This window comes from Abramis brama (assembly GCF_963993115.1).
Source record: "Abramis brama genome assembly, chromosome: 2".
Lineage (NCBI taxonomy): Eukaryota > Metazoa > Chordata > Actinopteri > Cypriniformes > Leuciscidae > Abramis > Abramis brama.
In genome coordinates, this window is record NC_139964.1 from 11,302,354 (window position 1) to 11,374,442 (window position 72,089).

Below are 72,089 nucleotides of genomic sequence, written 5' to 3' on the forward strand. Positions count from 1 at the left end.
CTTCACATGTTTTCTGTGGCTTTGAGCTGGACGGAAAAAACTGTCTGTTCATCACACAAACACACAAACACCACCAGTGTTCATGAGAAACTTCCTGACCAAAACTTAAGCTCAGATTAAAAATCATTTTCAAGTCTTTGCACATCACAATAATGCATTTAAAATGAATATTGATCAGTTTATATGTAAATATTTCAGTCGGTCCTGAGAGTGAGAAAGTAAAATGCATAATGAATTATTCAGATTTCAGACTCAGACTTTCTCCTTTGCAGAGTATAAACTTTTCTCACTGTCTTTTATGATAATAATCAGATGATTTCTGAATGTTTCTCTAGAATCTGGAAACATTGATTTCATCAGAATGAAAACTAGATTAATTCACCCTATATGTTAATGCTGTTTTAATCGATTTAATGCTGTGACAATGTTTTACATTTTAAATATAGTGTAAAAAGAATCAATTTACTATATTTGGACAATAAACAAGAAATTATAGCATTTTTTTCATTTATTTTTTATGATTCTACAGTAAAGGTATAAGCAGTTGTAACATCAGATTTTTTTTACTAAAAACAGAAAAAGAATGAACTAAAAACTAAATCAGCAAAAGTATTGATCAGCAAGTTAAGAAAGAAATTAGAATTGAGCTTTTCAGCCATTTTGACAGCCCTACTGCGGCTGATTGGACTTGTTAGCAAAAAGCTTTACTTCCCAGATGACCAGACTAAATCCTTTTGAAGAAAGAACTGAGATATATTATGAACAAGATTTAAATTTTTTCATATCTATTACACATACTTATAGCATCTGTTTTATGGAGTGGAAAGTCTGTGACCATTGGTAATGAAAACTATATCCTGTTTTTCTCACACCTGCAGGAGGCTGAAGGGTTTCAGGGTTTGACCCGCAGAACATAAATAGAGCAAAAGAAAACCACAAGCTGAAGAACATCTCATGCTGATGATCTTTATCACACTGACCTCAGTATCAAACCACCCTGCAAACACAAACACATTTACAAGTCCTTTTATCTTAGAAAAAATTTTTTTTTTGATTATTTAAAATATTCTTTCAAACATTTTTTACATGAATGTACAGACTCCTCATTTCACTGTTTATCATCCGATTTCTGTCTCATACATAATATCATAAAACAACATCAGAAACTTACATTTCACATTCAGTAATTCTGTAACATCTACAGTGGGGAGAACAAGTATTTGATACACTGCCGATTTTGCAGGTTTTCCTACTTATAAAAGCATGTAGAAGTCTGTAATTTTTATCATAGGTACTCTTCAACTGTGAGTGACGGAATCTAAAACAAAAATCCAGAAAATCACATTGTAGGATTTTTAAATAATTAATTTGCATTTTATTGCATGACATAAGTATTTGATCACCTACCAACCAGTAAGAATTCCGGCTCTCACAGACCTGTTAGTTTTTCTTTAAGAAGCCCTCCTGTTCTCCACTCGTTACCTGTATAAAAGACACCTGTCCACACACTCAATAATCAAACAGACTCCAACCTCTCCACAATGGCCAAGACCAGAGAGCTGTGTAAGGACATCAGGGATAAAATTGTAGACCTGCACAAGGCTGGGATGGGCTACAGGACAATAGGCAAGCAGCTTGGTGAGAAGGCAACAACTGTTGGCGCAATTATTAGAAAATGGAAGAAGTTCAAGATGACGGTCAATCTCCCTCAGTCTAGGGCACCATGCAAGATCTCACCTCGTGGGGCATCAATGATCATGAGGAAGGTGAGTTATCAGCCCAGAACTACAAGGCAGGACCTGGTCTATCACCTGAAGAGAGCTGGGACCACAGTCTCAAAGAAAACCATTAGTAACGCACTACGCCGTCATGGATTAAAATCCTGCAGCGCATGATTTTTGATCTTCTGTTCTTCTGATGTGGGAGATGCCCTAATAAAGATCATAGATAACCATTTGTGTTTATCCCCCAAACTCAGGCGTGACCACTTGAGGCACGAGAAAGGGTCCAGCAAAAGCTGAATAAATATTTGGGTGCTACTGTAGATGTTTATTGTTCTTTTGTTCCACTTGGGTATTTAAAGGGAATTGGCAAACCACTCAAGGAAGCATCTGTGAACAGAACTTCCCACACTGTTGCTGTGTGTCTCTATTGCCAGGTATGCTGACTCTTTTAAACTATTTTTGATATTGCATTTTGAATTATGTTTGTATTTTATGCTGATCAGTTATGTATTGTGTATTCTGTTTAATCCTTTTAATTGTTACTTAACCTTGCCTGGCAAAATAAATGTTACATAAAAAGTATTCTGAGATCATTATTTTAGTAAATTAAGGAGGCTGATGCTACCGCAAATCTTAGTTAAGGTAGGTCAAACTAAAGGCGCATGGCTATCAGTGATTTAGCAAGTTGTATGGAAATGGCTAAAATAAACTACACTTTTTTGTTCGAGTGAGCAGTAGGCAACCGACTTTAGAGGTATGAGCAAACCACAGCTCAAAGCCACAGAAAACATGTGAAGGTTGAGGGTCTCAGTTCAGTTTAATTAAACACACTTACTCAGGAAACCCACAGAGAGACACATGAGACTGAACAGAGAGACAGAAGATGAACAGAAGACAATAAAGACTAAAAGCTGATCATTCAGTAATCCACCTTCAACATTTAATGAAAGTGATGAATTGAGGAAAAGACTGAAAAATGTTTATGATCAACAAATTATCCATTTGTGATTTGACAATTTTCTTTCAAAAAGGATTGAAATCTAAACATTGAATCCACAATTCAATGACAAACAATGTCCGTGAAAATCCGTTAAATGTCATGCATTTGTTGTTTAGTGCATTTCATACAGTATACAATATACTAACATAATTGTCCATCTAGATATAGATGTAACAGAATTACTGAATGTGAAATTTTCTGATGTTGTTTTATGATATTATGTATGAGATCATCATCATCAGACAGAAATCAGACGATAAACAGTGAAATGACGAGTCTGTACATTCATCTTAAAATGTTTGAAAGAATATTTAAATAAAATAATTGTGTCTTTGTGTTTGCAGGGTGGTTTGATACTGAGGTCAGTGTGATAAAGATCATCAGCATGAGATGTTCTTCAGCGTGTGGTTTTCTTTTGCTCTATTTATGTTCTGCGGGTCAAACACTGAAACCCTTCAGCCTCCTGCAGGTGTGAGAAAAACAGGATAATGGTGATGTTTTTGATGGTGCTTTTAAAACATCAACATCTAAACTGTTAATTATCAATAAAAACTTCTGTAGACGTGTGACAGAAATAAAGTCAGTCTGGTTAGTAATAAGTGAAGCTGGTAATGTTGTTTGTGGAGTTGTTTAATCTTCACAGAGTGGGATCATATGTGCTCTGAGCAGTGTTGATTTAACTCTGGGGATTTTGCTGTGTGGATGCAGTTTTTTGGGGCTTCAAAAACTCTATTCACTCTCATTATAAAGCTTGGAAAAGCCAGAATATTCTTTAATAATCGATTGTGTTTGGTTGAAAGAAGTAAGTCATATACACCTAGGATGACTTGAGGGTGAGTAAATTATGGGATCATTTTTATTTTTGGGTGAACTAACCCTTTTAAAAATAATCTTTCTCATGATCTCCCTGTAACTAGTATCTCGTGTACAAACCTAAAGCAGATCAAAGAAAATAATCAATATTCAGAGAGATGATAAAGAGTCTTTAACAGCTTTGAACATATTCTCATGTTTCATGCGTCTCATCATAAAGGTGTTTTAAACTCGTGTCTGTTTAAGAGCTGCTATTAAAGAGGTTTTATGTGTCAAAAGATGCATTTAAATGTACGTGTCTCTGCATTTGGAGTGGAAACTTCACAGTATTTTCTAGAGGTGTCTCTTAGGTGTGGTATTTCCTGTTTTATTCACACCCTCAGATAAACTGAGATGACAAACTCTTTACACACACCAATAAACCTCTGACACAACTGCTATTTTACACGTGAAAGAAGAAACATGAGCAATAGAAACTTTAAAGTGTGTCATGATTCAACAGTCTGAACTCAACAACCCTGATCAATAAAACACGTCTTTAACACTAATTTATGGATTATAAAGAGAATTATATCAATTAATTCTAAACATATAAGCAATACTGGTGTAATGTGTGCTGATCTGTGATCTGTTATAAGTGAGTTAGTTGAGACTCATGCGGTGACTGACCGTGGCGTAATCAGAGTAAAGCTCGTTCTTACTGACAGTGACTGAAGCTTCACTGAGAGACTCTTCATGCTTCTGGAAACTGACAGACGCGTACAGGAGCCCAGCAGAGGGGATTGTGGGTAGTTCATCATGACTGTTAATCTGAGCATGAAAAATAGAGAGAAAATGTACAATAAAAGGAGAAAACATCACATAAGCACAACATATGTACACACACACACACACACACACACACACACACACACACACACACACACACACACACACAAACACACTGTGACTCACCAATGTATTTCTCTCCCTCTTTCTCTTTTCTGATGTCGAGGTTCTTCCTAATTACCCAAAACAAAATGAATCAATTAGTAAAACATAGACCAACTAGATCAAACTGGAGACGAACAGCAGCATCTGAGACAAACTCACTGAGATTTTACTGTTGATCATTGAAGCAGAACAGAGAAACTCAAATAACTTTATTAATTTGTTTCAACAGATAATAAATTATAATAAATGATCAAACCTTGTCTCTTGTGTCTTAATTTACACACAGTCAGAGTGAATCCACCAATCAGCAGCAGACTCACACACACACAAATAATGATGATCATGGAGAAACCTGAAAATAAAACACACAAACACAGTGCTTATTAGAGAAAACAAATTAAGAGATACACATGAATGAAATATTAAAATGTATAATGTTCATTTTCAGCCCTTTTCTATCCGTCATAAATGTATGTTTTCACACTTATGGGTTATTAAACATTGTTTTAAAGTGTGAGTAAAAACATTTTATATTAATTAAATATTTATAGAACTCTGTTTGCAATGTTTGTCATAAAGGAACTAGTTTAGTATTGTAAATGTTCATGACTCACATTTCATTTATTATTATTTTTTATGAACCTGGATTATTCTGCAGTAACAAGAGTGTATTTTAGTCTCTTCTGCAGACTTACACATAAAACATGTTCTTCTTCATTTGTCTCTGTTGAGTTTTGTGTTTCTTACTGAGACTCTGAACCTTCAGCTCATTTGTTTGTGGTTTTGAGCTGGTGTGAGAACAGCCTGTTCATCACAAACACTAAACACTTCCTGCATTGTAATGTTGCTTTATGTTTTTATTTGTTGAGTGTCACTGTTAAGGCCCTTTCACACCGGATGCGTAACGAAAAAGCGAATAGTTCGTGTGCGAATAGTTCGCGTCAAAACCCATCACATGAGCCGCGTAAACACGGTCTCTATCTCTATCTTTGACGATTAGCTTTCTATCCCAAATGTAGTTTAGCCTGCTAGCCTACACAGTACAGGACTATACAACAACTAAAACTATCACACAACATACTCACAGTCGTGATAACCGAGTTGGTTGGCAATGCTACGCCACACAATCATTGTCCTTGTAGTATGCGTTTGGCTGAAGCCTTTTCTGTCGCGGCAAAAGGAAAAAAAAAATCGACATCGAAACGAAAAAAATAAAAGTCGTTTTTTCGCCGCAGCACATTCGCGTTCGGTGTGAAAGCACTCATTACACAAACAGCAGATCAAAAAATAAAACCATCGCGCGAATTATTCGTGCGTCAAAATCGCGTCCAGTGTGAAAGGGCCTTAAATGTCAAATATTAATGTCAGTGCATCATTAGATGATGCTTATACGAAAATAAAATCTAGTGTTGCAAGTCAAGATGCGTCACATCTTTAATACACAAAGACTTATGAATTTGAAATTATTTTTTGTTAAATTTTCATGCTTAATGCTAAAATAAAATCTTCATATTCATGCTAAGAATAGTTTGACACTTAAAATCAGCCAATTATATTATTTCATTTTTCTAGCTTATCATAGTTTTAAGTTTTCATTTGTCAGAGCACATAAGGTCCCACTCTAAAGAGTGTTAAAGTAACTCTTAATCAGAGTTAAGTTAATGAGATAATTAAGTGATTAATTAAGTGATGATTGAGCATTAGTGATGAACACCTGCTGTTAACAAGAATCAATGAAGGAAAGAGAAACACAAGAACTACAACTGACTTCAACCACAATCTTAGATGAAATCAACTGAAAATAAAAGACATTAAATATGTGAAGATCTCAGCAGAGGAGGATTAAACAACTCCACAAACAGCATTACCAGCTTCACTTATTACTAACCAGATTGAGTTTATTTCTGTCAGATGTCTACTTAAGTTATTTTTGAGAATTAACAGAGGTTTAGATGATGATGTTTTTTATTTATACAAAAATATTTGGTCACCATTATGGTGATATGTGTTTGCTTTAGTTGTGCAGTCCTGGGGGGTCCTGGTTACCAGAGGTGTAAAGTCCAGGTTCAGAACGTAAAAGTCCTCCTCAGTATTTTGTTCCAATCACCTGGATTTGCTAATTCAGCAGGAGAGAGAACTAATTAGTGAAATCAGCTGCACAGCAAAAACTCCAGTGTTAAATAAACTGGGAGTTTATTTGGCTCCAGACTCAAGAGTGTTAAAGTGTTAAAATATGAGTGTTGAAGTTAATGAGCTAATTAAGTGATTGATTGAGAGATGAATGAGCATTATTGAAGACACCTGATGTTAACAAGCAGAACCGCTGAAGGAGAAAATTCACAAATTTAGTCACCATTACGGAGATCAGTATTTGCTTTAGTTGGGCAGTTGACCTTTAAATGTTTAACTTTAGATCTTGTTTGGTTGTTGTAACTGAGTTATAACTGCCATATGAACAAAGAGAAAATGTGAAAAGGTGGTGTTGGTTATATTTTAACATAATCATCATCACTGACGGTTAATATTTTTCTTTCATCACAGAGAATCTACAAAATAATATCCAGATTTTTCAATATAATTCAAATGATTTCTTAAAATAATTAAAATGTTCTATATATATATATATATATATATATATATATATATATATATATATATATATATATATATATATATATATATGTATATATATATTGGTGGCACCCAGAATGCACTGCAACATGCTTTATTATTGTCACCATTGTTGAGAATCACAGGCTGATTCTCGATGTCTGTGTGTCCAAATAAAATACATTTTCAAAGTATTTTGATCAGAACAACTTTTAAGAAATCTTTTGGATTATATTTAACGTGCTGAAAAGAGTATACTGTAGAATCACAGACTGCTGTAATCAAGAAGGTAAACCTAACTCTCTAAATGAGTTCTGTGATTCAGGTCAAATGATGATTATGTCAAAACATAACCAACACCACCTGATCAACTTTTCTCTTTTTCTCTTTAACTAGTTATAAAGTGAATAATTGTATCTAAGTTTTTTTTTTTTTGTCTCATCACATTGATGCACCACTGCTGAAAGGCGGTCCACTGCTAGCAATCATATTTTATACACCAGAATACATTGGTGTGGTTCAGAGTCCTGCACGGGTTCTGTTTGGTAAACCTTCAGTGACCCATTATCTGACAGCAGCCCTAATTTTATTCCGTAAAAGAAAAGTTTGACATAAAGTTTGATACGGAGCAGGGCAGCAATCTCTCGAGAGCCACACCTGTGGATACTTAGACCTGACGTGCCTCACAAACTTTCCGTTGAGCATCTTTTCTACACAAGTCTCAACACGCAAATAACCTTCCCAGTGTGGGCCCTCAGGAGAATTTCACAGATTGTGGAGTGGGTGCTGGTGAACTGTGGGTCCACGTACACCATCTGCCCCACTGAAGAGGACATCACCAGCCCCGCTCCAAATCCAAATCCAGAGTCTAGCGAGCCCATCCCTGCAAGCTGCACAGAGGTTACGCTAGAGCCCAACGCAAACTGTGGAGATCGCCCTGCAGCGATGAACAAGCCATAGAGAAACTGCGCCAGACATCGCCCCGGAGCAGGAGTCACACGGAGATGCTGACCAGGTGTGTGAACCAGCAACAGGAGTGCTTGTGGAGTTTGAGGGCATGGAGAGGAGCCCCGCCCACAACCCTGCCACTGTGTATGACTATGGCCTGGACTCTGGAAACTGTTTGGAACTTTCTGAAGAGATTATCTCCTGTCTCTCCTGCCCCCGCTGATCCTGCCCAGCCTAGAGTTTCCTATGTTTCCTGAGTGCCCGCCCAGCCTACCTCTCCCACCTCCTCTTCCCAAATCAGACAGTTCCACAGGCCTGCCTCCGCTGCTTCTCTTCAGCCACTCTGCATCTCCTCCTACACATCTCGGTGAGGATCTGCCTCGGCTCCGACTCCAGCCTCTGAACCGGGTTCCTAATGACCTCCTACCCTTCTATAGGGAGGAGTTATTCCAACACCTTCTGCCTCTGATGACTTCCAGTGTCCCTCTGACCCCTTAATGGAGTGGAGTTATCACTAACCGTCTGCCTCTGATGGCTTTCGGTAATACACCAGCCTGCATTCAAGAGCCTGGTGTCCCACACTCACATCTGAGTGTGTGCGTAAACTCACTGTCTCTCTACACAATTCTCTCAACTCTTCTAACCAGAAAGCCCTAACCAAAAAAATATTTTAAAATGTTTAAAAAACACTTGTTTCATCACTCGATGAATCAGAATTTGTAGCCACGAGGCATGACAATGCAATCAATACAATTGCTATTTAAAGCGACAAGTTACTTTTAAAAGGTGATTTGCTCTATTTTGATGACTACAGTAGGCATCAGTGTTTTTATGTGAACTATAAAGTATAAAAGAGCACTCCCTTTATGACTGAAGCTGTCAATCACTTCAGTTGCAGTGTGATTGTCTACAATGCTTTCACAGTCTTCAGACTACAGAGCGTGAACATTAATAGGTTGGCGGTATCGCGGTATTTTTTTATCAGTGTAAAAGAAACTCATAAATACTCTGTTGACTTTGATTTTCCATAGGAGTTTCATACATCAATCGATTCTGTTAAATGTGTATTATTTTTGTGTATACTCACAATAAAAACAAAGTGTTGTGCTTTTTGCCAAATAAAGAAAAATAAACACGAAGCGAGTTCTGCCTTCTCTATGCCAGTGAAGTCCATTCTGAAACGCGTCCGAAAATGAACAATAACTCAGCGAATACTCAGTCAGACAGGCATACAGACACACAGGCATGAAGCTTGAATTCTCTTCTTTTAAATGAAGTAATTTATATAAAAAACAAATATTCTCATCTTGTGAAATCTGTATTAAAAAAGAGTGATTCCAGTCGAGCTCATTACAGCTGATTCAAATGTAATGTGACTCCGCCCACGGAGAGCGCGCACTATTCAAACGCAAATGATTGAGGCAATCCACGCAAACCTGTGAACGCCCCCATATCAGCTCGAGAAAACACAAGTTTATTCAGATCATTACTTGTTTACACCGTCTAGCAGCGCTGTGAGGAATAATAATAATGGAAAATGTACCTCAGAAGTGCGGGTATATCGAGGAGCGAGCTGAGGAATACTGTAGTAGGGGAGAGTGGGGTAAAGTGAGACATTTTTTACATTTATTCCCCTCTAAGCGAGCTAAAATGATATATCAGTCAAATTTACACATTTCCCATTAATTCAGGATGTTTCCTAGAAATTATTAGAATGTATTCAGGATAAAGGGCAGTGAAGATATGATTGTTTTTTAAAAAGTGGTCTTGTGTCTCACTTTACCCCAGCTTAGGGGTAAACTGAGACACACCAGAGAAATCAAGGGGGTAAAGTGAACCAGCTGGGGGTAAACTGATCCACTTACTTTTTCCACTCTGAAACTTCCATAACAACACATGTTGTAACAGTTAGAATCCTGACAGCTAGCTTGACAACCACACATTCCAGAACTAATGTCGGACTAGTAACAGAATCATGGGGATTGGTCAATTAAGCACATTTTTTTTGATGACCCATCGGTGCGCATCCAAGTGAAGGTGCAACACCCTTGACGTGCTAAGGGTGAATGGCACACTGGAGGATATTGAAAAAAATAAAAGAACTATGTCCAAAATATTGTGATACATTTGGAAGCTCAATGCAGTCAGACGTCCCCTGGCCAGCCCAAGGAGGGTGGCCCATCCTGGGCCAGATTCGGATTTGTCCGCCACCGCTGGAGCTCTGTCTGGAGCAAAGTCGGTTCTAAAACGGACCTTTGGGTCTTTGTGGAGGAGGGTCAATGCTCCGCTTGGACAAGGAACACGGACCAGAGAACCGTGATGGTCAGACCTGGTGTGGAAACCGCCTGACCCAGCCCAGAGAAAGTGCACTTTGTGCGGGCGAGACTTCCAGTAAATAGGGTCTGGTTTGGACACCCAGTCTCACGGTGCCAGGGCGTGCATACCGGTGAACGTGCACCGTCCTGGGTGAGCTAGGGGTGAAAGACATACTGGAGGATATTCCTCGTAAAAATGTCCAAAAATATCTTGTATTTGAAGAAGAGCTCCATGCTCGCAGACCTCCTGGGCCAGCCCCAGGTAGGGTGGGTCATCTCCGGTCAAAGTCAGATCCGTACACCTGCTGGCGCTCCTGCTGAAGCAACGACGGTCCAAACACGGACTCTCGGGGTGTTGTAGAGGAGGGAGACGACACTCATCGGACAAGGTAATGGAAAACAGGCGCCTCAGGGTTGGAAGACAGGCTCCTTCGGGCCGTCAAGTCAGGGTGCCCGATCGATTGGTGCTTCGGATGCGCCTGGGGACGGCCCCTGCCCGGTCGAGGGTCAGCTTGCTCCTCCCTGATTTGCACGTCGACACGAGACCTCGGGAGACTCAGATGGCCCGCCTGAAACGGATGTCCGCAAAGGTGGCGGTGACCGCGGGCGGGTGGGGAATGGGGGGGGCTAGCTGGGGCCCCCCTGGCACGCCTTAAGAGCCGAACTTCGCCCTGCGAGAGCATCCCCCCACTTTGAAAGCACCCTTCCCAGTTACGGCCTCGATCCAGATGCCTCCCGCCCCTGCCCCCGGTGGATGGTTCCTCACACACCCTATGAGTGACCGTGTCGTCTCGAGCCCAGGCCCGAGTGGAGCGAGACCCATGTGTAGGGAGCCTGCGCATCGCGGTTCACCGCCCGGAGCTTCTCGGTTGATCCCAAAGTAAAACGTATGCTTGTCGAACGGTCGGTCTGGGTAAACGGCGAAGCGACTCCAGGGGCTTGAGACACCCCTACAGAAAAAGCGGTGGAGGAAGGTCCTCCTCCGAAAACAAAAATGGACAGTGTCCATGTGGTTGCAGATGGACGAGATTCCCATGCTGACTTTACTCCCAAGCAGGCTCCCAGGGAGAGTGTCAGTGACCTCTGTCCTAAAACGGACCTTGGGGGTTTTGTCGAGGAGGGGACAAACGCTCCATTCGGACAAGGTGAGACGGAGAAGGTGCTCCACCTCTTTGCCTCAGCTACTGCACCCTAGGCTACTGATTTTACTTCCCCCTTCTCTTTTTGATGGCTTTTCTACAATGTTTATGACATTAAAAATAAAACATGTCATGTAATATTACGTTAAAATATGTTTAAGACTAAACTTAACTTGTGCCTCATGTCTCACCCATTCGGACAAGGTGAGACGGAGAAGGTGCTCCACCTCTTTGCCTCAGCTACTGCACCCTAGGCTACTGATTTTACTTCCCCCTTCTCTTTTTGATGGCTTTTCTACAATGTTTATGACATTAAAAATAAAACATGTCATGTAATATTACGTTAAAATATGTTTAAGACTAAACTTAACTTGTGCCTCATGTCTCACTTTACCCCACAGCATTTGTCTCACTTTACCCCACCGCCACATTTTAGAAAAAAACTATCTCTCTTAGCAATTCAGGGTAATCTTCAGCTAGCATCATCACATGGTTTTATATGTTGGTAGTTCATCAACATGTATGATATAAGTTTTTCTACCTGAATCAATTTGCTTTGGCACAACAGTTGATTAAGTTGACAGCAAGAAAATTTACTTTTACATGCAAAAACAATATTTTTGTGAAAAAAACATGCTTACTACAGCACCATGAGGTCATCTTCTTCATGGCCAAGGGGAAATGAGAGGGGCTTGAAAACATAATGGTCAAATGGCCAAAATTGTGTTCCGTTGCCTAGATACAGTCTCACATTACCCGATGTCTCACATTACCCCGTTCTCCCCTAAGTTTTTTTCCTTCTCACGTGAATCGGGTTTCTGTTTATGAATGAATGAACGGCAGAGATGCGCGCTGTTTACCACAGCTCGCAAAAAAGACAGTTTAAATTTAAATTGCGTGTGTGAATGAATGATGATGTTTTAGCAAACTGTATTGCTATACTGAGATGAGTAAAAATCGACTGAAATATGTTGAAATAAAATGTAGGCTATTTGTATAAGCAACGTATTAAACTGCAAATTAACATTTATATGCCCTAATATTTCATAAAAACAACGTTAAAGTCAGGCGAAATATGAAAGACAACATTTTGTTGACTAGATTTGGGTACAGTTTTTACTGTAGAATATACTGCCACATCAAATAAGCTTTTGTTTAGCAATTTCTATATATATAAAATACTATTTTTGTCAAAAATAAAGTCATCAACTAAGATGTTAGCTGTTCCAATGTTGACTATATTCAAACTAATGAATACATAGATAAAATGTAGGCCTATAATATTTTTTTTTTTTTTTACAAAGAAAGAGTACACTTGAAATATTGTTGAAATTGTAATTATTGTTGTAATTGTAACCTTTTTAATAAAATATGAAAACATATTTACAAGATAGATGTAAGCAAAATCTTAAATGGTCAATATAAGTCTTCTTCTAAATATATCATTGACCACGCATAAACATTATTCTCTTAAAAATTCAAAAATATACATGCATGGTGATCACATATTTTGGTAGCCCTGTTTGTGCTATATAGAGTGAATTTACACCTTTGCCATTAACATGTTTATAAATAACTGAAAAAAGCACAAATGTCAGAGCATGTCAGAACACCTCCAGGGCCCAGAAAACCGCTCAGACTCCAGAGGGTTAATAAGCACAGGACTGTTTGAAAGCAGCTGCCTATCAGTGGATACTGAATTTAATCCAAATAGTCTTGGCTATTGGATATTTACATATGACTATGTCTTTTCTTAGTGTGTTTTCTTAGTGGCCCCCATTGCCATATCTGTAGATCCAGCCCAATTCTTCAAGTGTTGATATATTAACATTTAAATCTGTCCCAAAGACAATGGAGAAAAAAATATCTTACCCTTTTTAACAGTGAGAGTGACTTTAGTGGTGATGTGCGATCCACACCAGTATATCCCAGAATCCTCTTCTCTCAGATCAGTGATGTTTACAGTAAAGACTCCAGTAGAAGCTTCATCACTGAAAGAGAATCGATCATCTCTGATCTTCTCCAATGAAACTCCATCCTTCACACACATGGAGGGTTCATGTGCTTTGCAGAAGCATTTCTGATGTTCATCATGATGTTTGCACTGGATTGACACGTCGTCTCCTTCATACTTAGTCAAGTCCAGCTCTGGAAATATTAGAAATATGAGAACGTCTATTCACAGTCATAGTTTCATATATTCAGATGTATAAACCTTCCTCACCCTTGTTCATGATGACGATCAGATGAGTGTAAAGATAATTCACGTCTCTCTCTAATGTCACTGCACACCAGTATTTCCCAGCATCCTCTGCCGTCAGTCCAGTGATGGTCCCAGTGAAGACACTTGCAGTGACGTCATCATTAAGAGTCAATCTGTCGGTCTTGGTCTCTTTCTCTTCTCTCACAGTCTCATTGAGAGTATTTCTATCTCTAGTGGAGCACTTCCCCTTACAGAGAGACTTTGACTTTGATTTATAGATTGAATCATAAGGGCAGAAGATCTCAGCAGATTCTCCTTCACGTCTCACTACTGCAAACAAACACAGACATTTCACACACATGATTCTGAATATACTGTATTTACTACAATGAAATCATCTGAATTCACTCACTGAAGAGGTCGAGCTGAATTTTGGTGGTCAGGGAGATTGAAGTCAAATGTGTGTCTCTGGTTTCTGCTCCACACCAGTAAACTCCAGCATCTCTCACGCTCACATTACTGATGCTCACTGTAAAAACTCTCTCTTCATTTCTCTCAGATGAAGGACTAATTTCTGTCACTGCAGATGTGCTGATGTTTTGACAGATGTGATTATCATCATCTTTGCAGAAATGAACTTTATGTTCCTCTGGGATCTGACAGGTGATGTTGACTTCTTCACCAAGATGAGCAGATTCAGTCTTTGTCTTTGGATATTTTGCATCTATATATATAAAAAAGCAGCAACAAAAAATTAGATAAAAATCGAACAAATACTGGATATGAGATAAAGTGTTTCTGGTTCCTCACCGTCTCTGATGAGCAGCTGAAGTTCAGTGAAGCTCTCAGTATAGTGAGACACATTCACTCCACATCTGTATGTTCCTGCATCTGCAGCTTTCAGCTCTCTAAAAAACACCATCAAGACTCCTGCTCTGGTGTCGTCATATAAAGAAACATCTCCATTCTCCATCCATTCATCCTGAACTCCTGGATTCTTCCTCTCTGAACATCCATCTGATTCTTTACAGATGTATTTTGGCTTGGTTTTGTGTTGAGGATGTTCACACTTGATCATCATACGACCTTCTGAGTGGCCAGTCGCTCTAGACACGCCCACTTTAGCTGCCAATCACAAATATCTGACTGAATCAGTGTCTTCATCAAATGTGACATATAGCAAATACTGAAGAAGCAAACACTGACTATGTGAACATACTAGATGGTATTGATAGTATGAACTACTCACCCATGATGTGCAGATGAACAGTATTAATAATGGTGTAACTGTACGAGTGTCTGTAGACTGAAACTCCACATAAATAAACTCCTCCATCATCTGGAGTCACAGCAGTAATTCTCACAGTCATGAGTTTATTATGTTTGTCATCAGAAACATTGAATCTTTCTTTCCTATACCATTTGCTGTAGATCATCTCAATAGAGTCTTTTCCTTCTTTGAATATGATCTTGGGATCATTAATATGATTCTGTGAATATTCACAGCTGAAATTGGCAGTTTCTCCAATATTCACCATCACTCTCTTTGACTGTTTACAACATGAATCTGTAAAAAGAAAAGAAATAGATTGGTAACTCTTTATAATAACTGCACACTATTAATCATTAGTTAAGCATTAGTAAACCGTTAATTCTTCATTTATAAAGCATTAATAGACATTAATAAGAAGTTTATAAATACAGTTATGAATGCTGTATTCTTTATTTAAAAGCATATCTATAATGTGTTTAATAATTGAATTTTCATACTTTATTAATGATCAATTTATCATTTCTAAATTAAGTATTGCTTTATTTTCAAACCAGTTATTTAGGAGTTGTCAGTGGTTCATAAGATCACTTAGAAAGTGTAAGTAAATGATTAATACATTATTTAAATGTACATTCATATATCTTATTATTCAGACATATAGTAATAGTTACTTAGTGTGTTAATAAATGCTTTATTAGCATGTATTTCTTCTGTAATTCAGGGTTAATTCAGGTAGTTATAAAGCATTTACTAGTGGTCAGTTAACTATGTTTGTGAGCTCATCTAAAGTGAGGACTAGTTATGCCTTGTAAAGCGTTTACAAAGGAGATTTAAAGGCATATTTTTTCAACATATTTTTTATGTTCTGTATCACTGTGTGTGTTTGTTTCCTTTTTCTGTTTAGAAGATCAATGAGCCTTTAAATCTCCTTTGTAAATGCTTTACAAGGCATAACTAGTCCTCACTTTAGATGAGCTCACAAACATAGTTAACTGACCACTAGTAAATGCTTTATAACTGCATTTACTACATTTACTTGCACTTTCTAAGTGATCTTATGAATCAATGACAACTCCCAGATAACTGGTTTGAAAATAAAGCAATACTTCATTTAGAAATGATAAATTGATCATTAATAATTTATGAAAATACAATTGTTAAACACATTATAGATATGCTTATGAATCAAGAATAAAGCATTTATTGCCATATTTATAAACTGCTTATTAATGTCTGTTAATTATTTATAAATGTTGAATTAACTGTTTACTAATGCTTAACTAATGATTAATAGCGTGCAGTTATTATAAAGTGTTACCAATTGATTTCACATATATAAAAGCTTTGAAATTTTCCACAGTTTTACTAAACAAAAACTTTAATCTTAATATGACTGACCTTCTTCCACATTCAAAGTCATATCGATGGACCACTGGCCTTCAACTGTAACCCAGTATTTTCCATCATCATGTTGCTTCAGTTCTCTGATGTAGATCATGAGTCTTCCCTCATTGTTTTTAAACAGTGTGAATCGTCCTTCAGTAATCCATCTATCATGTGTCCTATAATTTATTATTCTTCTCCACTCAGGTAATTTGGCCATATATTTAGTGGAGTAACTGAACCAAAGTTTCCCAGAATCAACAAGAAGACTTCCTCCAGAATATCCAGTGACACTGACGCATCTCACTGCACCTGTCAATCAGATTGATACTGTGATCAGAAACCTCATGAACAGAAAACAGCATCATTACTGCAGTGATGAAAGAGAAAAGCTCTGACCTGAGATCAGGGAGAAAGTGAAGAAGATGAGGAGGATCTTCATTGTGAGTTGAGTTCAGTCTTCTTTATGCTGAATGTTCTCTGTGTGAATCTCTCTGTCTCTACATCTGTCTGCTTTAGTTCCTTCCTCTTTCTTCAGCTCTTTATCAGTAATGATCAGCTTTACTGGCTCCTCCCACCATCAGCACTGACTGAATATTACATTAATCACACTGAAAGAGCGCCACCTAGTGGAGGTTACAGTGTCTGATACTGAGAGCTCATACAGGCTTCATCTTCTCTATAGAAGGACAAATGACACTGAAGATAATTAATCTGCATTATTCAAATCTTCCTCTAGAGGGCGACAGTATATTTATGTAAGGTGTCTATAGGTGTCTATGTAAACTTACAAGGGTCAGTACGATCGCAAACATTTATAGAGCGATTGTAAGAAAAATTATATTTCTTTTCTTTTCTTTTTTTTTCATCTATGTTTTGGAAGACATGAAGTCTTTTTGAAAGAATGAAGTCAAATCCATCTGCTGGTCAGAAAACTTATAGCCTTCACCATACCTAGAGATTGGCATGGTTTTATTTCAGTTAGCCTAATAGCTGGTTTGATTTGCATTGAGAGATGATCTTATGGAAAGTACTCCATGCCAATCTCTAGGTATGGTGAAGGCTATGTGATGATGTGGGGCTATTTTAATTCCAAAGGCCAAGGGAACTTTATCAGGATGCATAGTATCCTGGATCCATGAAGTAACTGGCCTTTAAAAATAAAAATCTGCCTGCCTCTATGGTAATTTAACATAGGGGTGTCCAGACTTATGCACTCTGTATTTTAAGGAAGAACCTTTATTTATTTATGATACATTATTCATTCACAAAGAAAATTGGTGTCCTTAAAGGTTGGATTTTTCCTAATTTCTTTAATTAAGGCATTAAGTTCAATTTCCAAAAGATTATTTTTTATTCCTCTTTTTAGTCAACTTTAGCATGGGTGTCTAAACTTATGCATAGCACTGTGATATCAATAGAACATGAACTTCTATCTGCCACTAGATGGAGCCAGAGGGTTCAATAAGAGAACTGTTTGTGTGTTTACTGAAGGTGCTGTACATCTATAATAATGCAATGGTGAACATCACACACACTAGAGAGATTCTCCACAGGTTTTCACAGCATCTGTTCATAGACTTTAAAAAAGTTTAATGCTTTTATTGTCTCCTTAAATCACACTATCCCTCAATGAATTTGATACGTTTTATATTCTGAAAGGCTGCAGTTTGATTAGTAAAACTACATTTGATTTAAACCGATTGTACGTTTACCCAATTTTACCATGAAGAACTGGCAACCACTCCATTGCATTGTGGGAGAGTTTTGCGCAAGCACATTATTTTCACATTTTCTTCTGAAAATATACAAATCTAGTCAATTTTGATATCTCAGCATGTTTTAGAGGTCGGTGTTTAATAATAATGTATATACTGCAGACTTAGGCATGTCTATAATTTATCTTAGTTAGATGTTGTTTGAGTTTGTAAAGATATTTTAGTGATTCGCGAGCCTCAGCGCGACCGTCATCCATACGCTTCGTTGTGTGCAATTGCAAGTCTTCTGAAGACATAAAACAGATCTGTGTGAAGAACATTTCTAAATTTAACTGATTACTCACAGAAAATCTTCCTTCTCTCTGAACTGCCTGTTCACATGACGATTCAACCGCAAACTTTGTTTTCATTCAAACGGACACTCAGCGCTCAGCGCCATATAAGGATAAAGGGGAGGAGTCAAAACTGTGCTTAAAGGGTAACTAAACCCCTGGTCAGAGCCTGACTCCACCCACTGGCAATATTTGAAAAATGTTAGAAAAGTGGGCAGTGCCCAGCGGAGATAGAGGGGACGAACTGTGAGCAGGAGGGCGTGCACCTGAGACCTGCTGTCAGACTCTCTAAAATGGAGAGTGACTCACAGGGTCGCAAGACGACGTAAAGTACATGCATCTGATGAGTTTTATCGAGTTGATGTCAATAGCGCGCGCTCTCTATAGGCATTTTCATATTTTGCCGCTATGTGAAAAAATCCAGCAAAATGCGCTGGCGCGTTTGTCGACCCCAGAGGATTAACTTTAGCCTAACCATAAATTGTGATATATATAAGATCACTCACATCAAGACGCCGCTGCGGTGGTGGAGTCCATGCAGGAGGAGCAGCGTTTGGCACTGCGTCGCTTTTCAGCGCGAGCTGTGTGGAGAAGCACATTTCCACCTCTATTGCGTTGGAAAAGCAATTCCGCGTAAAATGCAGGTTTCACACTCACGGAACAGGGTTATATAGGAAGAGACACATGGATAAAGAGGTGATGGGAAACAGCTGCACATGATTACACAGATGACAGACAAAGCATTGTGGGAAATGATGTGTGTAGTGTCAGTGGTAAGAGCGCCCTCTGCTGGCGTTCAAGAGCACTCGCAGCTTAACGCCAAATAGTTTTGAGCCTCTGCTTCCTCTATTATTTCAGATAACCTGGAAGAGCTGAGATATAACAATATTATTTTTTCATATATTACAAATATATTTTAATTAATTAATTAATAAATCATATATTAAAAATTGTCAAATCACACATAAATCATTTGTTGATCATAAACGTTTTACAGTCTTTTCCTCAATTCATCACTTTCATTAAATGTTGAAGGTGAATTACTGAATGATCAGCTGTTAGTCTTTATTGTCTTCTGTTCATCTTCTGTCTCTCTGTTCAGTCTCGTGTGTCTCTCTGTGGGTTTCCTGAGTAAGTGTGTTTAATTAAACTGAACTGAGACCCTCAACCTTCACATGTTTTCTGTGGCTTTGAGCTGGACGGAAAAAACTGTCTGTTCATCACACAAACACAAAATCACCTCCAGTGTTCATGAGAAACTTTCTGACCAATATTAAGCTCAGATTAAAAATAATTTTCAAGTCTTTGCACATCACAATAATGACAATGCATTTAAAATGAATATTGATCAGTTTATATGTAAATATGTCAATCAGTCCTGAGAAGGAAGTAAAGTAAGTTTGTTGTTTTGGCGACCTTCTCCTGAAGATTGAAACGTATACACAATACATCTTTTTACGCTTGTATCAAGTTTTGGCTCACATTTCTGGGGCAGGGGACTGAAGGGAACCCTCCGCGTTTAAGTTTTGATTTAATTGAATCCTGTTACGCTCTCCCAACCCTAGACGGGGAAGAACTTGTAACATTGTGAACAATACCTGACAAGTAACTTATGTACATATTGTTTCAAACATATTTTGTAATTTATTTTAATTTAAAGGTTCATATTAACCATTTTTGTTCTGTCTCCCAATAAACAATAGGAGATAAGCCTACAGTATGCACATTTTGTAATCTTTCTAAAAGGCTATTTTGACGAAGACAGACAAATCCATTTACAATTCATTTTCTTACATTTCTTCCTCGACTCATATTGAGTGTTTGCTAGATGAATAGCCTGTTATTATGAAGAAAACGAGGTCAACCGGAAAACGATAAATGAAATTTATTGAACATTGGACAACTGATGATTATTAAAGAGATAACACGTGTTGCGTAATTGAAAATGAATTTGCATTAAAAGAAACACAAGTCTAGGAACAGTATATGAATCTATGAACAGAATAGGCTATGACCAGGTTTAACGAGCAGGACGCGCTGTGTTTCAATCGTCCCGACAGCGCCTCCTGACATTTAAACCTCTTTTGCCCTTAAACTAAAAAACTCTGATATTGCACACTTAAGGGTGTGTTGCAGTACTAATACACCTGCCGTATTATTATTACAATGGCACATGAAACAATAAATACAACTTGTCAGTCAAAAAAAAAAGTACCGCACAAAAGAATTCACTCAAAAACAGCTGTGCGGCTTTAACTCCAAAATGGCATAACGTAAGGAAGAAACCAAGAGACATGAAACCAGGGAAAACGCTCGGAAATGCAGTGCAACAACATACAAAACTATGCAGTGAGTGATGGGGTGAACAAGGCTTATATGGGGTGAACTAAACAAGAAGATGAGATACAGGTGAATGTGATGATGAGTGCTGATGAGTCCAGGCAGAGAATGATGGGAGATGTAGTCTGTGAGTGAACGTGAGAGTCTGGTGTGGAGTGCCCTCTGGTGGCTCTCAAGGGCACTCCAGCTGGTGACCGTTACAGCTGCTAAGTGCACTAAACTTTATTTTTTCATTGAAAAGTTTATTTGACAGCTTATTTTCTTCTTACCTGTTTCATTTATTTAATATATTTGTTATACATTATTTATACAATATGTTTTTACATTATACATTTTTAATTTACAGTAAGTGTACAAGTACAGATTATTCAAGTGTTCAATAAATGTTTTTGTTGAGAAATTTTGTCTATCTTAAGTAATTATTTGTGTTACATTATATCTTTCAAATAGAGGTTAAAAACAAGCACATATCGGCCAAATATCGGCCAAAAAATCGGCATCGGCTGGAAAAAACCCATATCGGCCGACCTCTACTTTAGACTGTTATTCAACTTCACTTCATCTCAGATGCAAATATTGTACTTTTTATGAAAAACTGACTTTATACACATGGATATTAGATGATGATATTAGATATTGTTTAAAAAACTATGAACAGTATATAATAGAAACACTAAAAATATGTCCTGGAGGGCTGCTGTCTTTTGAGTATGTGAGTTCATTTCTTTTTTTCCTCCTCTTTCTGAGAACATCTCAGTGACTGGCAGCCGTCGCCTGAGTCAGCCCTGCAAACCTGTTGGTGGACAGTGGAAATATGCCCTGATCCCAGATGATGACGGTGGAAATATGCCCTGATCCCAGATGATGACGGTGGAAATATGCCCCGATCCCAGATGATGACAGTGGAAATATGCCCTGATCCCAGATGATGACAGTGGAAATATGCCCTGATCCCAGATGATGACGGTGGAAATATGCCCCGATCCCAGATGATGACAGTGGAAATATGCCCTGATCCCAGATGATGACAGTGGAAATATGCCCTGATCCCAGATGATGACGGTGGAAATATGCCCCGATCCCAGATGATGACGGTGGAAATATGCCCTGATCTCAGATGACGACAGTGGGAATATGCCCTGATCCCAGATGATGTCCCTCCAGCAGAGGCTTTACCAGCGTCTCTGTTGTGCAGCTCATCCAGGATCTCCTGCTCAGCTCAATAACAGTCTACAGAAAAATGTTTTCGTACAATCTGTTTTATATATACTGTTAATTTAAACTTTTATTTTGTTTTTCGTATTTTAAATGTAACTTATCTTGTAAATAGTTGTAAAAAGTACTGTAAGTAAAAATGTATAGAACAATTTATTTTCTATCAAATGTACAAATTCATTGACAAGAACATTACAGAATAATTTCTTTATTACATTTCAAAATCATAACTTGCATTACAAAAAAAAACAATGCACATAATTTTTTTTTTCATTTACAAACTATAACTCACATAAAAATAATGCATACAATTTTTTTATTTACAAATTTTAATTCACATAAGCAAAAGTTTGTTTAATCTGTCAAGAAGAGAAAACAATCTGTGCATTCTCTCCCTGCTCTCCTGTGATCTCCTCTCCTCTGTCTCTCTCTGAAACTTCATGAAACCCATTGGCTCTTCTCCATCGAGCGGTCGAATTCTCCACTGCAGTGGTTCTCAACTCCAGTCCTCGGGACCCACTGCTCTGCACATTTTGTATGTCTCCCTTATTTAACACACCTGAATCAGATCATCAGCTCGTTAGGAGAGACTCCATGAACTGATTTGAGTGTGTCAGATAAGAGAGACATACAAAATGTGCAGAGCAGCGGGTCCCGAGGACTGGAGTTGAGAACCACTGCTCCACTGGATTTGTGCGTCTGAGAGATGTTTTGGCGGTGTTGGAGTGCCGAAATCGTACTTACAGGGGTGGAAATCAACCCGCGGAAAAAATGTTTACTGCGGCAACAACTTTAAAGTATCCCAATTCCATGGGAAAACCTCGGACTTGGCAACACTGACGGTTTCCCGCATTAGAAGGATCCTTCGAATTTGGACAGCCTTTGTCGCGCCGCTGTGACGCAATCGGCCTTCAAATGCAGCCTTCGGAGGATGCAGCCCCTGAATTGGGACACAGCTAGTATCTGTTGTGCACTTGTTATTGCGGTGCATTGTGGGATTGAATGAGTGAACTCAATAACGTCCACTATGGTTTCAGACACCACTACAAATGGCTGTTCCCTCAAATAATGCCCTATTGAGGGTATAGGGGGCGATTTCAGACACAGATGTCAAGGCTGTAATGTGACTGGTTTTCAAGGCACACGTGATCCAAGTTAGCCGTTACGCTTTTTCCAACGGTAGAGCCACAGATCCTGGTCTCTCCCAGTAATAAGACCATCTCTGGTTTAAAGCAGGCTTTAGGTGATCGTCAGCTCCTAACGTCCGGTCTGAAACTGCTGTCACGTATATAGTTCTGCAGTCAGACACATCTCGTCTCATATGTGCTCGTTCAATCCCTCAAACTGCCACCAGAGGTCACCATCTCCTGTGTCTGACATCCACCTTGATGAGCCTCACCTGTAAATCACTATCATTCATCTTCATTCATCTTCACAATTATTCATCTTCAACTTACAGAAAAAGATCATCATTTCTCTTTAAGTAGGTTTAGTTCAGTAATGTTGTTCTCTTGTTGAGGGAGGGACAGTGATATTTCCGTCGCTGGTCATTAATAAACAGTGTTATCCACACAAAGTCCTTCACTGTGAAGCTAAAGTGCTTGTGTTAAAACAGTCAGTCATTTGGTTGCTGTTGATCTGATGAGCTTCAACACGGTAAGACAAACACACTCTTACTTAAATGAAACTGATGATTATTGCTCATATAACATACGTATCTTTACATGAGAAATGTTAATAATAGGGTGATTTACATATACTTGTTTAAGTGATGAATATATTAATTCTGTATTATAGATATATTTTATGCTGATGTGGGTCAGAATGGCTCCTCCTCTTCCTCTGATCTTCTTTCTGCTCATGATTCACGGTGAGTCTCTCTTACATTCACATTAGAAACACTCTGATGTTTTATTTAAGGCCTCATGAGCGGCTGATCTGCACTTTCTTCTGTCCTGTTCTCACATATTTCTCTCTGAAACAGGAACTTTGTGTTGAACATGTCAAACGCTCGTCCCTTTTAGAAATTTGCTAGTCAGTGTCACATGGTTTAGGGGGAGGGACTTTCTCAAAGTTCAGAGCTTTTGATTGGACAAAAGTCACCGTATCAGCAGATCATGAATATGTTTGGCTCAAGTTTTCAGAAGTGAATGTGTACATGTTAAATATTTATCATGTCAAAGGAGTTCACTAGCATAAATGAGCTCTGAGCTGATAGATAAGAACTAAAGCCACAAAACTAATATGTTGATGTCATTGGGTATTTAATAAATCAACTTTGATTATTTTCTTCATCTTATTTTTCATATATTTCATTATTTGAGAATGCGTCATGTTGTTCGTGGTTCTCTCTTCACTCCTCTGTCTCTGTACATTTACTTCTGCAACACCGTCCATCAAAGCTCATCAAAAGATCACTGTAGGACAGGGCTGCCAACTTCTGAGTTTAGTTTAAAGGGAGAATTATGGAAGGGGGATTGATGGGGTGTAAAAAAGAAAAAAAAAACTTGCATCACAATAAGTTTATTTTGATTGGCAAAACATCAGAATTGTATTATTTAAAATAACAGAAGAATTTTAGAAGTTTATGTGATATTCTTGTTCTCCAGCTGTTTTATTGACTTCTTTCTGCAGCTGAAAAACACTGATTGATCGATATTATGTATGAGGTGTTGCACACACAGAAGAGGCTGTGTTTTCTGGTGACACATATCATTTTTATTTCTGTCACACACTGTACAATCTGAAAATTCAACAAAGACAACAATAAATAGGTATATTTTATTATATTATATTATATTATATTATATTATATTATATTATATGTCTGCACTACATGACGTCACCTAAGTGTGGACTCTGAGGAAGTCCATAAGTCTGGAGTGTGCCATTTGGGACAGGGCCATAGTAGCTGGCAGTGTGACTCCATGTCAAAAAGTGAAACGCCCTGCAGCTCACCACTGCCCCCTAGTGTCACTCGCCAGTACACGCAGGTTTAAGTGATGTTAACATAAACATCTATAGCCTACTTAAAAAATGGTAACCAACAATACATAATAATAAAACATATGAATAACAATATACGAGTATTTGAATCTATGCGACTACAGAGGCATATACATTTCAGTAAGTTTTACTGTATCTTTCAACATAGCCTACCTATTGGTCATTCGTTGATGATCGGTTCACGTGCCGCTTGAACTGAGGCGCTACAGCGATCTGCCACGTCACATTTACAACGCCAAAACGAGATTTATTGTTTTAATTTCAAAATAAAATTGACAGAATCTGAGAGCTGAGAATTTGTTTCATATCAAAAGTAACCAGCTCTGTCTTGTCTGTTGGTGTCAGAGGTGGAAAGTCCAGGTTCAGTATTTTGTTCCAATCACCTGGATTTGCTAATTCAGCAGGAGAACTAATTAGTGAAATCAGCTGACTGAGTTCATGGGTGGAATAAACATATGGCAGGACTTCTACTTTCTGACCCCTGGACTATACACCTCTGGTCAGAGTCAGTGCGATTTTTCTCTGCGTGAGAAAATGTGTGTGTGGCGTGAGAGTGTGTGAAACGTGTCGATTAGAGTCTCAGGCTGAAAGTGTGACAGTTCACAGCCCTGCTCTAGCACTAGATCATGAATATCTTTTGCTCTTGTTCTCGGAAGTGAATGTGTATATGTTAAATATTTATTTAGTCATATTCCAGGATTTACAGTTTTTCTGAATTGCTAAAACACAAAACCCACTTCTCTGAACCAAATTCTCAATAGCCTAAACCAATTTGTCAAATAAATCACTCTTTCTGTAAAACATTAAACAAGTTCAGGTTAAAACACTGTTTGTAAATCTCATGCACTCTTCTTGCAAAATTCTAAACACAATCTCACTCATTAAAACACATTTCTCACTGTGATGCACTTATGTTTCAAAACACTAAACACAGGCAGGTTAAAGTCAAACACAACTACAACACAGTTGTCATCATTTACACACAACGACTCAAAATTGTTCACACTTATTTCTAATGATGAGAGGAAACCAACTGTACAAAATACAAGACAGTTTAAAGTGCCTAAATTGACTCAAAATGTTGCATTGAAGATTAGAGGAGGAAGAGTATGAGTATAAGAGGAGGAAGAGTATGAGTATAAGAGGAGGAAGAGTATGAGTATAAGAGGAGGAAGAGTGTGTGTATAAGAGGAGGAAGAGTATGAGTATAAGAGGAGGAAGAGCGTGAGTATAAGAGGAGGAAGAGTATGAGTATAAGAGGAGGAAGAGTGTGTGTATAAGAGGAGGAAGAGTATGATTATAAGAGGAGGAAGAGTATGAGTATAAGAGGAGGAAGAGTGTGAGTATAAGAGGAGGAAGAGCGTGATTATAAGAGGAGGAAGAGTGTGAGTATAAGAGGAGGAAGAGTATGAGTATAAGAGGAGGAAGAGTATGAGTATAAGAGGAGGAAGAGTGTGAGTTAGAGAGGAAGAGTATGAGTATAAGAGAGGAAGAGTATGAGTATAAGAGGAGGAAGAGTGTGAGTATAAGAGGAGGAAGAGTGAGTATAAGAGGAGGAAGAGTGTGTATAAGAGGAGGAAGAGTGTGAGTATAAGAGGAGGAAGAGTGTGAGTATAAGAGGAGGAAGAGTATAAGAGGAGGAAGAGTGTGTGTATAAGAGGAGGAAGAGTATGAGTTAGAGGATGAAGAGTGTGTGTATAAGAGGAGGAAGAGTATGAGTTAGAGGAGGAAGAGTGTGAGTATAAGAGGAGGAAGAGTGTGAGTTAGAGGAGGAAGAGTGTGAGTATAAGAGGAGGAAGAGTGTGTGTTAGAGGAGGAAGAGTGTGAGTATAAGAGGAGGAAGAGTGTGAGTTAGAGGAGGAAGAGTGTGAGTATAAGAGGATGAAGAGTGAGTATAAGAGGATGAAGAGTGTGTGTATAAGAGGAGGAAGAGTATGAGTTTAAGAGGAGGAAGAGTGAGTTAGAGGAGGAAGAGTATGAGTTAGAGGAGGAAGAGTGTGTGTATAAGAGGAGGAAGAGTATGAGTTTAAGAGGAGGAAGAGTGAGTTAGAGGAGGAAGAGTATGAGTTAGAGGAGGAAGAGTGTGTGTATAAGAGGAGGAAGAGTATGAGTTAGAGGAGGAAGAGTATGAGTTAGAGGAGGAAGAGTGTGTGTATAAGAGGAGGAAGAGTATGAGTATAAGAGGAGGAAGAGTATGAGTATAAGAGGAGAAAGAGGAAGAGTATGAGTATAAGAGGAGGAAGAGTATGAGTTAGAGGAGGAAGAGTGTGTGTATAAGAGGAGGAAGAGTATGAGTTAGAGGAGGAAGAGTGTGTGTATAAGAGGAGGAAGAGTATGAGTTAGAGGAGGAAGAGTATGAATTAGAGGAGAAAGAGTGTGAGTATAAGAGGAGGAAGAGTGAGTTAGAGGAGAAAGAGTGTGTGTATAAGAGGAGGAAGAGTATAAGTATAAGAGGAGGAAGAGTATGAGTATAAGAGGAGGAAGAGTATGAGTATAAGAGGAGGAAGAGTATGAGTATAAGAGGAGGAAGAGTGAGTTAGAGGAGGAAGAGTGTGAGTATAAGAGGAGGAAGAGTGTGAGTATAAGAGGAGGAAGAGTATGAGTTAGAGGAGGAAGAGTATGAGTATAAGAGGAGGAAGAGTATGAGTATAAGAGGAGGAAGAGTGTGAGTATAAGAGGAGGAAGAGTATGAGTTAGAGGAGGAAGAGTATGAGTATAAGAGGAGGAAGAGTATGAGTATAAGAGGAGGAAGAGTGTGAGTTAGAGGAGGAAGAGTATGAGTATAAGAGGAGGAAGAGTGTGTGAAAGAGGAGGAAGAGTGTGAGTATAAGAGGAGGAAGAGTGTGAAAGAGGAGGAAGTGAGTGAGTATAAGAGGAGGAAGAGGACGAGTTAGAGGAGGAAGAGTGTGAGTATAAGAGGAGGAAGAGTGTGAGTATAAGAGGAGGAAGAGTGTGTGAAAGAGGAGGAAGAGTGTGAGTATAAGAGGAGGAAGAGTATGAGTATAAGAGGAGGAAGAGTGTGAGTATAAGAGGAGGAAGAGTGTGTGAAAGAGGAGGAAGAGTGTGAGTATAAGAGGAGGAAGAGTATGAGTTAGAGGAGGAAGAGTGTGAGTATAAGAGGAGGAAGAGTGTGAGTATAAGAGGAGGAAGAGTGTGTGAAAGAGGAGGAAGAGTGTGAGTATAAGAGGAGGAAGAGTATGAGTATAAGAGGAGGAAGAGTGTGAGTATAAGAGGAGGAAGAGTGTGTGAAAGAGGAGGAAGAGTGTGAGTATAAGAGGAGGAAGAGTATGAGTTAGAGGAGGAAGAGTGTGAGTATAAGAGGAGGAAGAGTGTGAGTATAAGAGGAGGAAGAGTGTGTGAAAGAGGAGGAAGAGTGTGAGTATAAGAGGAGGAAGAGTATGAGTATAAGAGGAGGAAGAGTGTGAGTATAAGAGGAGGAAGAGTGTGTGAAAGAGGAGGAAGAGTGTGAGTATAAGAGGAGGAAGAGTATGAGTTAGAGGAGGAAGAGTGTGAGTATAAGAGGAGGAAGAGTGTGTGTAAGAGGAGGAAGAGTGTGAGTATAAGAGGAGGAAGAGTGTGTGAAAGAGGTGATGAACGAGGAGGAAGAGGAAGAGGAAGGTGTGGAGAATGTTGTCAAGGCTGGATCTGCTTCAGGGTTTTTCTCTTCTCCTGCAGAGATGATATTCTCCGGCCGGACCGACATGAAGACGTGAAGCTGAAGCAGAATAAATCTCTCTCACTGACCTTGATTCTGCAGTTGCTCAACTCTTCTGACTGTACTTTACAGTAACATGCTTTTCATTTACAGTTTTTTACTGTAACCTTTTGGGCTTCTGCAGTTGGTCACTGTATTTCACAGTATGCAAATGCTGAATATACAGACATTCGATACTATACAATATTCAGTACAATACTATACAGTACTTGCAGTGCATACAGTATTTATTCACTCACCACTGTCAGGTGACATTACTACTTTATTACATAATTGCTAAATTTGTTTACTTTGTTACAATAAATAAATACATATTTCTCCTGTAACTGCATGCTCTGGATTCTGTGTTCTCCATTCTTCATGTAGTGTCTAACGAATGATCTGTAGTGTTTCTAATATTGACTGATGTGTGTAAGATCTGAAAGCATTGTTTGATTTTGCCAGAAGAGTCAGAGATTCTCTGAATGAGTTTTGAACATTTGCTTTTGTGTTTAAGGTTTTGAGAAAGTGAGTGATGGTTTCAAGAAATGTGTTTTAGCAATTCAGAAAAACTGTAATTGTGCAGCTTGTTGTTTTTGGCTGATTTCTTGGTTCTCTCTTCACTCCTCTGTCTTAAAGTAATTCACACTGAGATATAACAGATAAAACAACATTTACAGTTTGATGAATTCTGTGTTTCAGGGGTTTCTAGTGCTGATATGAGTGTGAGTTACAGTCCTTCACACATCTGTGCACTAAAGGACTCAACAGTGATAATGAGATGCACTTATACATACCCTACTGGATATAAGATCAAGAAAGTGTTCTGGACCAAAAAAAGTGAAGAGCCTCGAGATCTGTCTAAGAACCCTGAATACAGTCAGAGGCTTCAGTATCTGGGAGATAAACAGCAGAAGTGCACCGTCAGACTGAGTCATGTGACACTGAAGGATTCACGCATGTACTATTTCAGATTCATCACTAATAGATCTGGTGGAAAATGGACTGGTGATCCAGGAGTGACTCTTACTGTCACAGGTGACTTTGGTGAGGTTTATCTCTTCTTCTGTGCATTATGTTGAATAATAATCAGTGTATGACAGCAGCACTAGATATAATGTGTGTGTTGTGTTCAGATCTTCAGGTGGAGTCTCCTGAGAGAGTGACAGAGGGAGATTCAGTCACTCTGAGATGTAAAAGCAGCTGCGCTCTGACTGACAGAGCAACATTCATCTGGTACAGAAACTCACAGCCATTAACTGAGAGAAGAGACAGAAACAATGAACTCCTGCTGCAGTCAGTCAGAAGAGAGGATTCAGGCAGATATAGCTGTGCTGTAGACGGACACACTCACATCTCTCCTGCTGTTCAGCTCAATGTCATGTGTGAGTGCAGATTGACTTTCTCTCTTTAACCCTCATGCACTTTAGATTTCTGGTTACAGTCTGTGTGGTCCGGGTCAAACTGATCCTAATTGTATTCAATTCCCCAAAAATCACACTATGAAAAAAATTACCTAATTACAATCAGGTACAAATAATGAACTTTTAATATCAATACTTTTCACACATTACAAAGAATACATTTCTGAATTTATGATTTATAAAAATGTTTTAACCACTATTTTTAAGACTGCCCCTCCCCGAAACCTGTGGGACACTTGCCATTATACATTAATAACAATAATATCTATATAGTCAAAACCTAAAGTAATCTTGACCAACTATATAGCATTTGAAAGTGTTCAGACTGTAGTTAAGATCATTTAATCCATATATGGAAATCGAAGAGTCCTTATATGGTCACCAGAGGAGTCTGGATGTCATCTAGTGGAAAAGTTTGGTACTGCACTCAAAAAGATCATACTGAATTATTATTTTTTTATATTTTTTTATATCAACCTACAGTTTGTCACAGAATTTGTTCAGATATTTAGCTTTAATTTTCTTAAAGTTTTAGTTGAAAATTTTTTGCAAAATATATATTTTATATAAAATATACAACTTAAAAAAAATATATATTTCTACAATAATCTGTGAAGTGTTCCCTTTAAAAAGATTCCAAACTTAAGTCTGTGCTCTGAAGTATTTAAGATTTTTAACAAGGTTTTTAAAGAAATGAATGAAAGCGGCTGACGCTCATAATTCATATTAAAGGTATCGACTTATTTTTTCATTTCATAACTCCTGACACAAATTAAAGAAATAACTGTCGCTATAAGTTTCTCAGAATACAATAGTGGTCAAATACTGAAACTTGAGTCTTATATCTTTTTAATGATGTATAGTTTGTCAAGGTATAACATTAAATGTGATAGTAACTTTGAACTAAATAAAAAAAAAAAAACGCTTCAGTGTACACAACCACCTTTTTCAATCCCCATAAATCATAAGCAGTGTCTCAGTTATCAAGCTGTATGCTATGCCTTCTCACGCACCCCTGCCAAACTGTGGAGCCAGGTAAGTGTTGCACTGAACACTCAGACCCCACTCCGGGACGGGTCTCTGTCCTCCACGGGTGCGTCTGTGGTCCCATTGGTCCTGCTGGTTCGGTCGCTGGGAGCCTGGCTAGCGCCCGTCACGCTGGCTCACTGGGACGTTCAGATTTGGCTATGCGATTCAGTACAGCGGGGAACGTAGAGGCCCCTTGTTCTGCATGCGGAGATTGCGAGATTGTGAGGTCAGGGTTTAACAGCTCCTACTTCACTGTTCCCAAGAAGAGTGGTGGGTTACATCAAATCTTGGATGTGTGTGTTTTGAATCGGCCCTTCACAAGCTTCTGTTCAAAATGCTAATGCAGAATGTGTTCGCCCCTAAGACTGGTTCGCAGCGATCGACCTGAAGGACGTGTACTTTAATGTCTCAATTCTCCCTCAACACAGACCGTTCCTACGCTTTGAGTTCGAGGGACGGGCATACCAGTACAAACTCCTCCCTGTCGCCCCGCATATTTACGAAGGTCGCGGAGGCCGCCCTCTTCTTGGCCCACTCGCGAGATCAGTTGTGCGAACACAGGGACCTGGTGCTCAGACACCTCAGCCATCATCATATTCACTGAACTTTAATTTTTGTCTGTTTTAGACCCTCCAAAGAACGTCTCAGTGTTGATGAGTGGATCTGCTGTAATAGTGGAGGGAGATTCAGTGACTCTGAACTGCATCAGTGACTCGAACCCTCCTGCTCTGAACTTCAGCTGGTTTAAGGAGAATGAACCCTCAGCTGTTGGATCTGGACAGAGTTTCAGTGCACTACAGAGTGGACGCTTCTACTGTCAGGCTCACAATCAACATGGATCTCAGAGATCAGACGCTGTAACTGTCACAGGTGAAGCTTTTATTAACACACTCCTGTATCTTCACATCATTCATCAGTTTGGAGAGTTAATCATGATGATCTTCCTCTTTCAGTTCATCATGTTGCTGGTGGGAATGTGATTGTGATCACAGCGGCATCTGGAGGATTAGTCTTCATCTTCATCATCTTCATACTGTTCATTATGTGGGTTTAATAAAAAAACTGCAGCGATTGTATAAGTTCACTTTTGGTCTGATGTAGAAGAAAATGGCTAATTTGTATTTGATTATTAGTAATCTTTAAAAACAGTGTTCATATTTTCTCTTAATTTAATACATTTGTCCATATGCTGTTAATGTCTGTGATTATAACAGGAAGAAACAAAGGAGTGTTAAAGCTGAAGATCTCACAGTGAAAGAGGTAAATCATCCAAACACAACACGACTTTACAGAAGCAGAAATTCAGTCGATCAGCCGTTATCTGTGTCTCAGACTGTGACTGTACGAACTGATGAGAAACTAACATTATCAAAGTATTTATCAAGACAATCCAGAATTTTTTTTTTATTAATAAATAAAACTAATGAAGACATTTGACTAATTTTCCCATGGTTTAATGGAATACTTATATATATTTACTGTTTTAATATAGGTTTGTTGGTCTAATTGCATAATCATTGTAAGCTCCAATCACCGGCCCTTCTGGAAAATTCACTTTAATTTATTAAACAGTTGATTTCCAATTTTAATTCTGACTCCATGAATAATTTAATCTGACTCTAAATTTAAGTGACTCTTTGTTTTTATTGATTTTCTCTCTTAACAGCTGATCAAAAGATGAATTGTGATTTAATTTAGATCTTTTATTATTCTTGACCTTCCATACTTTCAGTTATTAATGCATTATGGACCCAATGCTGCATAGAGATCATGTCGGCCGGATCGTGTTTCTCACGGACACAAACTTGCTAATTCTGATTTTAGTCAGTGGATGTAGGGTTAGCTAATACCTCTAAAGTCGGTTGCCTACTGCTCACTCGTACAAAAAAGTGTAGTTTATTTTAGCCATTTCCATACAACTTGCTAAATCAGTGATAGACAGAAATCAATACATGCGCCTTTAGTTTGACCTACCTTAACTAAGATTTGCGGTAGCACCAGCCTCCTTAATTTACTAAAATAATGATTTCAGAATACTTCAGAATAAATCAAGATGTAACATTTATTTTGCCAGGCAGGGTTAAGCATCAATTAAAAAGGATTAAACAGAAGTTCTGTTTACAGATGCTTCCTTGAGTGGTTTGCCAATCCCCTTTAAATACCCAAGTGGAACAAAAGAACAATAAACATCTACATTAGCACCCAAATATTTATTCAGCTTTTGCTGGATCCTTTCTCGTGCCTCAAGTGGTCACGCCTGAGTTTGGGGGATAAATACAAACGTTATCAACAATCTTTATTGGGGCATCTCCCACAACAGAAGAACAGGCATTGTTTTCTTTTTTCTGACTGTTCTGCTGCTGCGGGAATGAAACTTCTTTACCATTCGCACCAAAAGTATTTACTTTGACCTCTCATAAAACAACTGGAGACAGTAGGTGTGTGTGTGTTTTGCATGACTGAATGAGACCTGGAGGGGAGAAGATAGTGTGAGGAGTCAGGAGCTCAGCATGGGGGAAGATACGAGATTGGAGAAGTTGTGTTGTGCTCTCTGTCCCATAGATCTCTTCTTCAGATTAGTGAGTTTTATTGTTTTATTGCAGGTTAGAATTCTTGAATTCAGTCTTAGTAAAAGTCCATCCTTACAGTATTAACACATACTGTGATGAATGAACATTTCACTTCATTTACTCATTCTGCCCTATTCTTCTCCACTCCATGTGTGAATTAATGAAATATACCTGCACAGCAAAATCCCCAGTGTTAAATATGTACAACACAGTGTACATATGTGTCCACACTACAGGGTGTTAAAAATTAACACTGAAGCAGTGTTGAAGTTAATGAGTTAATTAAGTTAACACTGAAGCAGTGTTGAAGTTAATGCGATAATTAAGTGATTAATTAAGTGATGATTGGCCATTAGTGGTGACACCTGATGTTAATAAGCAGAATCACTGAAGGAAAGAGAAAAAAACAATAACAGAAAAAAGAGAAACACAAGAACTACAACTGACTTCGAGTCATTACACATTGTTGCACTTATTATTACCAGTTTGATTTTATTTCTGTCATACATCTACACAAGGTCTTGAGATTTAACAGAAGTTTAGATGGTAATGTTTTATGGAATTTTTCTTTTCAAGTTACCATTTTGGTGGTCAGTGTTTGCTTTAGTTGGGCTCTTGACCCTTTCATTTTTTAATATTAGTTTTTCTCTGGTTGCTACAACTCTGTGTTTATAAAGCACATTTGTTACTGCAAGAGAAAACATGACCTGCTCACAATATGTTTTGATGATAAAAACATTATCATGTAGTGACCTGATTCACTGATGTCATTCAGAATCTAAATTTTTGACTATATGCTTGATGTCTTGTTTTAGTATTGGTGATTGTAGCTCTGAGATTCTACAGTTTGAGATCCAATAGCAATATGAAAAATTTGGAAAATACTTTGAGCAAAGAAGTTACTGTGTTTAAACGCACAGACATCAAGAATCAGCATATGAATCTCAACAATGGTGACAATAAACAAACTAGTGACGAACAGATCAACTCTGAACATCACAAAACAAGCTACTAAAGTCAGAACAAAACAATAGCAAAATAAAAGCCAACAGAAAGAACAATGAAAATTACAGGACAATTAAGCTGCATAATTTATTCATGCTGCAATGCATGATGTCAGCCATTGATGCGTTCTGATTGGTGGCTCCCATCATGCACTGCAACATTAAGCATTTGTTTGATTGTCACCATTGTTGAGATTCATATGTAGATTATTGATGTCTGTGTGTGATTTTAAATCCTTCAGATCTTTAAAACATTGCTGGAAGTAATTACTGTAGTGAAAAATTAATAAAACCTTTAGATAATTAGTTTCTGATGATGGGTACCATCAGTAAATCAGGTCTCTAGTAATTTCATCATCAAAACATAACCAGGGCTGCAGTCCCAATAGCATCTTAGGCCTAACTTGATCACAGACCAACTGCAACAAATGGTCTATACGATCAAATTAGGCTTGCGATGCTTTCAGGAAACACAGCCCAAATCATAGTTTCTCTTGCCACAACACATATGCTTTATAAACACAGAGTTGGAGCAACCAGAGAAAAACTAATGTTAAATAATAAAGGGTCAAGAGCCCAACTAAAGCAACCACTGGTCACCATAATGGTGACATGAAACGAAACATTCCATAAAACATTACCATCTAAACTTCTGTTAAATCTAAATAAGACCGTGTGTAGATGTATGACAGAAATAAAGTCAAACTGGTTAAATAATAAGTGCAATAATGGTTCAGTCAGTAGTTCTTGTGTTTCTCTTTTTTTCTGTACTTGTTTCTCTTTCCTTCAGTGAGTCTGCTTGTTATCATCAGGTGTCACCACTAGTGGCCAATCATCACTTAATTAATCACTTAATTATCTCATTAACTTCAACACTGCTTCAGTGTTAACTTAATTATCTCATTAACTTCAACACTGCTTCAGTGTTAATTTTTAACACCCTGTAGTGTGGACACATATGTACACTGAGGAGTGTTAATTTAACACTGGGGATTTTGCTGTGTGTATTTTACATCACTACATTGATTTGATCTAACCTGATACTTGATCTGAAAAGTTTGAGGCAAACTCCTCTAGACTGAGAATCTTCAGATCAATCTGATTTACATGTCTTAATAATAATTACAAATGTTCTTGTATTTCAGAATGATCTCTATTCTGATGCGTCACAGAGCGTTTCAGTCCATGACAAGCCTCTTTCTGAACTGGATTCAGCCAATCACGCTCTGTATGCCAATGTGAAACCCAAAAAATTAAGAGGAGAAACTCCTGAATCCAGAGATACTGTGGAGATCCTGTACGCAACTGTCCAACATCACAGAAAGACAGAGACAAAGAGAGCAGAGGAGAATGAATGTCAATATGATGATATAACAGTTCATCAGCCTGATGCTGCAGTGAGGTGAGAAAAACAACTTAACCAGTACTAACTTAACCAGTACCAACTTAACCATCACCAACTTAACCAGTACCAACTTGTCAAGGCAAAAGGCAATAACTTCCACATTATTACTATTTGGTTGCTAATCACCATTAACAAAATCATTATAGTAACACCTGTATAAAATCTAGTGATCATGGCATTTATTTTGTATGATTTACAATTATTTAAAGCCATCTACTTATTGCTACACTGTAAAAAATGTTCATAATTTTAACAGTAAAAAACTGTAAAAAAAGCAACGAAAAAAGTTAATTCCTTAACGGTATGTACCCTTACTATATACAGTGAAAAACTGTAATAGCTCTCACGGGACATTTCATGTAATTTTACATTAATATACACTGTTAGACCTTACCGGGTTTTTTTACAGTAAAATACTGGCAACACTGTTGCCAGTAAAATACTGTTAATTGTACAGTTCTTTACTGTAATCTAGTTTGTTTCTGTAAAAATGCACTAAATTTATAGTTAACTAATTACACTTGCAGAAACCGACTGCCTTAAATTGACCAACTGTCATTTAAATGTATTAACTTAAATTTATAATGCATTAATAATGTGAGCAAAGTATTACTGTGAACTTCTTTCATTTAAGACCACTAAAAAACTATTGCACATAAAAAGATTTCCACTGGACCAGCAACTGCACAGTCACCGCCTGTTAAATAAAGCAACATGCAGCAAATCAACAATGTTTGTAGATCTTCTCCTGGACTGAAGCACAGGCTCTACTCTTCTGCACAACGGTGACCCAAAAAATTTATTTTACAGTAAACTACTGGCAACAGTGTTGCCAGTATAAACCTGTTTTATAACTTACAGTTTATTACTGTTAAAATACATTTTGTGGGTGTGTCTTTTTTTATCTTACACAGTTAACCCTTTCAACCCCACAGGAAAATCCACACTACGAGTAAAAAGTAACGATGCAGTGAGATAATTAAGGGAATATGTAAGTGATTGTAAGCAGAATCACTGAAGAAAAGAGAAACACAAGAACAGAAAATAGAGAAACACAATAACTACGACTGACTTCCAGCCATTACACATTATAACACTTATTATTAACCAGTATGACTTTATTTCTGTCATACAGAAGTTGTTATTGAGATGTTTAATTGAAAATGTTTGGTTTGTAGTTACCGTTATAGAGATCAGTGCTTGCTTTAGTTGGGATGCTGATGCTAAAACATTAGTGTTTCTTTTGCTGCTTGAGCTGTGTTTTTGCAATTCACACTTGTGCGCACACAGTTTATGAATGACTGCAGTTATAATGACTATGATGACAAAATCATCATATTGCCTGTTCATTCACTAAGGAATTCATTCTCACTTATTCAGAGTTTAATCCTCAATCGAAAGTGTTACATTACCACCACTGTGAAAGCGCAGCAATAAGATACAATGACTCTTTTTTTTAAACACATGATGCATAACCAGAGAAACAGAGCTACACTGTGTTTTAGAATCACCGAGATATCACAATTTAACACATGAATCTCAACAATGGAGGCAATATTTATTTTTTATTATTATTCATGCAGCAGTGCATGCTGGGAGTTTTATATTATCCTGGAACCCAGCATGCATTGCGACATGAAACTTTTCACCATTTTTGAGATTCATATGCTGATTGTTGATATCTGTGTGGGTCTCAGTCAAGCAGGAGTAAAATAAAATTGAATGCACTATATGATTGTTATTTTCAGAAGACCTGATAACAGAAATATTGATTTCATTTTGTAGATTCACAGATATATGCTAAATATGAGATAACTATAATTTCAATGATTATATACAGGAAAAATCTGAAAATCAGGCATGTCCAGAATGATTGTGACATCATCGCAAAAAAATAAAAATCATCTTCCTCTTGACTTTTTCTTGCCATAACAAATGTGTTTTATAAACTCACTGTTACAGCAGTCAGAGAGAAAAGAATGGTAAGAAGTCCAGGGACAAGAGACCAACTAAAGCAAATACTGATCTCCATCATGGTGACAACAAACTTTATTAATAACTAAATCTCTGTTAATTCTCAACAAGAACTTTTGTACATGTATGAAAGAAATAATCGTAAACTGGTTTGTAAACTGGTTTCACACTCAGTGTGGCTGGAAGTCAGTTGTAGTTTTTGTGTTTCTCTTTTTTCTGTTCTTGTTTCTCTGTCCTTCAGTGATTCTGCTTATCAGGTGTTCATCAGTTTCTCAATTCACTCACTTCTTTTCATTCAAGTGGACTATATTAGTGAACTAATGTAGGGAATAGTGAATGAGGGTATAGGGTGTGATTGGGAAAACAGCCTCTGAGTGTCGATTTTGAGCACTGTTAATTCACAGTATATTCCTGTAGGCTACTTTTATTTTCTACGGTATATTACTGTTTTAATGGAAAATGGTATAATATTGTCAGAATTTTACAGCAAGGGTTAACAGTGTACTGTTAAATGTACGGATTTTGGAAGTACACTGCAAAAAAAAAAACTTACCGTTGCATTTACCATACCTTACCGTAAAAAATACGGTAGCAAATCTTTACTAATTTTACAAAGTTTTACATCATCGAACTAAAAATTACGGTGAAAAACTGGCAGCTGGTTGCCAGTACTTTACCGTAAAAAATACGGTATAAATATTTATGTTTTACGGCATTGAACTAAAGTTTACGGTAAAAAAATGGCAGCTGGTTGCAGGCGATTTACTGTAAAAAATATGGTAGTAATATTTTAGGTTTTATGGCAGTGATCTAAATATTACGGAAAAAAACTGGCAGCTGTGGTTGCCAGTACTTTACCGTAAAAAATACGGTAGTAATATTTTAGGTTTTATGGCATTGAACATTGAACTGAACTTTTATATAAAAAATAAAAACCTGCCAGCTGTGGTTTCCTGTAATCTAATTATTGAGAATTACCAGAGGTTTAGACGTTGATGTTTTATTGAAAATAATAAAGTTTGAAGTTACCATTATGGAGATGAGTGTTTGCTTTAGTTGGGCTCTTGGACCCTTAACTTTTTAACTTTAGATTTACTTTGACTGCCTTAACTGTGTGGTTATATAACACAAACGTTATGGCATGAAAATCAGAGAGAAAATGTGACCAGGTGATGATGGCAGGTTAATGATGACATAATCGTCATATTGTGGCCTGATTCACTGATCTCATAAAGAGTCTTATCTCTCACTTTATGAGCAAAGTGATAATATTAATTATAATATTAAAAATAAATATTTCATATTATTGAGTATAATATCTCTGTAAGTGAGCAACAGATAATCTGAAGAACTTTAAAAATACATGGTGTAGAAAAAAGGTTTTGAACTACTGCTTGATTTAAACCAACACAGACATCAAGATTCAGCGTATGAATCTCAACAACGGTGACAATCAACACAATAATCAGATAAAACTCTGAACATCACAAAACAAGCTACTAAAAAGCTGCAACAAAAACAACATCAAAAATAAAAGCAGATATAATAATAAAAGAAAATACTAAGGCAATTCAGCATAATGTATTCCTGCTGCAATGCATGCTGGGAGATACTGATGAGTTTTGATTGGAGGCTCCATCAAGTGCGCTGCACTTTTATCATCACCATTGTTGAGATTCATACGCTGACTCTTGATGTCTGTGTGTGTCTAAAAGATACAGCAGTTCAAACCTTTAATGTACGCAATGTTTTAAAAATTCTTCTGATTATCACAGCAATGATGGATCACATGCTGTAGAATCATAGGGCTACTACAATCAATACTGTAAAATTAATAACACATATAATCAAAGATAAGACTCTATAAGAGCTCAGTGAATCAAACATGGTGATTGCCATCACTGATACACAACCAACATCACATGATTAATTTTCTCTCTGATTTCCTAGCCATAATCAGTATGTTTTATAAATACAGAGTTACAGCAGGCAGAGAAAAACTAATGTCAGAAAGTCAAGGGTCAAGAGCCCAACTAAAGCAGTCACTGATCTCCATCATGGTGACTTCAAATGAAACAATAAATCATCAGCATCTAAACCTCTGTTAATTCTCAAACAGAACTGTAGACGTCTGACAGAAATAAAGTCAGTCTGGTTAGTAATAAGTGAAGCTGGTAATTCTGTTTGTGGAGTTGTTTAATCCTCCTCTGCTGAGATCTTCACAGATTTAATGTTTTTTATCTTCAGTTGATTTCATCTAAGGCTGTGGCTGAAGTCAGTTGTAGTTCTTGTGTTTCTGCTCGTCTCTTTTTTCTGTTCCTGTTGTTTCTCTAAATGGACATTCCCAGAATTCCCTGTGACACTTCACATTTGATGCTATTTCATTTAAATAATTATGTTTATTCTTGGTTTTTGTTGTCAGTTTGATACATTTGGGGTTTATATTACATCATATATTGTTTAATGAATGTTTATGGCATTATTTGGAGTCGTGTGTGTCACCATGATGGTGTTTTGTGTTTGTGTGTATGACACTGTGCACCTTCTCAATATTAACATGTGCCTCAGTTTGTGAAAAACTAATGGTGTACTTAAATCATCGTGTGCTTTTCTTTTTTACCACTTGTGTTATTATAATGGTTATCAGTATATTACAAAGATATAAAGCAGACTTTAATACTTTAGTGAAATTTAATGATAACATTTATCGGTTTATGTAATATAACGGTTGTCCCGTGAAAACTAAAAGGTTCCTACTGTATTTTTTATGGTAAAGTACTGGGAACCACAGCTGATGTTTTTTTTTTACCACACATTTAAATCCTGCTGAAGGTTGTTTTTTGTTGTTGTTGTTGTTTTTTTCAAAGTAAGGTTGCTACCATATTTTTTACGGTAAAATACTGGCAACCACAGCTGCCGTTTTTTTACCGTAAATTTCACAGTTTTTTTTTTAACATTGTATCCTGTGCTTTGGTTGCATTCTGATGGCATTATTAATACATTTGACATGACAAAATTCCTCCATAGATATATTAGTCCAGCATTGGCTCGACCAGTGAAGTTTTGGCACTCTGCCAGCTAGATGCATGAGTGTTTCAACCAGGTCCAGTACCCGAACTGGGTGAGGCGGAGCTTTAGTTCTTTGTTGTATTCATCTGCTACGGCATGTGTAACATTTTTCTGTCAACTCTGCATAATCCTTCCCGATCGATATTGCACGTTTATCGATGAAGCGGGTTCAGACCATACTAAATGTTCTGACCGCGTTTGTGCAGGACAAAGCTCTGAGGACATCAGAAGTTAGAGGGACTGTGTACAAAGTACACAGGCTACACCGTAATTTAAATTTTAATGGACAGTAAAACAAAGGCAGATATCCGTACAATGTGGTAGGTAGCATTATTTGATAGAACACCGGCATATTAACTTCATATTGATGCGCGGCTAAACAAAGGCAGAGTACCGTAACTCGATTTGAGTGTTCCAAAACAAAGCCAAAGAGCGGTAACTGATGTTACGGTGTTCTGCCTTGGTTTCTCATGGGCTTTTGGAAGTTACTGTTAAGACAACTCATTATTTTTTCGAAAAAACAACAGAATTGATTCAAGATACTCATCCACATGATAAAGGAGGTCTTGAATGTGCCAGAAATATAAATAACTCATTTTCGACCAAAAACGAAGTTACGGACTTTTGTCTTTGCACGGCAGAATGAATGTCAATATGACGATATTAGAGTTCATCAGCCTGATGCTGCAGTGAGGTGAGGAAAAACCAACTCAACCAGCTTAACCAATACCAACTTAACCAGTACCAACTTAACCAGTACCAGCTTAACCAGCACCAGCTTAACCAGTACCAGCTTAACCAGTACTAATTTAACCAATACCAACTTAACCAACACCAACTTAACCAGTTCCAACTTAACCAGTACCAACTTAACCAGTACCAATTTAACCAGTGCAACTTAACCAGCACCAACTTAACCAGCACCAGCTTAACCAGTACTAATTTAACCAGCACCAACTTAACCAGTACCAGCTTAACCAGTACTAATTTAACCAGTGCAACTTAACCAGAACCAACTTAACCAGCACCAGCTTAACCAGTACTAATTTAACCAGCACCAACTTAACCAGTACCAGCTTAACCAGTACTAATTTAACCAGTGCAACTTAACCAGCACCAACTTAACCAGCACCAATTTAACCAGTACTATCTTAACAACCACAGATCATTTAATCTGGGCAATAATATTGTTGTGCTCCTGTTTGTTTTGATTGTTTAGGCGATCAGCTGTTCAGATTGTGGAAGATGCATCAGTGATCTACAGCAGCGTCAAATGAGTGATAGAGACCAGCGAACACAAAGCCTGTGTTCAATCGTTTAATGAACGATTGGTGGATGATTGTATAGTTGTGGAATAATTTATACATCTGTTCAGACCACAACCAATATAAACATGTTCATCACACATTAAGACTCATTTGTTCTCTTTGACTCTTTGTGAGAGAATGACAGTAATTGTGTGCTAGACTGATGTAAAGTCTGTTTCTTATTTGTTTAATTTTTTGTGTGTAATTACATATATATATATATATTTGAAGTTTGTTTGAGTTTAATCTGTTAGTATAGAGTTTGTTGTTATTCGGTATTTTTTGTTCTTAAGATTGGGGCGTAAGATTAGAAATCAGACAAGTGATATCTGCACAACTTATTATTATTCAAATGCAAAAGTATTTCATTTTATGTATTAATGTATTCTATTAAGAGTTTCCTCTGCCTGTTTTACTCTGTTTTTACAACTAGGACCAGTGCTTCAATAAACCTGATTAACCTTCAAGACATTTAAGTCTGTAATGTCTTTACTGGATTCACAGCACTGGTAGGACCTCTAGTGGTTGACTTGTGAATTATTGTTCTTTGATGGGACAAACAATCTCCCAGATTACATTGGCATCCAACTACTTTACCCTCCTCCTTTCTTCTCTCTTGTCACGATCGACAGAGTCTGTTTCAGATCTCAAGCAGACAGCGAAGAAAAAGGAAAATGTTTATATTTTTGCTTTGTGGATAATGGTAATAAAATGTAAATAAGGTTTCAGAGACCAAATACCCCAGATGGAGGGAAACGTGTTTCAAATTAATATAAAAGAGCCCCTTGAGATTAAAAAAAAAAACACAAATCAATTATTATATTACTGTTGTAGAAACTAAAAGGTATAGTGTTTGAAACGGGGTTGCCATGACAATCATATCGAAATTCATTCTTCTGTTAAGCTGTCTGATAAATAAAATATTTGGCATCAAATATTACTACTTCTTGTGTCATAAATTCAGTCTTATTTCAGTTTATGCGCTGTTTAGTTGTGTGGTGTGTGAAAAAGCAGATACATTTGTAAGAAACATTTACCATTTTGTTTAAATAGGTTTTATCCCAGTAACGTCAGTAAATTACCTCAGTTTTCAAAATGAATCCTGTATCACGTCACGTGATCATAAACGGACGGCAAAAGCGCTTCCTCAAAGTGGCCATCACATGTACACTTGACTAATTTATGGAAAGACCTTTCTGGAAAGATTGGGTTCACTTTTGCTTTCGACGACCTGTCGACGTTGAGCAGCGTGAGTTACTCTTTTTATTGAGAACATTATATAAACAAAGAAGGAAACAGTCAAAATGTAGAACAAATAAATGAAAGGGGAAAAAAAAGACAAGACACAAGTCAGGCCTAACAAATCAGAAAAGATTACATGTCAAAGGAAAAGATTAAAAGACTTGCATATTTCAAATGTTTTAGTCAGAGAAGGTCCCAAAGTAATGTTGTACTTCAGTAAGTAACACATAGAAAAGTGGTTTCTGACCTGAAAACTTACATTTATGTATGCTATATAAAATTTTGTTAACAAAAGAAAAAAAATATTTTTTTTGTTTTTGTGTAATTGCTCTTTTTTCCAATTAACAATTCCAAACATAACATTTTGCCAAAGTAGAGAAACCAGTCAGATTTTTACGGTGTGTGGGACTAGTCAATATGACGCAATGCAGCATTACAAATAATCTGTCTTGACAGGCTAGTGAAAATAAGAGATTGTAAATTTATAATGAGGAAATTAATTAATTAAATAAAAAATACACGATACAGTAAAGCTGTTTTATTGACGATATTGTGACCCTGGACCACAAAACCAGTTTTTTAAATTGAGATTTATTCATCATCTGAAAGCTGAATAAATAAGCTTCCCATTGATGTATGGTTTGTTAGGATATGACATTATTTGGTCGTCCAACTATTTGAAAATCTGGAACCTGAGTGTGCAAAAAAATCGAAACATTGAGAAAATTGCCTTTAAAGTTTGTAACACTTTTTTTGTCCTCACAAAAGGGCGGATAGCATGCCTGAATGCCCACATAGCAATTTTTTCTGGCCCAGCTCCGGGCCACACAATCACTTTTCCCTCGGCCCAAGTACCGCAAAGAATGACGGCCCTGAAGTGGCCCAGAACTGGATTAAAGACAAGGGTCACACATGGGCCATAACTGGCCCGAATCTCAGCCAGTTAGTCACCTTTAACTGGCCCTGAATTGGGCCAAAACAGGTTTTATTATTGGTACCAATTTTCAGCCATAAGTTAACCATATCGACACCACCCTTTAACCAGAAACCCCAAAACTGAGCCATAACCCAGCCTAATCTTACCCAAACCATGTGAACAAATAAGGCACAAGAAAATTCAATTCTCAAAAACAGTTTATTTAACAATAGGCACAAGCCAATAATAATAAATTATTATTATTTTCTATTTTTTTAGTACATTCAAAGCTTAACATCTTATTACCACCTCAAAAAGCATTTAATTTCAACATGTTCTGGTCTGTCTTAAACAGTAGTTTACTTATTGTAGTAATGCACAAGCCAAAAAAATAAAAAATAGCTAGAATTTGTGAACACTATTTTAGTTGCCTGAACAGCTAACTATGTACAACATTTTTCAATTCTAACTAAATGAATCTATCAATGAATCTAGCACTGAAATTTAAACATATTATAATGTAATTTTACTCTCAACAAATATAGAGCAAATTAAAAAAATTACTTAAAACAAATTTGCACATAAGAATAGAATAGAATAGAATCGGGCATTTATATAGCGCTTTCATATGTACTACTGTACACCCAAAGCGCTTTACAATCATGTCAGGGGATCTCTCCTCAACCATAAGAATGTTTACATTATGCCTATAAAAATAATATCATACGTTTACATTTTTCTAAATACAACTGTTGTCATATGAACTTCCATAAGTTGTGTAACTTGTTTTGCTCTAAGAAGTCTTCAGATGTCTTCAGATCTGAACATCTCATTCAGAGGATCATCAGCTGAAGTCTGAGTCTGATTGATGCTTCTGTCACTTTAACAGGCAGTTCTGGATTCAGCACCACGGACAGCAGCTGTCAATCAGTAACACACGAAGATGAACCTCATTGGCTCTCGCACGTCAAGCAAACTTGCTTGAGCTTCCATTTACCACAACTGATGTGTGAGTTTATAAATGTTTATATGTGAATAAAAGCCTAAATTAAATCTGTTCATCATATAAAGTGATCGAGTCTCTTAAATTTTTTTTACTAAACCGCTCAATTCATATGGATTAGTTTTACGATCTCTTTATTAACTTTTTGAAGCATCACAGTGTTAGTGGCATATGTCAATGGAGAGACAGAAATCGCTCAGATTTTAGTACAAATATTTTCATTTGTGTTCCGAAAATGAACAAAAGTCTTACCGGTGTGGAACGACATGAGGGTGAGTAATTAATGACAGAATTTTCCTTTTTGGCTGAACTAACCCTTTAAACACACAAACTGGAGAAACATTGAAATGCTGAGACTTGTTTTCATCTACTTCCATTGCTTCATCAAATCTTACTCTAGAGAGTGAAACTATAATTTTCATGTAAGTTCACTTCCTATAACCTGTATAAAAAAATGTTGAAATGCAAAAAAAAATAAATAAATAAACAGTAGTACTTAACATTTTTATCACTTGCAAGAAACATTAACATTTTTTTAGGAGGAAACAGGCCACATCTGGATTTGTTTGGATACTTTATGCATAAAGACAATAATAATATGAAGGTTTGATGTGGATTCAGCACCTCGGACAGCAGCTGTCAGAGGAACATCAGCATCACTGATGACAGGTGAACTTGAGTTTTTCTGCTTCCTTCCTTTCATCTCTGATTTAGTCATCAAAAACTGCAATCTGCATGGACAAAGGCTCTATGTACTTATTAAATTAGGTCAAAGTTTCATTCCTCCAATGATTCACTCTTTATTTTTGAACATGCAGGAGGCGAGTAAATCTGTGCCATTTACATTTCATCACTTCAGAACACAAAGAAAATTATGTTCTGTGTCAACTACCATACAACACAACTACATAAAACCAAGAAATGTCATGTTTAGTCATTGGAATTATATGATATCAATAGAATCATATATTATAATATCAATAGAACATGAACTTCTATCTGCCACTAGATGGAGCCAGAGGGTTCAATAAGAGAGCTGTTTGTGTGTTTACTGAAGGTGCTGTACATCTATAATCATTGTAACATCAAATTACACTTCAGAAATGTCTTATGATGCTGGATAAGTGACCTTCAATGAAACATTACAAACATCAACAAATCATAAATCAGTTTATTTGAACAGATGAGACTTCTGTAGTGAGCAGATATTTATAAAAGCAATTAGTTCCATGAATCTGATTCTTTACAGTTGTATTTTGGCTTGGTTTTGTGTTGAGGATGTTCACACTTGATCATCATATGACTTCCATAGACAGTAAAAGAAATGGACACAGCGACCCCATTGGATTCAACGGAGACAAAGTGAAGCCAATTAGAAACTCTTACTTCCTGGGGGTCCAGCGTACTGCGCAGACTCAAACTGAGCTTGACGACGTAGATGTGACGTAAGCAACCCGTCTGTCTTCTAGTAGCTGTGTCAAGAGAAATCTGAATCATTCCCTTCCGAAACTTGCAGAGACGGAGAGTGTGAATAGGAGCTGTCCACGAGCTACGAAGAAACGTTTGCTAGGTATTCTGATTAATTATTTTGTCACTTTGCCTCCACGTCCCCCCGATTGCCCGCGAGCTTCTCCTCCTGTCCATACGGTAATCTCTCTACTGTGCGACAGAGAGTCGCGTGGGTATGTCGTTAGCCTATTTTTACAAAAATTGCTTCTACGGGGCCATAACAGAAGCTACAAGGTAATGAAGCCTTTTATACATTTTCGTGTTTCTTTAGAAATAAAAAATGGACAAATGGAGTCTTTAAACGCCTCAGATGTGAAGTTATTCGCTGTCAAAGTGACGCCAAAATGAATGGGAGTCAATGGGATACTAACAGCAGGTGGGGGTCCGCTAGCCAATGGCGGCGCCCGGGGGTACCTTCAAAATAATAGAAAACCATGCCCCCCTGATGACTTCTTGAGTGGCCAGTTGCTCTAGACACGCCCACTTTAGCTGTCCATTATGTGCATTATAAACGGTATTAATAATGGAGTAACTGTACAAGTAACTGTAATTTTCACAATTATGAGTTTCTGTTCAGTCACAGGATGTTTGTCTTTTTTATGCTGAATGTTCTCTATGTGCAAGAGGGCTGTTAGTAAGGGTTTTTAAAGTATGACATCATATTGACCTCCTTTGACTCAGTACTAAATTAAACACTGAGAAAGAGCGCCATCTGGCTGAAGTTTTCATCTCTTGTTTTCATGCAGATTCTAATGAATATCATAGTGAATGTAAGAAAATTTGTGTTAGTTTGTGTTTTTATTGTGTCAGCAAAAACTTTGAGTTAACTGATTTTGGATATTATGCCTGCTATTTTATCACACTGACCACAGTATCAAACCACCCTGCAAACACAAAAAGGACTGAGACACAAGCAAGTGTCTTTAAAGGGATAGTTCACTCGGAAATTAAATTAGATTTTAAGTTTTAGCTTACCTCAAGGGCATCCAAGATGTAGGTGTCTATTTCTGCAGTAGTTTCAATTTTGATATTTTTAGGTCAAACCGTTCTTGTCTGTCAGTCATATAATGCAGGTCTATGGTCACTGTCTCAAAGAGCATGCACAGAGTCCAGATTAAAACAATTCCCCATCGTCCAAATTAAACAATTCCCCATCGTAAGTACACATTGATGGCCTAAGACACGAAACGAGCGGTTTATGTGAGAAAACAAACAGTATTTATATCGTTTTTACCTCTAATAACACAGCCACGTCCAAGTGATCTGAGGGCGCGGGCGCTTCCTATTGTGTGACGTGTGCGCAGACTGGTGCATAGAATATACAATAGATTCCGCCTTGGCTACGGCAGTTCATTGGAACGAGGCGACATCTAGTGTGTATATATCTATGCACCAGTCTGCGCACACGTCACACAATAGGAAGCGCCCGCGCCCTCAGATCACTTGGACGTGGCTGTGTTATTAGAGGTAAAAACGATATAAATACTGTTAGTTTTCTCACACAAACCACTCGACAAGAACGGTTTGACCTAAAAATCTCAAAATTGAAACTACTGCGGAAAAAAAGACACCTACATCTTGGATGCCCTTGAGGTACGCTAAAACATACCAACATTTAATTTCAAAGTGAACTATCCCTTTAACCTAGTAAACATACTATAATACAGTAAACCTGGAGATGCTGTTTGTTTTATTAACATAATATTCCTAACTTAAACAATACAAAGGTATTACATTTTAAACACAGACACACTGTATCACTGACTTGTGGGCTCATTGTTTTCATTTAGTTTGATCTGTTTTTAAAATAGAAAAATTGTCAAATCACACATAATTCATTTGTTGATCATAAACATTTTTCAGTCTTTTCCTCAATTCATCACTCATTAAATGTTGAATTACTGAATGATCAGCTGTTAGTCTTTATTGTCTTCTGTTCATCTTCTGTCTCTCTGTTCAGTCTCATGTGTCTCTCTGTGGGTTTCCTGAGTAAGTGTGTTTAATTAAACTGAACTGAGACCCTCAACCTTCACATGTTTTCTGTGGCTTTGAGCTGGACGGAAAAAACTGTCTGTTCATCACACACACACACACACACACACACACACACACACACACAAACACAAAAACACCTCCAGTGTTCATGAGAAACATTCTGACCAAAACTTAAGCTCAGATTAAAAATAATTTGCACATCACAATAATGACAATGCATTTAAAATGAATATTGATCAGTTTATATGTAAATATTTCAATCAGTCCTGAGAGTGAGAAAGTAAAATGCATAATGAATTATTCAGATTTCAGACTCAGACTTTCTCCTTTGCAGAATATAAACTTTTCTCACTGTCTTTTATGATAATAATCAGATGATTTCTGAATATTTCTCTAGAATCTGGAAACATTGATTTCATCAGAATAAAAACTAGATTAAGTCACCCTATATGTTAATGCTGTTTTAATTGATTTAATGCTGTGACAATGTTTTAAATTTCAAATATAGTGTAAAAAGAATCAATTTACTATATTTGGACAATAAACAAGAAATTATAGCATTTTTTTAATTTTTATAATTCTACAGTAAAGGTATAAGCAGTTGTAACATCAGATTTTTTTTTACTAAAAACAGAAAAGAATGACCTGAAAACTAAATCAGCAAAAGTATTGATCAGCAAGTTAAGAAAGAAATTTGAATTGAGCTTTTCAGCCATTTTGACAGCTCTACTGCGGTTGATTGGACTTGTTAGCAAAAAGCTTTACTTGATGACCAGACTAAATCCTTTTGAAGAAAGAACTGAGATATATTATGAACAAGATTTTAATTTTTCATATAGGCTATTACACACATTTATAGCATCTGTTTTATGGAGTGGAAAGTCTGTGACCATTGGTAATGAAAACTATATCCTGTTTTTCTCACACCTGCAGGAGGCTGAAGGGTTTCAGGGTTCGACCCGCAAAACATAAATAGAGCAAAAGAAAACCACAAGCTTAAGAACATCTCATGCTGATGATCTTTATCACACTGACCTCAGTATCAAACCACCCTGCAAACACAAACACATTTACAAGTCCTTTTATCTTAGAAAAAAAAAAAAAAAGTTTGATTATTTAAAATATTCTTTCAAACATTTATTTACATGAATGTACAGACTCGTCATTTCACTGTTTATCCTCTGATTTCTGTCTCGTACATAATATCATAAAACAACATCAGAAACTTACATTTCACATTCAGTAATTCTGTTACATCTACAGTGGGGAGAACAAGTATTTGATACACTGCCGATTTTGCAGGTTTTCCTACTTATAAAAGCATGTCGAGGTCTGTAATTTTTATCATAGGTACTCTTCAACTGTGAGAGATGGAATCTAAAACAAAAAATCCAGAAAATCACATTGTAGGATTTTTAATTAATTTGCATTTTATTGCATGACATAAGTATTTGATCTCCTACCAACCAGTAAGAATTCCGGCTCTCACAGACCTGTTAGTTTTTCTTTAAGAAGCACTCCTGTTCTCCACTAATTACCTGTATAAAAGACACCTGTCCACACACTCAATAAACAAACAGACTCCAACCTCTCCACAATGGCCAAGACCAGAGAGCTGTGTAAGGACATCAGGGATAAAATTGTAGACCTGCACAAGGCTGGGATGGGCTACAGGACAATAGGCAAGCAGCTTGGTGAGAAGGCAACAACTGTTGGCGCAATTATTAGAAAATGGAAGAAGTTCAAGATGACGGTCAATCTCCCTCAGTCTAGGGCACCATGCAAGATCTCACCTCGTGGGGCATCAATGATCATGAGGAAGGTGAGGGATCAGCCCAGAACTACACGGCAGGACCTGGTCAATGACCTGAAGAGAGCTGGGACCACAGTCTCAAAGAAAACCATTAGTAACACACTACGGCACATGTGTCAAACTCAAGGCCCGCGGGCCTAATCCGGCCCACCACATTATTTTATATGGCCCGCGAGAGCATGGGTGTCTTAAAATTAGGGATGCAACGAAATTTAGGCTGCCGAAAATTACTAAATATACTAAAAAGCCGCCGCGCCCCTCCGTGTTCGGCGATGGTTTGACTCTGGCTCAGCGTGTTTTATGACTTTGCGTGCGAGTCCGCTTCCGAAGATGCATAACTTCTAAGCGCGTTCCGCTGTGTGTGTGCGCTGTGCTCTCCGCTCCATGTTTACAGCGCGTTCTGCTCAATGTTCCGCAAGCAACCTCCGTGTGTGTGTGTGTGTGTGTTGCGAGCTCTGCTCACGCTCACCCTCACCGGAAAGGCAAAGTCCGCTAAAAAAAAAAAAAAACGTGCCGACATGAAATTTCTCTGGACTTGTTTCTTTTTGCAATAGCACTACTGTGCTGTAACATGGTGTGTATAGCCGTGCTGGGCAACACTGGTAAAATTACATGAATCACGATCCTCTCGTTCTCCCTGCTCTGCTTATGCTCTAATAAAAATAGCTTTGTAGGACTATACTTTATTTTGACAATTGGTCAAAAAATAAATCTGTTAAATCTGATTCTGCTGCATAGAACTGATTGAAGAATAATATATTGATATTTTATATTATTTTAATATAATAATATATTTATTTAAATATATTACATAATATTTAATATAATATGTACCAGTATTATCCTTTTCACCATTTGTATCACTCCGCTTGTCTGTGTTTGCGCCACTTGCATCATTAAGCCAGTAGGTGGCGACAAGTGACTGTCTTTATGAGTGAACAATTGAACTTTAAACTGATTAGTGCCAAAAAACATTGATTAACTCAGGAAAGAAACAAGTTGCTGAAACCAATCTTTAATGCTAATATAAATTGCTCATTTGCCTCTGGACACAAAAAGATTGCACTGGTTTTTGATTGAAATGTAACATCTATGCAAAATAATCCTTGAAAGATTTCTCATTTAAGGCCATTCCTGTTTGGAATATGTGATTGTGTATTGTCAACAATAAGCAGATATAAATAAACATTCTGCATTTCCATTTTGTAGTGTGGATCATTCATTGCAATATTTATCCTCATTCTCATTTTTAAGAATCTGTTATCTTGACAAATAATTTATGCTACTGCCCACTGACATGCTTTTAAAGCTATTGTTATCCAAATTTTTTGGCCTTTAAACACCTTAAAATGCACATATGTAGGTCCGAGAAATCCAAATTTTTTGGGGGAACATGTCCCCGAACCCCCCTAACTACCTCACATTTGAATATGCATGACTGTGTGGTAATGTGTGCTGGTGTGGCTACAGTGCCAGGGCTGAATTTTTGAGCCAGTTTGCTCCTGCATATATATAATAATACATTATTCTCTGTATCAAATCATTATTACCCAGCCCCTGATGTTTCGGGCTCATCCCCTGATCAGGGCCGGCGCTAGCCATTTGGGTGCCCTAAGCACAACTGCTTGGCGGCCCTTTGAGGGCAGCCATAATGCTGAAGTGGCCCTCAGTGAAAATGAGTTTGACACCCCTGCACTACGCCGTCATGGATTAAAATCCTGCAGCGCATGCAAGGTCCCCCTGCTCAAGCCAGCCCATGTCCAGGCCCGTCTGAAGTTTGCCAATGACCATCTGGATGATCCAGAGGAGGAATGGGAGAAGGTCATGTGGTCTGATGAGACAAAAATAGAGCTTTTTGGTCTAAACTCCACTCGCCGTGTTTGGAGGAAGAAGAAGGATGAGTACAACCCCAAGAACACCATCCCAACCGTGAAGCATGGAGGTGGAAACATCATTCTTTGAGGATGCTTTTCTACAAAGGGGACAGGGCGACTGCACCGTATTGAGGGGAGGATGGATGGGGCCATGTATTGCGAGATCTTGGCCAACAACTTCCTTCCCTCAGTAAGAGTATTGAAGATGGATCATGCCTGGGTCTTCCAGCATGACAACGACCCGAAACACACAGCCAGGGCAACTAAGGAGAGGCTCCGTAAGAAGCATCTCAAGGTCCTGGAGTGGCCTAGTCAGTCTCCAGATCCGAACCCAATAGAAAATCTTTGGAGGGAGCTGAAAGTCCGTTTTGCCCAGCGACAGCCCCAAAACCTGAAGGAGAAGGTCTGTATTGTAAGAATGTATTGTTACTAAGACTGAATTCAAGAACTCGAACCTGCAATAAAACAATAAAACTCACTAATCTGAAGAAGAGATCTATGGGACAGAGAGCACAACACAACTGCCCCAATCTCGTCTCTTCCCCCATGCTGAGTTCCTGACTCTACACACTATCTTCTCCCCTACACGTCTCATTCGATCATGCAAATCTCACAAACCTACTGTCTCCAGCTGTTTTATGAGAGGTCAAAATAAATACTGTTGGTGCGAATGGTAAAGAAGTTTCATTCCCGCAGCAGCAGAACAGTCAGAAAAAAGAAAACAATGCCTGCTCTTCTGATGTGGGAGATGCCCCAATAAAGATCACAGATAACCATTTGTGTTTTTCCCCCAAACTAAGGCGTGACCACTTGGGCACGAGATAGGATCCAGCAAAAGCTGAATAAATATTTGGGTGCTACTGTAGATGTTCATTGTTCTTTTGTTCCACTTGGGTATTTAAAGGGAATTGGCAAACGACTCAAGGAAGCATCTGTAAACAGAACTTCCCACACTGTTGCTGTGTGTCTCTATTGCCAGGTATGCTGACTCTTTTAAACTATTTTTGATATTGCATTTTGAATTATGTTTGTATTATATGGTGATCAGTTATGCATTGTGTATTATGTTTAATCCTTTTAATTGATGCTTAACTTTGCCTGGCAAAATAAATGTTACATCTTGATTTATTCTGAAGTATTCTGAAATCATTATTTTAGTAAATTAAGGAGGATGATGCTACCACAAATCTTAGTTAAGGTAAGTAAAACTAAAGGCGCATGTATGAACGGAGCAGTAGGCACGTCATCTGAAGACCTTTTGATTTCTGTCTATCACTGATTTAGCAAGTTGTATGGAAATGGCTAAAATAAATGACACTTTTTTGTTCGAGTGAGCAGTAGGCAACTGACTTTAGAGGTATTAGCAAACCCTACATCCCCTGACTAAAATCAGAATTAGCAAGTTGTGTCCGTGAGAAACACGATCCGGCTGACGTGATCTCTATGCGGCATTGGGTCCATAATGAATTAATAACTGAAAGTATGCAATGTCAAGAATAATCAAAGATTTAAATTAAATCACAATTCATCTTTTGATCAGCTGTTAATAAATTAAAGTGATTTTTCCAGAAGCGCCCGAAAAGACATACACGCTGAATTTCCTTTGACCAATACACCGGACACCGTCTTTGGGCCAGTGGGTGGAGTTTACAGTATGGAGGAGTGGGCCAAAATCCCTGCTGCAGTGTGTGCAAACCTGGGCTGCGTTTCCAAAAAGCATCGTAAGCCTAAGTTGATCGTAAAAACGATCGTACGACTGATCTTAATATTATGGTCTGTTTCCCAAAAGCATCGTAGCCTAAGTAGCACTTGAAAATCTTCGTAGATCTACGAGTGCTCTGGAGTAATCGTACATCCCCAAGTGCATCGTAAGAAGACAGATTTATGAGGACACCTGCAGGACAACCGGCAGATTACACCTTTAACTTTATTCAAATGCAATGTGATTATAATATAAGGTTTTGATTGTACTTTATTGTACACTTTATTACTCTTTTTTTTTTTTTGTTGGTTAAATTAATGTATAAATTAAATAATTAAAAAGGTCAGAAAACAAAACAAAAAAATAGAAATAATTTAATCTAATAATTTTAATCAAAATTAAAGCAGCACCAGGTAACTTTTCAACCTTCATAATATATTTCCAAGACTCTTGTGATGGTACATCGACTTACAATAGGTTGAATGACATGTCTGCCATAGCCTGACGGGGTCTGTATCGTTTTTAATCGTACTTTAAAATTTCGGGTTTCGGGTAGTAACCTGAGGTGCACAAAAAGAACTAAAAAATTCGACTGCTTTACGGCATAGGCTACCTCACTTCCCCCAACACGTCCTCACATGCTGTTGGACTTGTAAGTAACGTTATATTGCTTATATTGTATATCACTCGGACAAGCTTTCACTCGTTGGTGTGAGCTAAAAAGCACCTGGCGTTCTTGTTGATGGATTAGTAACTTAGACATCTTCGGAGGCTAGCTGTGCTTGTTCGATGTTCGATGTCCGTCGATTTGTAACGTGTTGTGTTTATTACCCAGTCGAACTTGTGTAACTGTCTGTCACACGTTCTACCGTCCACAGCATTACTTTATAGACAAAAATAGGACAAGAATGAGCATCAAACAGAAACAACCCGCTTACGGGGTGTTCGAGGCGCACATACAATACAGACTGCCGACAGTTAAACAGGGCGCGCGCAGCTCTTAAAGGGGCCACACCTTATTTCCACTCGTTACAGCTTCCATCCGACTGAACAGGGACCGGTATACAGGGGGGAGGGGATCAGGCCGTGAGTGAAGAGACTGCTCTGCGTGAATGGTATTTACGACAGTAACGTTAAATACAAGTAGTCCACAGCGACTCTAGGGGTCGTTGTTTGACCAAAACGGAATAGTGGGGCCTAGTGGGGCTTTAAATGAATGAACAAAAAAATAAATTAAAAAATCCTTTAAATCTGTTAAAAATTACATCTTTGTTTCGCTCTATCTCCTCGAAAAGGACATTAATTTCATCTTTTTGAAAGGTATCTTTTCTTTTTTCTTTTTTTTTTCAGCCATTTTGTCAGTGCCTCCGTCTGTAGGTGCTTTATATAGACTTGTCTTGATTGCTAATCCACAACATATGACAATTATTAGGTTAAACGTTCAGAATACGATTCCATATAAGGTTATATTTCAGCACTTCGTGAATGGACAGCGACTCTTAAAGGAGCTGTATGTAAGAAATCTATTTCGATTAATCATAAAATGGCCCTGATGTGTCACTAGACATTAAGAAATCATGTTCATTTCAAATACTTATATCACTGACAACAGTAGTATGGCTAGGATATTGTCATTTAAAAAGTGGACTTGCAGCCCTCAACTGATGTTGATGTTGTCATTTTGTGTTTTGGCCTGACGCGCCTCCCTCCACCTATCTATTAATCACGAAGTCAGTAGTGTTTCGGGATCCGGGTTGCCAGCTTTGCTCTAACCTACCCTAACTCTAGTCGGATAAAAATGTCTTACGTTACTAAATCAAAAAGACCTCGTTATAATTCAGAAATTCGTCGTGACAAAGTCCGAAATAAAACCAGAATTTGTATAGGAGATGCTTTTGAAAGATGGAGATGGCTGAAAACGGAGAAGAATTTGAACACAGACGCCAATGTAGCTAATTTTCTCCTGGACAGGTAAGATTCATCTAACTTATGCTTGGCTAACTTGTACTTGATGTCAATGGACATTTCATATATTCATGACAGTCGAACATGTTATGCATGTTATGCATGTTCGTGCAAAGTAACGTAATGTTAGCTCACATGTACGTATGCTAACATTAGCAATGCATTATAGGAGTCTGTTTCTCTGTCATTTTGCTGAGACGCTGAGGAAAACAACATTAGCACGCCCATTATGGCAATTTGAAACGTAATTGAGACAGAAGCCTAACTTTACCTCAGAAAAAATGATTCGTCATTCGTTCTTCACGTATATCGTGGACTAAGTAACACATGCTGCAAGTTGACTTGTATTTCACATCACATATTTTAGCGTGTTATGGACGCGTGCTGCAGGGTAAGTAAAAAAATACAGCTGGTCACTTTGACTTATAGCATCAGCTAAATGAATAGCTGTATTACACAAAGTGAGGCGTGTGCTTGTACTTACATTAATGACAGATACATAACGTTACAAGTTAGACTTACAGCTACCGTTCTGTCTGTCACATACGAGCATAACGTTACATCTTTACGATACTTTCACATACGAGCATAAATCTTTACGTCACATACGAGCATAAATCTTTACGATTATATTTAACTAATGACAATTAGTACATTTTTTAAATACATAATTACTTATCAAAATATCTCTCATGAAGCATAAACATAATTAACAGAAAAAAAAACTTACTGTGTACGTCTCGTCGGAAGCTCATTGAAGAAGCCTACGTTTCTGCTGAATCTTGCAGCTTATCTGGCAACCTCGAGTCAGGGGGGAGGGGGAGGGGATACACCACTCTATAGTATTTTAAAGTGATTTCAGTACCAGTTTTGGCCACAATCCTACATACAGTTCCTTTAAATAGCACGTAGACGATAAACAGTGAAATGACGAGTCTGTACATTCATCTTAAGATGTTTGAAAAGAATATTTAAATAAAATAATTGTGTCTTTGTGTTTTCAGGGTGGTTTGATACTGAGGTCAGTGTGATAAAGATCATCATCATGAGATGTTCTTCAGCTTGTGGTTTTCTTTTGTTCTATTTATGTTCTGCGGGTCAAACCCTGAAACCCTTCAGCCTCCTGCAGGTGTGAGAAAAACAGGATAATGGTGATGTTTTTGATGGTGCTTTTAAAACATCAACATCTAAACTGTTAATTCTCAATAAAAACTTCTGTAGACGTGTGACAGAAATAAAGTCAGTCTGGTTAGTAATAAGTGAAGCTGGTAATGCTGTTTGTGGAGTTGTTTAATCTTCACAGAGTGGGATCATATGTGCTCTGAGCAGTGTTGATTTAACTCTGGGGATTTTGCTGTGTGGATGCAGTTTTTTGGGGCTTCAAAAACTCTATTCACTCCCATTATAAAGCTTGGAAAAGCAGATCAAAGAAAATAATCAATATTCAGAGAGATGAGAAAGAGTCCTTTAACAGCTTTGAACATATTCTCATGTTTCATGCGTCTCATCATAAAGGTGTTTTAAACTTGTGTCTGTTTAAGAGCTGCTATTAAAGAGGTTTTATGTGTCAAAAGATGCATTTAAATGTACGTGTCTCTGAATTTGGAGTGGAAACTTCACAGTATTTTCTAGAAGTGTCTCTTAGGTGTTGTATTTCCTGTTTTATTCACACCCTCAGATAAACTGAGAGGACAAACTCTTTACACACACCAATAAACCTCTGACACAACTGCTATTTTACACGTGAAAGAAGAAACATGAGCAATAGAAACTTTAAAGTGTGTCATGATTCAACAGTCTGAACTGAACAACCCTGATCAATAAAACACGTCTTTAACACTAATTTATGGATTATAAAGAGAATTGTATCAATGAATTAAACATTAGCAATACTGGTGTAATGTGTGCTGATCTGTGATCTGTTATAAGTGAGTTAGTTGAGTCTGTAGTAAATGACCGTGGTATAATCAGAGTCAATCTCGTTCTTACTGACAGTGACTGAAGCTTCACTGAGAGACTCTTCATGCTTCTGGAAACTGACAGACGTGTACAGGAGCTCATCAGAGAGGATTGTGGGTAGTTCATCATGACTGTTAATCTGAGCATGAAAAATAGAGAGAAAATGTACACTGTTAACCCTTGCTGTAAAATTCTGACAATATTATACCATTTTCCATTAAAACAGTAATATACCGTAGAAAATAAAAGTAGCCTACAGGAATATACTGTGAATTAACAGTGCTCAAAGTCGACACTCAGAGGCTGTTTTCACAATCACACCCTATACCCTCATTCACTATTCCCTACATTAGTTCACTAATATAGTCCCCTTGAATGAAAATAAGTGAGTGAACTGAGACACTGATGAACACCTGATAAGCAGAATCACTGAAGGACAGAGAAACAAGAACAGAAAAAAGAGAAACACAAAAACTACAACTGACTTCCAGCCACACTGAGTGTGAAACCAGTTTACAAACCAGTTTACGATTATTTCTTTCATATATGTACAAAAGTTCTTGTTGAGAATTAACAGAGATTTAGTTATTAATAAAATTTGTTGTCACCATGATGGAGATCAGTATTTGCTTTAGTTGGTCTCTTGTCCCTGGACTTCTTACCTTCCATCTCTCTCTGGCTGCTGTAACAGTGAGTTTATAAAACACATTTGTTATGGCAAGAAAAAGTCAAGAGGAAGATGATCAGGTGTTTTTACTCTTTTGTGATGATGTCACAATCATCCTGGACATGCCTGATTTTTAGTTTTTTCCTGTATGTAGTCATTGAAATTATAGTTATATTTAGCATATATCTGTGAATCTACAAAATGAAATCAATATTTCTGTAATCAGGTCTTCTGAAAAATAATAATCATATAGTACATTCAATTTTATTTTACTCCTGCTTGGCTCAGACACACACAGATATCAACAATCAGCATATGAATCTCAACAATGGTGAAAAGTTTCATGTCGCAATGCATGCTGGGTTCCAGGATAATATAAAACTCCCAGCATGCACTGCTGCATGAATAATAATAATAATAATAATAAAAAAGAAATATTTTCACCATTGTTGAGATTAATGTGCTAAATTGTGATATCTCGGTGATTCTAAAACACAGTGTAGCTCTGTTTCTCTGGTTATGCATCATGTGTTAAAAAAAGAGTCATTGTATCTTATTGCTGCGTTTTCACAGTGGTGGTAATGTAACACTTTTGATTGAGGATTAAACTCTGAATAAGTGAGAATGAATTCCTTAGTGAACGAACAAGCAAAATGATGATTTTGTCATCATAATCATTATAACATTCATAAACTGTGTGTGCACAAGTGTGACTTGCAACAACACAGCTCAAGCAGCAAAAGAAAAACTAATGTTTTAGCATCAGCATCCCAACTAAAGCAAGCACTGATCTCTATAATGGTAACTTCAAACCAAACATTTTCAATTAAACATCTCAATAACAACTTCTGTATGACAGAAATAAAGTCATACTGGTTAATAATAAGTGTAATAATGTGTAATGGCTGGAAGTCAGTCGTAGTTATTGTGTTTCTCTATTTTCTGTTCTTGTGTTTCTCTTTTCTTCAGTGATTCTGCTTACAATCACTTACATATTCCCTTAATTATCTCACTGCATCGTTACTTTTTACTCGTAGTGTGGATTTCCCTGTGGGGTTGAAAGGGTTAACTGTGTAAGATAAAAAAGACACACCCACAAAATGTATTTTAACAGTAATAAACTGTAAGTTATAAAACAGGTTTATACTGGCAACACTGTTGCCAGTAGTTTACTGTAAAATTAATTTTTTGGGTCACCATTGTGCAGAAGAGTAGAGCCTGTGCTTCAGTCCAGGAGAAGATCTACAAACATTGATGATATGCTGCATGTTGCTTTATTTAACAGACGGTGACTGTGTAGTTGCTGGTCCAGTGGAAATCTTTTTATGTACAGTAATTTTTTAGTGGTCTCAAATGAAAGAAGTTCACAGTAATACTTTGCTCACATTATTAATGCATTATAAATTTTAGTTAATACATTTAAATGATAGTTGGTCAATTTAAGGCAGTCGGTTTCTGCAAGTGTAATTAGTTAACTATAATTTAGTGCATTTTTACAGAAACAAACTAGATTACAGTAAAGAACTGTACAATTAACAGTATTTTACTGTAAAAAAAACCGGTAAGGTCTAACAGTGTACAATAAAAGGAGAAAACATCACATAAGCACAACATATGTACACACACACACACACACACACACACACACACACACTGTGACTCACCAATGTATTTCTCTCCCTCTTTCTCTTTTCTGATGTCGAGGTTCTTCCTAATTACCCAAAACAAAATGAATCAATTAGTAAAACATAGACCAACTAGATCAAACTGGAGACGAACAGCAGCATCTGAGACAGAAACTCATTGAGATTTTACTGTTGCTCATTGAAGCAGAACAGAGAAACTCAAATAACTAATTATTAATTTGTTTCAACAGATAATAAATGATCAAACCTCGTCTCTTGTGTCTTAATCTACACACAGTCAGAGTGAATCCACCAATCAGCAGCAGACTCACACACACACAAATAATGATGATCATGGAGAAACCTGAAAATAAAACACACAAACACACACAGTGCTTATTAGAGAAAAAAAAATGAAGAGATACACATGAATGAAATATTAAAATGTATAATGTTCATTTTCAGCCCTTTTCAATCTGGCATAAATGTATGTTTTTACACTTATGGGTTATTAAACATTGTTTTAAAGTGTGAGTAAAAACATTTTATATGAATTAAATATTTATTTAACTCTGATTGCAATGTTTGTCATAAAGGAACTAGTTTAGTATTGTAAATGTTCATGCTTCACATTTCATTTATTATTATTTTTTATGGACCTGGATTATTCTGCTGTAACAAGAGTGTATTTTAGTCTCTTCTGCAGACTTACACATAAAACATGTTCTTCTTCATTTGTCTCTGTTGAGTTTTGTGTTTCTTACTGAGACTCTGAACCTTCAGCTCATTTGTTTGTGGTTTTGAGCTGGTGTGAGAACAGCCTGTTCATCACAAACACTAAACACTTCCTGCATTGTAATGTTGCTTTATGTTTTTATTTGTTGAGTGTCACTGTCAATGTCAAATATTAATGTCTGTGCATCATTAGATGATGCTTATGAAAAAATAAAATCTAGTGTTGCAAGTAAAGATGATGTCACATCTTTAATACACAAAGAGTTATGAATTTGAAATTAGTTTTTGTTAAATTTTCATGCTTAATGCTAAAATAAAATCTTCATATTCATGCTAAGAATAGTTTGACAAACTTAAAATCAGCCAATTATATTATTTCATTTTCTAGCTTATCATAGTTTAAAGTTTTCATTTGTCACACTTCTGACTTGATTACACAGAAAAATCAACACTGCTCAGAGCACATAAGGTCCCACTCTAAAGAGTGTTAAAGTAACTCTTAATCAGAGTTAAAGTTAATGAGATAATTAAGTGATTAATTAAGTGATGATTGAGCATTCGTGATGAACACCTGCTGTTAACAAGAATCACTGAAGGAAAGAGAAACACAAGAACTACAACTGACTTCAGCCACAGTCTTAGATGAAATCAACTGAAGATAAAAGACATTAAATCTGTGAAGATCTCAGCAGAGGAGGATTAAACAACTCCACAAACAGCATTACCAGATTCACTTATTACTAACCAGACTGACTTTATTTCTGTCAGACGTCTACAGAAGTTATTTTTGAGAATTAACAGAGGTTTAGATGTTGATGTTTTATATTTATACAAAAATATGTGGTCATCATTATAGTGATCTGTGTTTGCTTTAGTTGGGCAGTTTCACTCTTGGCTTTTTATGTGAGTTAGTGGTTTTTCTAACAGTGAAAGTGGAGTTTACCAAAACACATAATTTGTTGCAAAGGAAGCCAAAAAACAAAGATGATCAGGAGACATATTTTCCAGCATCATAAAGTAGAATAATTCACTAATCTTATTCCTGACCAAAAGTGGATATTTGTTATTAATAGATTACATTCAGCAATGATAATTATTGCAATAGATCACTCATTCTGAATTTAGATTTTTAAAATATATCATGGGAAAAAAAATCCTGGTTACAGTAATTTATTGTAAAATAATACTCTTTAATCCTCTAAATTCATGGTAATGGTTCACAGTGTACGTATGTGAACAATGAATTTGCTTAAGCTCAGGGTAAACTAGTCCTGTTATCACACGACCTGTTATCTGACAGCAGCCCTAATTTTAATTCCAACCCGACCCTTTGACCTAAAGTTTGATATGGAGCGGGGCAGCAATCTCTCAAAAGCCACACCTGTGGATTCATAGACCTGGCGTGCCTCATAAACTTTCCGCTGAGCGTATTTTCCACACAAGCCTCAACGCGCAAACGACCTTCCCAGTTTGGGCCCTCAGGAGAATTTTGCAGATTGTGGAGTGGATGCTGGTGAACTGTGGGTCCATGTACACCATCATCTGCCCCACCGAAGAGGACATCATCAGCCCCGCTCCAAATCCAAATCTCCTCCTACACATCTCGGTGAGGATCTGCCTCGGCTCTGACTCCAGCCTCTGAACCGAGTTCCTAATGACCTCCTACCCTTCTATAGGGAGGAGTTATTCCAACACCTTCTGCCTCTTACATATGACGATGCTTTTTCTTAGTGTGTTTTCTTAGTGGCCCCCATTGCCATATCTGTAGATCCAGCCCAATTATTCAAGTGTTGATATATTAACATTTAAATCTGGCCCAAAGACAATGGAGAAATAATAAACTTTAACCTTACCCTTTTTAACAGTGAGAGTGACTTTAGTGGTGATGTGAGATCCACACCAGTATATCCCAGAATCCTCTTCTCTCAGATCAGTGATGTTTACAGTAAAGACTCCAGTAGAAGCTTCATCACTGAAAGAGAATCGATCATCTCTGATCGTCTCCAATGAAACTCCATCCTTCACACACATGGAGGGTTCATGTGCTTTGCAGAAGCATTTCTGATGTTCATCATGATGTTTGCACTGGATTGACACGTCGTCTCCTTCATACTTAGTCAAGTTCAGCTCTGGAAATATTAGAAATATGAGAACATCAATTCACAGCCATAGTTTCACATATTCAGATGTATAAACCTTCCTCACCCTCGTTCATGATGACGATCAGATGAGTGTAAAGATAATTCACGTCTCTCTCTAATGTCACTGCACACCAGTATTTCCCAGCATCCTCTGCTGTCAGTCCAGTGATGGTCCCAGTGAAGACACTTGCAGTGACGTCATCATTCAGAGTCAATCTGTCAGTCTTGGTCTCTTTCTCTTCTCTCACAGTCTCATTGAGAGTATTTCTATCTCTAGTGGAGCACTTCCCCTTACAGAGAGACTTTGACTTTGATTTATAGATTGAATCATAAGGGCAGAAGATCTCAGCAGATTCTCCTTCACGTCTCACTACTGGAGCCACTGCAAACAAACACAGACATTTCACACACATGTTTCTGAATATACTGGATTTACAATGAAATCATCTGAATTCACACTCTAAAAATAATTGTGTGGCTTAGTAAATATTACAGAAATATTTAACTTTATTAACTAATAAAATCTCTGAATATCGTTTACTTGATTATTTGAGTTAAACACACCAAAATAATTTACTAAAAAAAATCCAACAGTTAATTTTGTCTAAAATGTACTGTTATATTTAAGTTTTTTTTCACTAAAAGAATTTAGTATTTGACCAACCAATTATTTCTTTATAATACACTTAATATATTTGAGAAAGTTATATCAAAATATTTGAGAATGGAAAATTAAATCGATCTGTTTCAAGAAACAAAACTATTACTTAATTCAAATCAATATTATTAATATATTTAACACACTCTTAAGTAATTGAGTAAATTTACTCAATTAAAACAATGTACCCCTCCCTTCAGGTTTGTGAATGTTTTATTGTATCTATGAAATCATTACTGTGCTTTAAATAATTTTATTTAATGCAAAACAACATACAGAGGCGTAATGTGACACCTAAATGAGAGTCGTGCCTGTCTTTTCGTGTGATTGAAATGCCTTGCATAAACACACGACTTTATTCCTAATGATAATGAATATAATCGAGTTCACAGCACTCAAATATTACCAAAACTTGAATGACTGAAACAGAACTCAAACTGAATGAGTTATAGAACATTTCTAGATCCCAGAATGATAATTGTATAATTAAGTGATTAATTAAGTGATGGTTGAGCATTAGTGATGAGCACCTGCTGTTAACAAGCAGAATCACTGAAGGAAAGAGAAACACAAGAACTACAACTGACTTCAGCCACAGCAAAATCAACTGGAGATAAAAGAAGACATTAAATATCTCAAGATCTCAGCAGAGGAGGATTAAACAACTCCACAATCAGCATTACCAGCTTCACTTATTATTAACCAGACTGACTATATTACTGCCATTCGTCTACAGAAGGTCTTATTAGAATTAACAAAGGTTTAGAAGTTGATGGTTTGAGTTTCATTTAAGGTCACCATGATGGAGATCAGCGCTTACTTTAGTTGAGCTCTTGACCCTCGACTTTTGCACTTAAGATTTTCTTTGGCTGCTATAATTGAGTGTTTATAAAACATATTTGTTATGGCACAAAAGGCAAGGAGAAGTCTGATCTGGTGTTGATGGTGCAGGATTGTTGTTGACAATCATCATTTAGTGACTTGATTCACTGATTTCATTCAGAGTCTGATCTCTGATTAAAAGGGCAACATATTAGTTTCACTCAAAACTGTGTTTCTACAGCATAAGAGATAGCCATGTTGAGACATCAGATAATATGAAGGATTTTACAAATAGTTGTGCACAAAAAGTTTCACAGAAAAGGTATTGCATTATTAAGACTCACACAGACATCAAGAATCAGCATATGAATCTCAACAATGGTGACCATTAAAAAATGATGCATGCTGGGTACTAGCATAATACAAAACTTATCCATGGCTCCCAGCATGCATTGCGGCATAAATCATTTTTTAATGGTCACCATTGTTGTTGAGATTCATATGCTGATTCTTGATGTCTGTGTAAGTCAGCATGATACCATAGAGGTTTTTAAAATCTGTTAATCACAACAATGGGCCTTACAGCAGAATCAGTTATACTATAATGAATAATACAAGTAATACGTCACCTATCTAATCAGAGATTAGGCTCTGGGAATGATCAGAGAATCAAGTCACTAAATGATGATTTTTATCATCTTAACACAACCACATGCTCAGATTTTCTTTTGGCGTATGTGCCATAACAAATGTGTTTTATAAACACTCAGTTACAGCAGCCAGAGGAAAAACTGATGTTATAAAGTCAAGGGTCAAGAGCCCAACTAAAGCAAACACGGATCACTATCATGGTGTCTTTAAATGAAACTCAATAAATCATTATCATCTAACCCTCTGTTCATTCTCAATAACAACTTTTGTAGACACATGACAAAAGTCAAACTGTTTAGTAATAAGTGAAGCTGGTAATGCTGTTTGTGTAGTGGTTTAATCCTCCTCTGCTGAGATCTTTAGAGATTTAAACGTCTTTTATCAAAATAATAATGAGTTGATTTCATCTAAGGCTGTGGTTGGAAGTCAGTTGTAGTTCTTGTGTTTCTCTTTCCTTCATTGATTCTGCTCGTTAACAGCAGGTGTTAATCACTAATGCTCAATAATCACTTAATTAATCACTTAATTTATTGACTGCAATGTATATCTACTTTTAGTAAACTCAACTGAAATAAGTTCAGAGTACTCATAACTATTGTTTTATAAACTTAATTGAATTGAGGCAATCGGTTTCCTCAAATGAAATGAGTTACCTGAATGTTTAAATGTTTTATTTTTACTTCTAAAATGTTTGTTAAATTGAGTTTACATGTAGGCAATATTGTATACATGTTAAAACAGTGTAAAATATGCTGTATTGCTGTACTCATCGACAATAAAGGCCAATGTCATGTATACTGGTGGTTGTATGGAATACTATTTTACAAAGGTTTAGAGTAAATAAAAAAGTTAATATTACTCATAAATAAAAACAGTTACAATTACATGAAATATTGTTTTTTAAATGTTTAAATGTTAAATTATTTCTACTCAATTTTATTTGTTAATGTACAAGATGCAGTTACTCAGATTTACTTAATTTTTTTACTTGCATTTACTCAATTCATACAGTATATTTCATTGATTTCACAGATTTAAAATTTAATAATTTTTTTTGAGTGTAAAAATGTTTCACCAATAAAATTGAGTAAATAACAGTTAAACTTTTTAAAGTGCACAGTAACATTTAAATCTGACCCAAAGACAATGGAGAAATAATAAACTTTAAAATTACCCTTTTTAACAGTGAGAGTGACTTTAGTGGTGATGTGAGATCCACACCAGTATATCCCAGAATCCTCTTCTCTCAGATCAGTGATGTTTACAGTAAAGACTCCAGTAGAAGCTTCATCACTGAAAGAGAATCGATCATCTCTGATCGTCTCCAATGAAACTCCATCCTTCACACACATGGAGGGTTCATGTGCTTTGCAGAAGCATTTCTGATGTTCATCATGATGTTTGCACTGGATTGACACGTCGTCTCCTTCATACTTAGTCAAGTTCAGCTCTGGAAATATTAGAAATATGAGAACATCAATTCACAGCCATAGTTTCACATATTCAGATGTATAAACCTTCCTCACCCTCGTTCATGATGACGATCAGATGAGTGTAAAGATAATTCACGTCTCTCTCTAATGTCACTGCACACCAGTATTTCCCAGCATCCTCTGCTGTCAGTCCAGTGATGGTCCCAGTGAAGACACTTGCAGTGACGTCATCATTCAGAGTCAATCTGTCAGTCTTGGTCTCTTTCTCTTCTCTCACAGTCTCACTGAGAGTATTTCTATCTCTAGTGGAGCACTTCCCCTTACAGAGAGACTTTGACTTTGATTTATAGATTGAATCATAAGGGCAGAAGATCTCAGCAGATTCTCCTTCACGTCTCACTACTGGAGCCACTGCAAACAAACACAGACATTTAACACACATGATTCTGAATATACTGTATTTACTACAATGAAATCATCTGAATTCACTCACTGAAGAGGTTGAGCTGAATTTTGGTGGTCAGGGAGATGAAAGTCAAATGTGTGTCTCTGGTTTCTGCTCCACACCAGTAAACTCCAGCATCTCTCACGCTCACATTACTGATGCTCACTGTAAAAACTCTCTCTTCATTTCTCTCAGATGAAGGACTCATTTCTGTCACTGCAGATGTGCTGATGTTTTGACAGATGTGATCATCATCCTCTTTACAGAAATGAACATTATGTTCCTCTGGGATCTGACAGGTGATGTTGACTTCTTCACCAAGATGAGCAGATTCAGACTTTGTCTTTGGATATTTTGCACCTATAAACCAGGACAAATTTCCATAAAGATCAAAACAAAAACTTATAACTTAGAAATGATAAAGTATTTGCAGTTCCTCACCGTCTCTGACGAGCAGCTGAAGTTCAGTGAAGCTCTCAGTATAGTGAGACACATTCACTCCACATCTGTATGTTCCTGCATCTGCAGCTTTCAGCTCTCTAAAAAACACCATCAAGACTCCTGCTCTGGTGTCGTCATATAAAGAAACATCTCCATTCTCCATCCATTCATCCTGAACTCCTGGATTCTTCATCTCTGAACATCCATCTGATTCTTTACAGATGTATTTTGGCTTGGTTTTGTGTTGAGGATGTTCACACTTGATCATCATACGACCTCCTGAGTGGCCAGTCGCTCTAGACACGCCCACTTTAGCTGTCAATCACAAATATCACTTCTAATAAATTCTGCCGCAAACACAGATTGTAGAAACTTAAAACATGTAGTTGATTAACAGTTGTTTTACTTACTAACAACATGTAGATGAACAGTATTAATAATGGAGTAACTGTACAAGGGTCTGTAGACTGAAACTCCACATAAATAAACTCCTCCATCATCTGGAGTCACAGCAGAAATTATCACAGTCATGAATTGTTGATCTTTACTATCAGTCATACTGAACCTCTTGTTCTTTTTCCATGTGCTGTTTATAATCTCATCAATAGAGTATTTTCCTTCTTTAAAGATCCTCTTGGCATCATGAATATGATTCTGTGAATATTCACATCTGAGGAGGGCAGTTTTTCCCTTCTTCACCTCCACTCTCTTTGCCATGTTACAGCATGGGTCTGTCATTTACACATAATAGAGCATTTCTTTAATAATGTGCATTTAATATTTTTTGTTTAGTAGTTTTGAGGAGGGTGCTGGGCTGAACATGCGGTTAACTGGGATGACCACATCCTCTTAAAAAAACTATTTCTAAATCAACTCAAATGTCCGTGATCTGGGCTGCAAACACACTTCAAAATAGCGGTGGAGATTCTCCCAAGGGGAAGAGCTTATGGAAGTTTGCAAGTGTATGTCTAAATGTGGAGTTGAGCCTGCCTTAGCTCTCTATTGTCGTCACACATTCTATTAGGGATGAGTTATGATTTTCGATGATTCGATTAGTTGATTTAATTTCGAATAGGTTGTGCAATTATTGTCTACAAGAAAATCCCCATGTTTTCTGTGCTGATGCGGTGGTGACGCGTTCATGTAATAAGAGGGTAGCACTGCCAATAACACACCTAAAAGCTGTCAATCAACTCTCAGACCACAGAAGAAGAACACATCGTCTCACACCAGAGCATGTGAGCGGAGTGCTAATATTTCCTCCAGAGCGGAGAGTTCAATAAAGCACAAAACATCAGCCAAAAGAGGATTTTTGTCAGCTAAGTTAACTGGTTTAGTTCTCATTTCTTAACGCAGTTAATGCATTAAATTATCTCACAGTGAACAATGCTATTTTTACAGCATTTATACAACTAGATTAATATTAGTTTCTACATATACTTCCAGAAATACAATTTCAAAATGTATAAATTAGCATCTTCCTTTATTAATCAATGGATGATCATGTTTGTTATTCTCTGTTATTGTATTCCATCCTTCTCCATGGATGATTTGTTTTTGCAGATATTGATTGTTAAAAGACCTTCCAGAATCAACAAGACTTCCTCCAGAATATCCAGTGACACTAAAGCAAATCATCTTTTTCATTTGTTGAGTTTCATATTTTTCAATAGTGTTTTAATTCATTAAATCATCAATTACAGAAGAAGCAGTAATTTGTCGGTTATTAAAACAGACATGTTGATCAATGCAGAAATGTTCTCCCTAAACACCTGCAATTGCTGATAAAACACCAATTTAATGAAAGTTAAGGGTCAAGAGCCCAACTAAAGCAAAAACTGATCTCCAGGATGGTGACGTCAAACAAAGCATTTTCAATAAGACATCAATATCTAAACCTCTGTTAATTCTCCATAAGATCTTCTGTAGACGTGTGACAGAAATAAAGTCAGTCTGGTTAGTAATAAGTGAAGCTGGTAATGCTGTTTGTGGAGTTGTTTCATCAGATCTTGAGAGAGTTAATGTCTTTTATCTTCAGTTCATCTAAGGCTGTGTCTGAATAAAGTTGTAGTTTGTGTTCTTATTACTCTTTCGAAAGATGCTTGAAAGAATGTTTCAGGAACATCACACTAACCTTTAAATAACATTCTAGTAACATTAAGGAAACTGGACATTTTTATGTTCTTGGAATGTTAGAAATCAATGTTCCTATAATGTTGAATTTTAAATCAAAAATAAGTTGAAAGAACGTTTGAGGAACATTACCTTTTAAAACATGTTCCTCTAACATCAAGAAAACAGCCTCATTACTGCAGTGATGAAAGAGAAAAGCTCTGACCTGAGATCAGGGAGAAAGTGAAGAAGATGAGGAGGATCTTCATTGTGAGTTGAGTTCAGTCTTCTTTATGCTGAATGTTCTCTGTGTGAATCTCTCTGTCTCTACATCTGTCTGCTTTAGTTCCTTCCTCTTTCTTCAGCTCTTTATCAGTAATGATCAGCTTTACTGGCTCCTCCCACCATCAGCACTGACTGAATATTACATTAATCACACTGAAAGAGCGCCACCTAGTGGAGGTTACAGTGTCTGAGACTGAGAGCTCATACAGGCTTCATCTTCTCTATAGAAGGACGAATGACACTGAACATAATTAATCTGCATTATTCAAATCTTCCTCTAGAGGGCGACAGTATATTTATGTAAGGTCTCTATAGGTGTCTATGTAAACTTAAGGGTCAGTGCGACCGCAAACATTTATAGAGCGATTGTAATAAAAATATATTTCTTTTTTTTTTTTCTCATCTATGTTTTGGAAGACATGAACTCTTTTTTTTAACCAATTTACCACATAATTCCTCAAGTACACCATTAGCTTGCATATAAAATATAATATTTTTATGAAAAAAATCACTTTAATGATGATCTAAATTAAATATGAGTGGCTTCTGGATATTGATCTAGGTGTTAGAGGCTGATTTCTGCATCTGCTGGTTAGCAAAAGGCCTGTATGATTTAGTTATAGAAATAGTGTTGTGACCATATATATCCAGCAGAGGGCCATAGAGATCCATATTTATTTATTTTATTTTTCTAGACGTGACCAACTGCTTCTATCAAAACGTTTTTGATATACACTAAAACACTAAAAAAAACTTTAGAGAGGTTGTATTCACAAAATATTTTATTAAATCAACCAAATGTAAAAAGTGATTAACTTTAGAATTTAATTTTTTTTTAAATATGTAAATAAAACCAATAGCTATAAGCAGAACTGTGTGTGTGTGTGTGTGTGTGCATCAGTGCATGTGTGTTATATAGAAACAACATATAGTTCAAAATATACCACAAAACATAATTCACACATCAGGAAATGTTGAGATACAAAGGCTGATCAACTCAGAGAACATCTTGAGTGAATTCATGTCTTTATTACATAGCGTTATCTTCCTGTGTCTCTGGGAAATCCAAAATGCATCTGATACTTTTGTTTTGACATTTATACTCTGAGGTTTTGACATCTCTATCAGCTGTAAGAAACAGACATGACCTGCAGGATAAATACATTATGCCTATAAAAATAATATCATACGTTTACATTTTTCTAAATACAACTGTTGTCATATGAACTTCCATAAGTTGTGTAACTTGTTTTGCTCTAAGAAGTCTTCAGATGTCTTCAGATCTGAACATCTCATTCAGAGGATCATCAGCTGAAGTCTGAGTCTGATTGATGCTTCTGTCACTTTAACAGGCAGTTCTGGATTCAGCACCACGGACAGCAGCTGTCAATCAGTAACACACCATAATGAACCTCATTGGCTCTCGCACGTCAAGCAAACTTGCTAAAAATAAAAAAGCCTAAATTAAATCTGTTCATCATATAAAGTGATCGAGTCTCTTAAAAAAAATACTAAACCGCTCAATTCATATGGATTAATTTTGCTATCTCTATCGGCAAATGTCAATGGAGAGACAGAAATCGCTCAGATTTTAGTACAAATATTTTCATTTGTGTTCCGAAAATGAACGAAAGTCTTTCCGGTGTGGAACGACATGAGGGTGAGTAA

General features: G+C 37.1%; 1 protein-coding gene across 1 annotated transcript; it reads left to right on the forward strand.

Moving 5' to 3' along the window:
* Positions 1–23,798: 23,798 nt before the first annotated feature.
* LOC311077666 (B-cell receptor CD22-like) lies at positions 23,799–43,354 on the forward strand. The gene is made up of 8 exons (XM_084106248.1): positions 23,799–23,816; positions 29,349–29,693; positions 29,783–30,031; positions 31,727–31,969; positions 32,053–32,143; positions 32,314–32,359; positions 35,819–36,075; positions 42,341–43,354. The coding sequence occupies exons 1-8, from the start codon at positions 23,807–23,809 to the stop codon at positions 42,396–42,398; spliced, it is 1,299 nt and encodes a 432-aa protein (XP_083962374.1). The 5' UTR covers positions 23,799–23,806; the 3' UTR covers positions 42,399–43,354.
* Positions 43,355–72,089: the final 28,735 nt, after the last annotated feature.

Bases quoted from the DNA above. Each gene is read 5' to 3' on its own strand.
- LOC311077666 (XM_084106248.1), top strand. The intron at 32,144-32,313 runs GTGGGTTTAATA...TGATTATAACAG, and splicing joins ATCTTCATACTGTTCATTAT to GAAGAAACAAAGGAGTGTTA. The intron at 32,360-35,818 runs GTAAATCATCCA...CTTGTATTTCAG, and splicing joins AAGATCTCACAGTGAAAGAG to AATGATCTCTATTCTGATGC.